Source organism: Phyllostomus hastatus, unplaced genomic scaffold (genome assembly GCF_019186645.2).
Source record: "Phyllostomus hastatus isolate PE091 unplaced genomic scaffold, TTU_PhHast_1.1 phas_contig_90, whole genome shotgun sequence".
Classification (NCBI taxonomy): Eukaryota; Metazoa; Chordata; class Mammalia; order Chiroptera; family Phyllostomidae; genus Phyllostomus; species Phyllostomus hastatus.
The window spans coordinates 3,628,892-3,700,980 of record NW_025333984.1 but is presented as its reverse complement, the minus strand read 5'-3'; the positions used below and the strand labels follow the sequence as shown (position 1 = coordinate 3,700,980).

General features: G+C 40.7%; 1 protein-coding gene across 2 annotated transcripts; it reads left to right on the top strand.

The window, feature by feature from the left end:
• Positions 1-13,193: 13,193 nt before the first annotated feature.
• On the top strand, positions 13,194-43,861 carry ARHGAP36 (Rho GTPase activating protein 36). 2 transcript variants are annotated; one of them, XM_045852264.1, is made up of 12 exons: positions 13,194-13,275; positions 35,943-36,101; positions 37,301-37,366; positions 37,882-38,126; positions 38,327-38,519; positions 38,736-38,791; positions 38,995-39,145; positions 39,606-39,754; positions 39,924-40,100; positions 40,336-40,433; positions 40,569-40,675; positions 42,674-43,861. In XM_045852264.1, the coding sequence occupies exons 1-12, from the start codon at positions 13,218-13,220 to the stop codon at positions 42,829-42,831; spliced, it is 1,617 nt and encodes a 538-aa protein (XP_045708220.1). In that variant the 5' UTR covers positions 13,194-13,217; the 3' UTR covers positions 42,832-43,861. The 2 variants fall into 2 exon arrangements, with proteins under 2 accessions (XP_045708220.1, XP_045708219.1); XM_045852263.1 differs by lacking the exon at positions 13,194-13,275 and having other exon boundaries at positions 35,849-36,101.
• The last annotated feature ends 28,228 nt before the right edge of the window (positions 43,862-72,089 follow it).

Here is a 72,089-nt window from a genome sequence, read left to right as displayed (position 1 = left end):
CAAGAATGTCAGAGCTGGAAAGATCCTTAGACATCACTGGGCCCTGTGTAACCCTGAGTTTCTCAAACTTTTCTTTTGCAAGAAACACATTTTTTTAAAATCTGGTGAAATCTTATGGTTCTCCTCTCATTCACGTGGGGGTGCAAGTATTAGATCTTGCTGCTTGGCTTCCTCCTCTCATCTGCCTCACACTGCAGAGGAGAAAAGGAAAGTTCAATGAAGTTAAAAAGGATCATGGAATACCGGGCAGTAGGGGGAGGGTAGAGTCCTTGCCTTGGAGTAAGAGTCAAGACAGACTCCAAATCTGCGTTAGCCAAAGGATCTGGTATTCCACCATTTAAACTCATGTCTGAAGGGGCCTTTTGGGTATAGTAATTTAAACTGGTTATGGACATCTATTCCTTGGGAAGGATGACACAATAACTAGCAGGCTCATTAGCAGGAGTGAGTTTATTTAAATAAAATGCATTGTGAGCTGTCAAAAGTCCATAGGGAAATCCTAAGGGCAGGGGACACAGGAAAGTAAATGCACTTCATTATTGTACTTTACAAAAGCAAAAGGGAGAGGAAAATCAGAGAAGGAGGAACCTCCTCCTCTCACCCTAGCTGGTGTCTACTTCTGTACCTGTCTGGTCATGTGTCCATCTTTTTCTGTGCCTCTGTGTTATCTTCCACGGCACTGTATTTAGTTCCTTGTCACTTTCTGCCCATGCCCATACTTATGTTCAGGTTGGCTCTGCTGATACCTATCTGCTGTGATCTGTCCCTACCTATGTGTCAAGTATTTCAGCACCTGTGTGCTTTTTTGCTTCAGTATGTGTCTCTGTTTGATTTTGTGCCTGTGTGTGTGTGTGCGCGCGCACATGCGCGCTCATGTGGTCTTCTATGTAGTCAGCACTCTGTATCTGTGGCTTTTATTTCAGTAGGTGGCTGTCTCTGCCTTTCTGTTTCTGCCTTCAGTGCTTTACCCCACAAGAATGGCTAATGGTGAGAGTGGGAGGAAGGGAGCTGAGATAGTAGAGAAACCTGGTGACTCTGACCATGGATAAGACCAGCACTGCAGCATGCAGCATCACATTGAAATCATGTGTGCCTCACAGCCAAAGAGAAAAGACAAAAATAGGAAAAACAAAAACAAATAAAAAGTCATTTCTGGTATTCCTAAAGACCTCAGTCTCTTCTATGTTTCTCTACTATCTTCATTTGTTTTTTCCCACCCATCCTCCCTCTTCTATCCCTTTTATTTTACTCTCTCTTTATCTCTGATTTTTGTTTCTTTATATCCTTTTCTTATTTTTTCTATTTTATTTCCCCTCTTGCTCTTCTTCTGTTTTTATTTTCTCTCTAGGTTTATCTTTTTCCATATATTTCCTTTAAAAAAGTTTTTTCTCTCTTTTTGTCTTTTTATCTATCTTTTCTTTCTTAATCTGTTTTTATTTCTTTTTAATCCTCACCTGAGTGCACGTTTATTGATTTGAGAGATGAGAGAGAGAGAGAGAGAGAGAGAGAGAGAGAGAGAGAGAGAGAGAGAGAGAAGAGAGAAAGAGATGGAGAGAGAGACAGAAGAGCACAATTGGTTGCTTCCTGTATGTGCCCAAACCAGAGATCAAACCTGAAATCTAGGTATGTGCACTGACCAGAAATTGAACCTACAACCTTTTGGTGCACAGGATGACACTCCAACCAACTTATCCACCTGGCCAGGGCTGTTTTGTTTCCTTTTTTCCTTTCCTATTAGCTCCTCTTTCTGGATTTCTGTTTTTCCTCTTACTCCATGTGTCTCATTTTTTGTGTGTGTGTGCTCCATCATTCATTTTCTTTCATTTTCTCATTCATCTTTCCCTGTCTCTCTTTTTATCCCTGTCTGTCTCCATATCTTTTTCTTTCTTTTTTTGTTGCCCATTCTCCTCATCTCTTTGTAAGTAGGTCCTTGTGTTCATACACATCTTTCAGCCTCTTTTGTACTTTGTTTTCCCCAAAGATACTTCAAGCATCAAGGGAAAGTTTTCCTTTTTTGTCCTGAGCTGGGCTATGGATTGCTGGAGTTCATTATCTGTATTTTCACACAATAGGGGGTGAGGTTGTTGCTGCTCCTGGGAACCTAACCAAAATATTCTTGTTCCTGCCCTCAGAACCCTGTCTGCAAATTCACATTGTGACTCTAGCTGGTGCTTGCATTCCCTGCACGTCCCATGCAGAGCAATGAGCCCTCAGCTGTGGTGGGAGAATTCATCAGCCACCGACAGGGCTAACGATTTACTCCTGAGAAATAATCTATATCTGGATAATGGATCACCCCGACTTCCTAAGACCATTTGTTTTGGCATTTAAATGGCACCACAATCCAGGGGCAGAGCCAGGACTCTATTCCAGGTCCATTGGTAGATGAATAGGCTATAATGATAATATTAAGGATTATGATAAGGAACACTTTTCATTTGATAGTGCTTTTAAACTTTACAAATTTGGAGGAGATTAGCCTTCCTTGGCTCATCCCTTTTGAATCTCACATACTGTGGACCCTGCTTGCAAATTCAGAAGAAGAAGCTCTTAAGTGACTCACCAAGTGATCTAGCCTGCTACTGACAAAAATGGGAGGAAAACTATTTTGATGGCTTCCTGAGACTCTTTCCTCTGAATGCTAGATGGCCTTCTGATCTCTGGGTTTTGTTCTGGAAAATGGGTTTGTTCTATCTGGAAAATGGAAACCAATACTGAGAGACAATAAACTCTAGAGGATCATTGTCAGACGTAGCTGGTTTTAATTGAATCCTAGCTATGCATTAGCTAGCTGTGTGGCTCTGGGCAGGTTACTCACTCAGAACCTCAATTTCCTTCTGTATAAAATGGGGATACTAAGAAAACTTCATCATAGGACTGTTATGAGGATTAAGAGAGATTATGCACGTAAAGTGTTTGATATAGTGCATTGCCCATAGTAAAAGCTCCATGAGTATTAGCTGTGATTATTACTACTTCCCGTCTCTTCGAAGGATGCTAAGCAAACTCATAAAAATGCATGAGAAAATTGGTCTGGGGGAGGTAAAGAAATAATTAATAAGCCAGCTTCCACAGAGGTGTTCCTGAAGCCATCGATGGGGGAAGGGACCTGGAAGGGTGAATTCTAATGGTGGGAGGAGTTAAGGATTCTGCTTGGGTTGGGAGAACTATCCACTTCTGGGGTTCTGGAAACAGGCATAGAGAAGGGAGGAGAGGGGGATCTGTGTTAAGGCCCTAAACATGTCTCAGCAGCATGTTGTTCAGTGGGGTCAATTGCTGGCTGTCAATTCTAGCTGCCTAACATTATTCTTCTCAGGGTCTCAGCTGTTAGCTTCCCTGTGGCAGTTCTCTTCCTCAAAAGCTGGACAGAGGACTATTTTTCCCTTTGGGGAGTCTTGAAGCCCAAAAGCTCTTGCAGAAGGCCAGCAAAAAATAAAACTAATAAAATCTTGTCCAGGAGCCTTTTGTGTAAATGAAAGTTTACTGTACAAATGTAAAAATGATTATTAATACCCCCAATAACAACAGTTAACAATCAATCTTCAGAGCTTTTAGAACTTGTTCTATGGAGTGTGACTGCTAAAGGTTGACACATCATTTCAGATGGCAAGATGCATCCCCAGGGTCCACCTGAATTCAGAATCACAGCCCACATTTTTCTCCCCCTTCACTAGGACCTCATCCTCTCAGAGTCACACACATAATTCAGCCTTCAGTGAAATGATTCTGACGCTATTGAGGCTCCCTGGAGATTGGATGCTGTGTGGAGGCGGGTAGTGTGGGCTCCTGACTTCAAGCTGTGGAAAGGGGAGAAATTGATACATCTTCTAAGTATGAAGGACTCAACTACTTTGGAAATGAGAAGGGCTTTGTCAAAGCCTGATGGTTTATTAATAATTCTCTCAACTGAAGAGAGCCCTGTGCTTATCGATTGACAAGTATTTAGTGAGAACCCTCTGTGGGGGTTCTAAAGAGGTTTGGCAGAGCTGACAATGTGGTTGAGGAGAAAGACCACAGATATAGAAATTATTGACAATATAAAGCAGTGCCTTCAACAAAAAATGCAAGCAGCTGGAGCAAAGTGGAAAATACATAAGAGAAAGAGTCAGGAGAATTGACGTCACAATCTCTATGAGCCTTCGTTTCCTTATATCTATCCTCTTGAAAAGGCAGACTAGTAGCATTAAAAGTACATTAGGTTTAGAGTCAGACCAACCTGACTTAAAAATTTAATCAACTCATAAATTAAGTGTCCTTGAACAAGTTACTTAACTACTATGAGGTGCAATTACCTTATGTATAAACTGTGGAATAATAATAGCCTCTACCTCATAGGGTGGTGGTGAGGATTAAATGAAAGAACACATGTAAAACAGTAAGCATAATGCCTGACACATGGTAAGCAATCAATAATAAATTTCTATTGTTATAATATACAAGGAGGGGGAGAGGCAGGGAATGTTTGGAAATAGAAGGGTTGTATTTTTTTCTTTAGCTCTTTATATGCCTGACACTGAATTTTACAGGAATGCAAACTCAGAAAGTACTTGTATGTAAACAATAATTATAATATCACTCTGTGATACTTTTTATATGCCTCTCCAATATTGCTTATTAAATTTGGTATGATCACATTTACAGAATAGTGAAATAGCAAGAGAGGTAAATTGTATACTCCTTCGGATCTAGGGTAGCTCTCTGAGTTTCAGTTTTTTCACCTGTAAAATGTGGCCTATAACACCTGCTTCACAGGGCTGTTGTGAAAATTAAATTAAAACATGTAGAAAACACTTGGCACAGAACAGGCAGAAAACAAATGTTAGCTTCATTCCCCTTCTCTTGTTTGTAAAAATAGGAATAATAAATAATTAACCTTCCTGGGGTATTACAAGGATGAAGTTAGGCAAATATAAAGGAAATATTTATAAACACCAATAACAACCTTTACAGAACATTTATATACCAGGCATTGTGCAATTAATAAATGTTCACCAATTAGGTAAACATTTATTCTTTCCTATATGAAGTATACTGTTTTAGGTGCTGTGAGCGATCCAGAGAGTTCAGGGACATTAGAGTAGATGACCCTCTCCACACAAAAACAGTATTAAGGACAGGATGTTGAAAGATTCTCCTATTTAGGGTGCCAGAGGAGAATGCAGAGCCAGGAGGAGAAATCATAGATGATAACAAGAGTATAACATTTCATCCTCAGAACCAAGGGGAAAGTTTCGATAAGTAGGGAGCAGTTCACATTGTAGCATTTTGCAGAAAAGGCAAAAGAAATTAAGACATAATTCCTTAGATTATGCCTCCAAAAGTGCATTGGTAACTGTAGAAAAAAGAATCTCATTGGAGTGCGTGTGTATGTGTGTGTGTGTGGAAGGAACCAGGCACCATCTTAATGTGGACTGAGGAGTGAATATATGGTAAGAAGTAGGGAGCGCAAGTCTTCACTACTCTGGTGAAGGTGTTAAAGTATAAGGCTGAGAAAAAGAAGATTGAATGATAGCTAGAAGGGAACTCAGGGTCACAGAAGGGCTGTTTTTATATAGGAGAGTTTGAATATTTTTGTTGGCTATGGGGAAGAATAAGCCCATAGGGAAATAGAAGATGAATAAGCAGGTGAGAGAAAGGTTATTGAACAGGCAGAAGAAGTGTGAGAGAGAAGACCTGGCTGGTACAACTAAGGGAAGAATGACTTTCAATCAGTAAAGAGAAACAGATCATGAGGGAAGAAATTCTGCCAAGTGGTCAAGAGGAATGAGAACTGACAAGGGGCTATCACACCTAGAATAAAGAAGCCATAAGGGCCTTCAATATTGGGTGTAGAGTGGGAAGAAGTAAAATAGTGAATGGATGGAATAGACCATACATTTGAGAAGTTTTTCAGACCCAAGTGCATGTACAGAAAGGCTGAGGAAAAGACAGCATTTTATGGGGAAGGATGAGGTGTGTAGTAGGCAGACAGAAGAAGTCAGTAGAAGGGGATAGGCTGAAGGGACAAGAGAGTGAGAGGCTGGGGTGGCAACAGCAGGAAAGGCTAAGTATCATTGAGGAGGGTTCCAGAGAGGCTCCTTTCTTCCTTTGAAGTAAGAGGGAAGGAAAAAAAGAGAAGCTAAGGTTCTGCTTTCAGCCCTTGAACCTTGAACCTGGCCTTGAGCACTAATATCAGTACTCCTGACCCCATACCTTTCAGGCCCCATCTTGCTATCACGTAGCAGGTTTGAGGGACACTCTCTGAGGACAGCAAGGTATATGATTTGGTGGGATATACCGGTGGCTCTCTCCCTAGGGAGGTAGGGGGAGTTGTAGCCCCAGTCCCAGAACACTAAGTCCCAATGTGTGGCTCAGCCCGAAAAGCCTACCATCTATAACTTATACCCATGCTGCACAGTCTCTTTTCCCCATTTTCCTTCCTGAAATTGCCAACCCAGAGCCCCTCTTGAAATCAAAGTCAGGGTCCACAGTCACTCAGTGACTTGTTTTCCTGTTATTTGCTAAGGCTCTGGGCGCCCAGAGTCCTATGATCCACCTAAATGTTACTGAAGACAAGAGAAGGAATTTTTGAATATAGCCTGGTCTGCTTTTTGACATGCACACACAACTTGTATGAGCCATATGCCTTTAGTGCCACTTTATCTAGCCTCAGCTATGACCCCTCCTCTCTAGCATGGCTGCTCTCTGGTCCTCAGAAGATACAGCTCTAATGGCCACTCCTTGCTTTGACCCTTACCTTACAGCCTGACAAGTCCAACAAAATTACATATTTTGGAAAAAATCCAGCCCTGATCAGATTATTTAGGGGAGAATCTTTCTCTAGGGCTACAATTTAATTGCCTTGCTACTTATACCCTTCACTCTAAATCCCCACTGGATACATGCAGCCATTTCTGAACACTTAGCTCCATCTGAGACATCAAAACCACTCATGGACCTAGCCTGTCCCTCCTGCTGAGCTAGTTCTGTGCTTGGGGCTGTGCTATTCTGATGGAGTCCTGAGGTGGAACCCTATGAGACAGGAGGTGCATTGACTCCCAGGTTTTAGTGTAAGCTACCTACATGGGGAGATTTCCCCCAAGTTTGTATTTTCAAACTTTTTAACATACAGTAAAAATGAAAGAATGGCACAATACTTATACATACTCTCATTAACAATTTGCTATATGTACATGCTTTCCTTCCTCTGCATGCCCCCTCTCTCACTTTGAAAGTGTATTGATGACACCATGGCACTTAATTCTGAAATATTTCAGCATATATCTATTAAGAATAGAGCTTTAGGAAATTTTGTAAGGGCTCTACATTTCTCATCTAGAGGAAAGTCTCCAGTCCAAAGGGGATCAGGGTGTATATAAGGTCTAAACACCACATTTCAGCCTGTATATGGGTAATGTGAGATGGATCCAAGCACAAAAGAAAGAGGCACAGATAGTGGTTCAAGTACAAGTTCCAAACCAAAAGGGGAAGAAGGAGGAGGAAGAAGAAGAGGAGGAAAGGAGGAAGAAGAAGAATAATGATCTTGGGCAAGTCACTTCTCTTCCTGAAGCTTTATTTTTTTTCATCTATAACATGGAGTTATGCTAATCTCTGTCCTGCCAGTATCCCAAAGCTGGATGTGGTTCAGATGTGGAAAGAGATGTGAAAGCACATTGGTAGCTGCCACACTTAAATATATGAGTAAGTGATTCACAGAAATGACTTTCAGAGTTAGTGAAGCTTAGGCCTAGAGGTCTCTGGATGTGGACAGACCCCTTGCTCATCCACCAAATTCCTGTTAGTTGAAGCCCCAGAATTTTCATCTATAATGGAAATCTGGGTGACTCATATCTTTTGCAGTTTTTCAAAAGCACAAACACACATCCTAGTTCTTTCTAGTTATTTTTTCAGTTAAATCTATTTTTATTGATTATGACACAAAATAAAAAAAAAATCCCTCCTCTACTCTTTCTTCTTTCTGACATTTTTTTGTGTTCCCTCTTAATTTTTACTATTCCCTGATATGTGGTAGAGACTTCTAAAGTTGGAAGATTCTCTTATCCTGCCTACCCCTAGCTCAAAGAGCAAAATGCTTTACAAAATTAAGTGAGCATTTGGGATTTTTAACTTGATTTTATCATTTCATTCAACCAGAGGATTATGTGTGTGGGAGATGCACTTGTCAACTAAATGCAATTTCTCTGCCTCCTTGGGGACTGAAGCATAATCGTAGTTCTGTCTTCTTGGTGTCAGAATAAAACTAGAATTTCCTGTGTGGTGCCAGGACACTGACAGACAGCTCCTGGGATCTAGTGAGGTTTCCCGGGAAAAACAGTCAGGAAAGTGGGGTGAAAGATCTGGAAGGTGGTCTCAGTTCATCTCCCCTTCACTGGGTCAATTTGGGTTAGTCATTTACTGTCTTTTGCCTCAGCTCTTCATAACTTAAAAAAATAATAATTCTCTCCCATTTCTACCTCACAAAGATGGTGCCAGGACCTTGTCAGGCTTTTGTGATATGAAAATATTTGGAGTAATAGAGCTACAGGGTTGGGGGTAAGTGTCATGGAAGCAGTATATCCTAGGAATGCTAAGTAGCTGGAAAGGAACTTCAAGTTTTCCTTATATAACCCTATGTGAGAAGTGAGAAAACTGTGGCCTTTCTGAAGGCCAGGGAGGTCATCCATAATTTTACTCTATGTTCACCATAAGCCCAGATAAATCTTTCTTTTAAAATTTTTTAAATTTTATTTAAATTGTTGTTGCAATACAATTTTCTATCTTTTACTCCAATCCCCACCCACCCACCCAGCTCTCCCCTCCTCCCTCCCATTTCCATTCACCCATAGTTTTTATCCATGTGTCCTTTATACTCGTTCCTGTAAATCTTTCTTAAACAGAAAAGCAGGGAGGCTGTCTTGAGAGCATGTATGATTTCTATACACATCATGTGTACCTTCTGATAGGACTCCTCAAAAGGGGGTGTTAGGAGGCAAGATTACTAATCTGCCAACTTTCTCTATGGGCCTGGGAGTAGAGATCTTTGTTATCTTACTCCGGAAATTGTGGAAACCTACTTAACCCATTGAAGGTGGGCAGGGAATGGGGATTCCTATTTCATAGAGAAGGAGCCTCGGACTCAAGTTGGAAAGCAGACATACTTGCATTCATCCAGCCTGTCAGTCAGCATGCCCAGACTCACTCTTGATATATTAATTTTAAATACCATACTCTTTCCACTGTGCTTTAGCTGCCTCTTGCCTGATGCAAGGAACCCAACAGGTAGGAAGTTCAAACAAGATAACCTGACTGAAAAATGCCATATAGACACAAACAAGGATTCTTCAAAAATCTAAATAAAAGACCTTTATGGAATATGCTTATTTTGAATACTACTAGTTCCTATTAGGAGTCAAGTTTTTAGGTTTGCTTAGTTTCTCATGCTACGTGTTTACCCACACACCCAAAAGAAGAAGAGTGGAGTCAAAGGGATCAAATTTCCCCAATGACTTCCCCAGTATTTCTTGTAGCTGGAGTACAATGGAAAGAGAAAGTGGTTGAAGGTTCTCAGGGAAAGAGATCTTTCCTCTATATTAGAATTTCTTAAATTTTACTTTGTATAAAAGCTCCCATAGCAAGCTTGCTAAAAATACTGTTTTCTGGTCTCTATGCCCAGAAATTCCTGTTCAGTAAGTCTGGAATGGGAGTAGGGAATCTGCACTGTTACAGCACATCCCAAGTGATTCTGATGCATCTGGTCCAATAGACCATACCTTAGGAAATCTAATCCTTGTCAATATTTATAGGTCTTTGATTCTCGGCATCCCCTTTAATTAACAACTGTTTGCCTTGGTGCCAAATAGTTGTGTGTTTTTTTTACCTGAAACCTATAATTTTATTAACCAAGTATACTTTTGTGTTTTAGGAAAAAGATAGGAAGGTTTGAAGCTTTCCTTCTTACAGTTAACAAATCCAAAGCTTGACTTCATTATTGTGCCTTCTAAGTCATAATGTGTTTTTTTCCTGCCAAAGACCTCATTGCAAACAATTACCTAAGTAAGGAGCAGGGTGCTTAGCTAGTAACTGGAATTGCAATGAGATAGCCTTAAGCTGCAGCAAGCTGTTGAGCTCTATGCCTTGGGCTGTCAGGGTGAGGGCAGATATACCTATTGTGTGCTTTGTGAGCACAGACCTCAGGGCGAGGGGCTGCAAGTCTATGCTAGCAAGCTCCTGGCTGCTCAGTGGGGGTGCTAAGGACCTCTGCATTATTGGAAAGGAGGTGCCATAACTGCTTATGTGTTCCTGAAGAAAAAGGGAGTCCTGCATTATACCCACAGACCAGCTTTCAGCTTTTTCTTGCTCACCAAAGCCAGCCACAGTACCCTATGCCAGTAGCACAGCTCCAGCTTAAATATCCTAGTAATTTTCCTACAAAGCCTAGTCCTTTACTCAGAAGAGCAAAGTTATATTTTTTCTATTAGTAGTGTTTTCTAACTCCAGAAAACAATATATTTATTAAAGAACACTTGAAAAATACTGAAATATGGAAATAATAAAACAGTTAAAAATTGCCCATAATTGCATTGCTTAAATACAATCACTATTAAGATTCTGGTGTATTTCCTGTTTTTCTAAGCTTATTATTTATTTCCACTGTTTACATAGTAGTGTACATACATTTTGCATTTTGATTATTTTTATTTAAAGTAATCATAAGTGTATTTTCAAATTATCATATAGGTTACCAGATTATAAACATTTAAGAATAATTGTGCAATAATTCATTGAGTAAGTAAACATTATATACATAGCTCAATATCTTGCACACAAGACATGTCACAAATATTTGTTGAATGAATGGATGGAAAGATAAATGACTGTATTCCCTTATTACGAGACCTTTAGTTAAGGGCAAATATTTTCAAAGGAATCTTAACACTAAGTAATTAAGTAGCAGAGGAGATGGGTCAAAGAAAAGGGAGTAGGGAGGACTGCTAAATAATTTTTTGAGAATCCTTTAGTCTGTATTTCCCCTTCTCTTTCCCCCCACCAAAAGAGTATACTTTGATTTGCCTGGAGCTTGTTCACAACTGTTAATGTCCCCATTTTACAGATGAGGAAAATCAAGCCTTAAAGAAGTTAAATAATCTTCCTAAGATTACATAGCTAGTACACAGCAGAATTAGGCTTCCAATCTAGGTCTGTGAGCATCCTTAGCTTTCTTGCTTTACTACAACACACCTCTTGCAGAAAAAGCCAATGAAGAAGGATAGCTGTCACGAGTTTGTACCCCAGATAGAAAGAACTACTCTGGACTCTGAAAAACTTCAGTTACTGAGCCCCATTGGATCGGATTGGGCAGGCAGCCTTTATGCCATGAGGAACTAAAAACAAAACAAAACATTGTGGCCATTACAAAAGCTGGGAGTGAATACAGAATAAGCTCATGGGAAGAGGTAAGGCCAAGGCTAAACTTTCAATATCCAGAGCCTGAAACTGGACACTTCTAGATGTCAGACTTGTTTGGCTTGGATGACTAGGTGTTTGTACAGCAGAAATTGGTGAAAGAGAAGGCCTGGTGAATATTTGTTGTCTTTGATTGCTTTTAGAAAACAGAGAAAATTGGAAATGATTTAGAAATTGATGCAAAGGCAGAGAGGTAGCATGTTTCCCAGATAGAAAGAAAAACAAGTGGAAACTTTTTAAACTATGACTACAGCTCTACTTTGCTAAGAATTACATGGCAAAATACAGGCGATTTTTCCATTTTATGCATCCCTTTTGCCACATTGATGCTAATATCAGCGGTTAGCAAAACAAATGTAATAACTGCTCTCCCTAAAGGACCTGTGATTGCAACTTCCACTCCTCAGGCCTAGAAGGTTTTTCATCTTTCTTCCTACCTCCTCACTATCATTTTGATGGACAGGGCCCCATTTTCCCAGTGGAGAAAAATAAGGCACAGAGTCATATTTGTACAACTGCCAATGGAGAATTGAAAGGAGAAACTAATTTGGGCCCTTGAGCTTAAACAGAAAAGGAATTTTTGTTTAGAAGCCCTTCTTGCCAAAAATGTTCTAACTCTGGTGACTGCCTCTGCCTCAGGATTTGGGGGTATGGCTGGTTTACCACCACCAAATGCCTGAAATACTGAACCCATTAAGGTATGCACCTCCATGTGTATTTAAAATTTAAAAATACAAAGCCATAAGAGCAAAGGTGATGAAATCCAACACAGTACCACTCCCCATTGAAATATCAAATATCAAATTATTTCTAAAAATAAATATTGGTGCCTCTCCTATGCCAGTGCCCTGAGCAAAAAGCATAGGAGGTGCAGTCAGCAGCAATTGGGGGGTACCCCATATTTATATATACTTTACACTAAGTTCTTTCATTTGGGGGTCAGGCCCCTCAAAACAAAGGTTCCCAGACAAGAAAAAAACACCTTCTTCCGGAGGGATCCACAGAATGAGATAGTAAAAGCTTTCAGGCACATTGGGAATAAAACTCTTTTCTCCTATTCACATTTTTGGTTTTCTTGAATGTAGCAGTGACTTAAAAGCACACCTGGAGCTACCTAGGGCTAAGGTGATGCCTCCCCTTAAGATAGGGGTTTCCTAAGGGCTAGGGGGTACCTCCCCTTCCGGTTCAGAGCTCCTGGGGCAGACATCCCTTCTAGTCTGGGTTGGGCCTCCTGAGAGCTCAGATGATGTCTCCGCTAAAACGTGGATTACTTAGGTCTGGGATACAGTTTTGGCCCCAGATATGAGGCTTCCTGGGACAGGTGCACCATTTTGCCCTCAAATTCCAGCTTCTGGGGACAGGACGGCTCTTATGCGCCTGATTAAGTGTTCTTGGGTGCAGGGACCTCCCCTCCCTCTTAGATTTGGGGCTCACCAGGACTGAGATGGCGTCTCCCCTCAGACTGTGGGATCCCTGGGGAAGGGGAAGGGTCCTGAATTCAGTCAGAGCTTCCCGAGACAGGAGCTGTGTCGTGGCCTCTCTCCGCATGGGGTAAGGGGCTGTGGGACTAGCGGCTTCCCCTCCGGCACGGGGAGGTGGGCTCCCCTGAGGCCCTGCCCCCTTTATGACATGTCCGAGGTGTCCGGTGACCAAGACACTCTTAGCTGGGTGCAGGGTGCGGCTCAGGGCGTGGTCTACGGGGGCTACTTAGGGCAGCCAGTGTGGGGAACTGCGCGGAAACTAGTTTCCAGGCTGCCGGTCATTCAGCAAGGGGCATGGCGTGGATTCTGGACTGCCTGTTTGCGTCGGCCTTTGAGCCCCGCCCCCGACGTGGTGAGTGGGGACCACCAAGTAGAGGGGCTGGAGTGCTTGGCTAGGGGCAGCAGACGTCTGCAGCCTCAGTTGGGCGCCCTGGGACTTGGCTAGCCGCCCCCTTGCCTCCCTTCCCGCTGGCTTTTAGCTAATTATTCCTGGCTCAAAGGACTGCCCCGTCGAGGCCCGGCATAAATCATCAGCTTTGCCCGGAACAGGGAGCAATCCCGCTAATGACTCGGTGGGACGAGGGGCAAGCATGGGGGCGGAGCTGCTGGCTCTGCGGTCCTCAGGCACAGCCAGATCATTGGGGCCAGACACGGAGGACCGCCTCCCGCAACCCACGGGCCCTGAAGGCCCAAAGATGAATAGCCCTGGCAGGGCATACAGGGCCCAGGGGTCCTGAAGGTGGGTGGGAGGGAGGCTTTTCCCTTGAAGCTTGCCCCTCTTGTCCCATTTTCATCTACAGAATATCAACATGAGCCACTTAGAGTCGTCGAATTCAATCCCTTCCTTTAAAATATGGTGACATTGAAGTCCAGTGATAGGAAAGGCTCGCCCAAGGTCATGCAGAGTTGTCAGCAAATCAGATTCTGCTGAAGTTCTGCCAACTTCCCACTGCCCCAAACTGCCCAAAGACGGAGGCCTTGGGTCTTTAGTCTGGGTCTTCCCTTGTGTATTTGAGATCAATGCTTGGTTCTCTTATCCCTGTAGAATTGAAGATATAGATGTACAAGGATCACAGCACCAGTATGAATATGTGAATGGCATTTCACCCTTTTCCTGTCATTGCTTCTATAAAGTACATTTTGGAAACTGATTAGATCTTTTCCTCCTTACACTTTCAGGAGACTGATATTTTCTTTTTGAAATTTCCCAGGACCCCCATACACACTGTCCTTCACTTCTTTTTGTAGGCCCCACCCCTCCAGGCTGCCACCTGCCCCCACTGCCACCTGTTTTTCCATAGTCTCCACCTCCAAAATCTATATTGGTGAGAGTGTGTCATTGGTCACCAAACCTGGGGTTGTCTCCTCTTTCCTCTGCCCCCTCATAGGCAGGAAGGGGAGGCAGAAGGAGAGGGCTTCAGAAACTTAATTCAGAAGAAACCTGCTTTTAGTAGTTTGCAGCTCTAGCACCCTACTGAGAACCATCTCAGGAGCCTGACCTACTATGTTAAGAGTCTGTAGCATACTTAACAAGTTCAAGTATAGTTGCTGACAGGCCCCAAGTACTCTAAAAGGAAAGAAATGAACATACACACTGCTTAATTTTTGTTGTGTACTTTTTCATTTATGTGATCCTGATGAATGGAAAAACATAAGGGAGTTTTATAAGATTCCTTTTAGGCCTTCCTGCTCAAACACCCAACCTTTGCAAAGGGGTTAGGAGGAAACATTATACCCCTCCCTGCCTGGCCTACCAGGGTGTCCTGTGACTCCAATGAGATAAAATATATGAAAGCTTCTTTATGAATAACCCCACTGGGAGGGGCTCAGTATCACATCAGGAAGTCCATCTCTATTTAAAGACAGCCATGTCTATTAGAAGATTTTTCACTAAAGTGAACCCAAAGCTATGTCCTGGCCCTGCAGTTGACCTTCATGCTATCTTCCCAAGGGAACAGTGCCAGTCATCTCTATTCCCCTACCCTCATTCACCCCTATTCTTATCCAGACAGAACCTCCTCAGTTCCTTCATCTGTTTAATATATGACATGGCTATGAGGCTCCTACCCGTATCTAGCTGCTCTTCTTTGGATGTGCTCCAAGTTGAGAATGCCCAGTGACCTGGTCAAAAGAGGATTTCCAGCTGTGCCCCTGTAAATATAGTCCTGGATGGCTGACTTGCCCTTTTTTTGGAAGTCCAGGTCACACCCATGTAACTCAGATACAAAGCCATAAATACACACATACATACACATTCCCACACCCACACAAGCCCACAAAGTCACAAATGCACACATATACACATTTGACATGCATCCTATACTTTTAGTACACAACACAATATACCCATATCACACACGTACACACCACACAAATCCCATGTACACACCATATGGTTCACATAACTAGTTTATTTATATTGGAAGTACTTTCAACTGAAGCTATTCTTTTTAAAAAAGTAATCCCATGTTCTTTTCAGTCTCCATTCTCTTTTAGTTGGTTTTTAGACACAAGCACAAGACCTTCTATATTTGCTATTGCATTTCCAGTCTGATAAAACATGTCTCCTCATGTATGCCAGTGGCATACCACTTCCTACCCCAGCTCTATTACACATACAATAAGCAGCAAATATATATGAAGTACTTACCAGATGCTGCGCCTTAAGCTCAGTCCTTTACATATACGATCTCACTTAAGTGACACAATATCACTTTCAAATAAGTAATTAGTCTTTCAGTACAGTTTTTTTTTTTGACTAGGTAAGAACTCATTCATTGCATTCTCCTGAGAAATGCTGTAACACGAAAAGATAACTTTGTGGGTAACTATTGATATTCTGTAGGATTATAATTGACCTTGGTGCCTCTCCTCAAATGCCTTCCAGAAATCTTCAGGCATCAGAGTGGGGGAAGTACCTGGCTTCTGACTGGGAAGAGTGGGGAAGTATTCAAAATGTTCTATCATGCACCCACTCTTCTTTCCAAAGAAATGGTTGGTATGTCAGAGCAATTTTTGAGAGTGACAATGACCAATGGAGGGCCATATGAAAACATTTGGTAGGGGTATTATTGAGCCCTGGGAAGAATGTGGGCCCCCCAAAAGGTCTTCTTTCTCAGGGAAAGGGACAGCATGATTGACCCACTTGAAAAATGCTCTCCCCAGTTCACTCTTGGCATTGGATTTAGCCTCAGACAATTGGACTTCTGTAAAGCAGCCAAAATTCTAAAGCTGAAGAGACCCTGGGGTCCACTTTACATATAAATTTGATCTTTTCTCTGAGGTGGGATCCAATTGATTTGCTGAGGCCAGGTCTGGTTGAGCTGCAACAGGATTATTTTATGGACCTGGGGTGAATTTGCCAATGAGATGCCCCACTCCATTCATTATGGTAGCATATAAGCACCCCCACTCACCAATGGCAGGACTTCCCAAAGTTATTTTGTAAATCACTTGTTTACACCTCAAAAAACACTTTGCCATAGGAAAAAAAAAGTGACACTCTAGAGCTTAGGTTTCTAAGTTAGCTAACATTTTACCCACCCACCATGAGGATGGAATGCAGAATATGGGTGATCAAAACTGGCAAAGAATAATACTCTTGCAAATGTACCTCAGGCTCCAGCCTTAGAGCTGACATTCATCAAGCTTAAATATCAAATGATGGAATGCATACTAGGCATTGATGGAGCAGGACACCAGGTCTCAGAGGGTGCTTATGGCAGTGGTGAAAGTAACATCGTTCCTTTTTTCACACTTATGTACTAAGACAACCTAAATGTCCAACAAGAGTGGAATGGTTAAACAACCTATATGACATATCCACTTGTTGAACTAGTCTACAACTATAAAAAGATGTTTATGAAAAATTGGTAGCAACATGGAAAATAGTATGATTGTAACTGTCCTATATGCATTTTTGAAAAATGAAGAAAATTCAGCAACAAGGTAAATAAGTTAAGAGATTCTGTTAAGTTGGTGGAATAATAGTTATTTTTTCTGTTTCCTTAAATCTCTATCAGTTTTGTTCTTAAATCACTCAAATAATTTAAAAAGTTTTTAGAAGTCTAATTGAAGGCCTGTGATATGCATACATTCCAATCAATGATCTAAAATCCCATTGCACGTAGTTTAATATAAGGAATTTTTCCTTCTATTTATAGAGTAAATGTATTTAGATTAGGTCAGACATATGTGATCTTCCCAATGATTATAAAGTGTTCTTTAACACTGGGTGGGAAGAAGCAGATTAGTTTGAATCTCAGTCCTGTATTTATAGTGTTTCTGTGAGCAAGTTACTGAACCTCACTTAAAATGATTTAATAATGCTGACATTTCCAGTATAATAATAATAATAATAATAATAATAATAATATCATTATATTAAGTGCATTCTATGACTCAGGTATCAAAAGTGCATTTTATTTCTTCTCCAAATATTGACTATGTACCAGTCACTTTTCATAAATACTCTCATTTAACTTTCATAAAAAAATCTCTGGTATTATCTTTATTTTAAAGATAAAGCTCAGAGAGGTTCAGTAACTTGCTCACTGCCACACAGTGACTGAGCAAAGATTACAACTTCTTTTGGTTTAATGTCAAAGCTTGAGTGATATTTAAAATGATGACAGTGTTAGCAAAGCTCCTAACACTATGCTGACATGCAGTAGACATTTACTAGGTGGTCGATAGGATGTTGATGATGTTCCCTTGCCCAGAGTCCAAGTCTGGTTTTTAGGACTATTTGATTACTTATAGATTCCTTTCTATGAAAAGGTACACATTTTGCCCTGGCTGGTGTAGCTCAGTGGATTGAGTGTGGGCTGCGAACCAAAGTGTTGCAGGTTCGATTCCCAGTCAGGGTATATGCCTGGGTTGCAGGACACAGCCCCCAGCAACCACACATTGATGTTTCTCCCTCCCTCTCCCTCTCTCTCTCTCTCTCTCTCTCTCTCTCTCTCTCTCTCTCTCTCTCTCTCTCCCTCTCTCCCTCCTTTCCCTCTCTAAAAATAAATAAATAAAATCTTTAAAAAAAAAGAAAAGGTACACATTTCAACTGGAAAATGCAATGCAAATACCACCTGTGTCCTCATCACTGGAGCTCTGAGTCACTAGGAAATGATTTCTGTTTCCTTTTGGCAGTATCATTTGTTCTCACATGTATCAGCAGAAGTAGGTAGATGGCATGTTTGATGAGCCTTGGCAGCTACTGTCACATCTCAGATACACTTCCCAAAATCCAGGCAGCTTCCTGGGGATGGGAACCCAATACCTAGCAACTGGCAGGTCCCTGTGTTCAGGGAAGCTTATTAAATAACTTATCCAGAATCCCTGCTCCAACTATTATCTGTATGGTATGGAAGACCCTTAATTTTTACCCCTCCTACTTCAAAGTGGAGGCTACAGGACCTCCTCAGAAGCAGTTATGGGTAGGAGCTGGAGAAGTTTTTCTAAATTCCTAAATCCTCAGAGGGACTCACTAATAGATTAACTTGCGTGGTGGAGTCTAGTGTCAGTGAAGGGTAGTATGCAGTATGAATAAGAGAGGTGAAGGAGGAGGAAGAGTTAAGGCATCTTCCATACACTGGAAACACCCAAAGCTTGGCCACTCAAAGTTTTTTCTGCCCTGTAACTCAATAATACTCTAGCTTATAACCTATTTATTCCTAGTTAGAATTATATTCAATCCCTACCCTCCACTTATTAAAGTTGACTCCCCACCCCCACACCCTGCCACGGTTTCTTCATAAATGCTGTTTTAGCTTGTAGTGACTTGTTTTTGTCTCTAGAGGGAGGCAACAGCATCAGAGAGGAAAGGCACAGACTGGGGTCTTCTCTCACTTTACCATTTTTTTGTAAACAGTGGGTTTTATCTTACTTTAACTGCAAACAGATGAATAACAAACCAATTAGAGCTGTATTTTAGGTGCTGCAAAGTATATCTCAGAGAAACATTTTTTCTTCTCACTGTCCCATCTACCCCCCCCCCCCCACAACTTGGTGGCTGCTAAAAAAAGGGTGGCCTTAGGGATACCTCTTAATTTCTAGGGCCAAGGTGAGAAAAAACAAACAAGAATCATGGGGCAGTTCAGCCAGGAAATATTCATGCCATCAGTCTCTTGAACACAACAGTACATATTTAGGAGATAGGGTTTGGGCTAGATCTGCAGTGAGGGTTGGGAGTTGGGGTGGGGGGTTGTCTAGTAGGTAGTTTGAAACTTTCCTATCTGGAGTATTACATTTGAAACCTATGTCTCATTAACACTGCTAGGAGAAACTGCTGAGTGAGAATTAGACTTACGGTCCAATTCTTCCGGGGCTGCATTAGGCTGATCAAAACATCATCCTAAAAGAAGAGGGGCTATTTCAAGAGTGTCAGACAAACCAGTAATGAGGAAAATTGGCAACTCAGTCAGTCAGCTTCAGTCCCTGAACACCCTGATTGAGACAATCTTGGTTATATGAGAGGGGATGGGGTGGGGGTTTGGAGAGTAAATTGAGGGAGGGAATTAACCTTTTCTTGAGCATTTGCTATATATATATTAGTTATTAGGCTGCTGCTTCCCATATTTTACCTCTTTCAGTCATCTAAGCATTTCGAAGGCAGGTGTTAGCATCTCCATTTCACAGATGAAAACTGAAATTCAGAGAGATGAAGTAACCTTCCCAAGATCACCCAGCAAGTAAGTGACAGAGCTGGAATAAAAACTCAAAGCTGCCTCACTCCAAAGATCCTCTGCCCCCATAGAAGAGAGCTTTAAAGTGTTTTACTCTCATGGAGAAACCAAGATCTCTCTGAATAAAATTCACATTTTGGTGCCCTGCTCCTTATAGGTTCTTGTTTTTAGAGTGAAAACAAGAAAATCTGTTTACATTTGGCAGTAATGTGGGTTATTAAAACATTTTTCCACCCTTACAATTCCCCATATAATCCTCATGTTATGGACTGTAAAGAGAGACAGACTTATGGTGACAATTTTAAGCTCCAAGGAAAAGTGTGTGTGTGTGTGTGTGTGTGTGTCTATCCCATGTTGTTGACAGTATTGACAGGGGTCCTGGTAGCATCTCCTATTCCACCACTTACATGGATTTTGTGGTGGGCAAGGGTGGTAAGAATAGCCATCCATCATACTAATTTAGGGTCTCTGGTCTAGGGCTTCATCTTTGGAGCCAGAGCTTTTGGCTTCTAAAAGTTGAAGTTTATCCCCAATTTCACAGGTAGGAGCATTACTGAGCCAGAGTGAACCAGAGTCTTCATGAACGCAGGTGGGACTTGCACAACGGGATTTAGATTGGTGGTCCAGTGGTGTGGGGATGAGGGGAGTGGGAGGCAGAGAGAGAACCTTCAAAGAGGGAGAGGAGGCCTCACGTGACTGTGAGAGAATGGAAATTAAGTTAGTATATACAGAGGAGAGTGAGAAGGTGTCAGACTGGCTCTGCACCAGCAGAGAAGCCAAGTGCCTGAGACCAGATGCTGGGACACACCGAAGTTTGCATGAATTCTTTGTGGGGTCTTACCAAGGGGCTTAAGTTTGTACCTTGCACAGCTTAGGCTGGCCTCTCTAGTGTTTTTTTTTGTTTGTTTGTTTTTTTTGTTTTTGTTTTTTTTGTTTTTGTTTTTGTTTTTTTCAAAAGGAGACTTACTGGCTACATAGTAGTTGAAGCAATGTTTTTCCTGCCTATCCAGGATGAGGTGCTGACCTAGGCCCAGCTAGAGAGAAAGCTTTATGGATGTTGTAGCTGCTTCTCTTCTGCATACTAGGCTCATTTGTGCCAGATGAAAGGGCGCAATAATAACAGTAGCAATTTAAATTGTGCCTCTCACCCCCGCCCCGAAAAGTGGAGATGTGACTCACCACCATTGAATTGTCCCTCTTTATCCACCCCCTGACCTCCTCACAGGAGTCTAGGCTGGTTCCCTGGAGGCTAAGCTGGAAGCCAGTGCTTCCAGAGGCCCTTTATCTGTGACTGAGCCCCAACTTTTCCCTACTAAATGTGCTCCCCAAAATGCAACATATTGTTTTAATTTGGATTTCTTAGATTAGGCTGCTTAGAAGGCATTAAAGCAGCATGAGCCCCATTAGGCAAGCACAGTGCTCCCCTCAATCATGAATAATACAAAATGGGGCCCATTCAGGAATATTTTCTAAGGGGTCTCTGCTTGTTTTTCTATGTGCAGTTCGATGTGAGGGTGACTGATCTGCTCAAAATTTACCAGTTTCTGGAAGTAATGCTATTTTAAAAATATCTGGGGGAGCCATGAAATAATTCCCTTACTCAATCCTGACCCCCTCATCCCTGTCCCCCTTCATACCCAATTCTCTTGACCCTATGGCTAGAAAATGCTCATTCTCTGCTCTTTCTTTCAGCACCAGCCTAAGAAGAGCTCCCAGAACTGGAGCTGGTGAGGTGCTTATGAGCCTAGGGTAATTACAAATTTTGAGGTGTCAACAAAGCAGGTAATTAAGTGGAAAAAGTATCAGCTGTCTGAGAGACAAAGAAAGTGATTATATTGCACACTGTTGGTGCTGTCAGTAAACTTAAAGGAAATATTTGTTGGGAAATGATATTGTTTGGTAAAGATGTCAATGCTTAGCAAGGGGACCATTGGTGAGGCTGCTTGGTGCAGAAGAAAGGCTTAGAGAGCATGGCAGACCTGGGTTCAAATACCAACTCTGCCTCCTACTAGCTCTGTGACTTTGAGGAAGTTACTTAACTACTCTGAGCTTCATGTTTGATGTGTAAAATAGGAATAATAATAGCTCTGTCTACCTCATAGGACCATTGTGAAGACTCAAGGAGATAATGCATTTAAGAGCACTTAGCACAATGTCTAGTACACAGTAAGTGCTTAATCAATGGTAACATTATTCTTATGATCACTATTATTTTTCTTAATATACACCAGGCATTCTCTACAGCTCAGAGTTTAAAAAGAGAGACAAATAATTGCAGCTATGCATGATTATATCATGAGAAGTATGAAGAGTGTAACTATGGTGGGCCTCAATTGGGAGGGAGGGGTACAGAAAAGCAGAGAAAGTTTTGTGACTCTTGATTTAGGTTAGGAGGGTGGAGGGCGGTAGAGAAGAATTCCAGGCAACAGATCTGCCCACACAAAACCAAGGAGGTGTGAAACAGCCAGGCCCTGAACAAATAGTTGGGCTCTTCCGGGCACAAACTGGGATCCCCTGGGGTGGGAGGAAGTGACAAGATTCTTTCCAGTTTACTCCCACCAGCCCCTGCACCACGCCCTAGGCGCCCTACCTGGCCAATCACGTGCAGCGCCCTCCTCTTCTTTCCTCCAAGCAGCCAGGTAAGCACCCACCTTGCCCCAGCCAGTGGGCAGCGCACAGCGATGGGGGGGGGTCGAGGGCAGACTTAGACGGGGTAGATCAGGTCAGCAGGTGCAGAGGTAACTCTGCTCTGGTCCTGGTGCAACACCCCCACCCCAGTTTAAAAACAATAATAACAAAAAAAAAACAAACAAGCACACAGTCACCTGGGTTCTTTAGATAACCCTGGTGCTCTCACACACCACACCTAGTACAATCACACTGCAACGTTCACCCTATAAGACACACGTTTTCCAGCTCTCCAACCTAGCACATACACTGGCCACATGCATCCCCACCACACACATGAACACATCATACCCAAAGACACATACATACTGCACCATATAAAAACATTTTACACACAAACACACATACTACACACAACAGCAAACACCACCCATAGACCCACATTGACAGAGCACATACATCTAAGGGTAAGTACATATACATACATACCACAGTACAACCACCAACCCTTGCAGAAACATACATTGAACACACCCACATTCAGACCGCACCCACATAGTGACACTATAATAAAACGGATAGAAACACAATCTACAAGCATGCAAACACAAGCACCACACTAGCACATGCTTCATGTCCAAGCATAAACCAAATACACTCCACATCAAGTACTCGGAGTAAAACATGCATGGAACACACCCCCCACACACCGAATACACACACAGAAGTACCACACTCGCGCGCGCGCACACAGACACGGGAACAGGCACACACACACAGCCCGCCCCCTTCTTCCCTCCGGGCGGAAGAGGGGGCCAGGAGGGGACGAGGAGGGGAGGAGGGGATGGAAGGAGGGGGGATGGGCGGGAGAGGAGGTGTGGGCAGAGACGCTCTTTTTTTTCCCTTTTGACCTGGTGTGTGTCTGTTCCCCATTCCCAAGCAAAGGGAGTGAGTGAGTTGGGTCCAGTCAGGTTCCATCCGAACCCAGGAAAACTGGAAGGTACCGGGAATCCACCGGTGGGCGACGGGCATGAAAGCTGGCCGAGGACCCTGATTCAGCATCACCTCGACCCCGCCAGAAGCTCCTCCTCTCTGCACCCTCCCCAGATCCCTTGATTTCTTTACTGCGTTGACCTCTGACCACCCGCCCCCCCCACCTCCCCACCCCCCGCCCGCGGGAGGTTGCTGTTCTTCCCCCTACCGGAGAGAGGGCAACTATTAAGGGTGGAGGACTTATTGGTTTCAGCAAATGAGGAGTTTAGATCTGCAGGCATGGTTTTTATGAAAACTGTTCAAATCTAGCTTGAAGACTTCTCTTAATGGAGAGCTCTGTATTTTGCAAAGCAGCTAATTTTCTACATAAAAGCCAATGGCTATGAGAAATCACTGACACCATGCTGGACACATAGTAGGACGTTATAAATGTTCCTCCCTTCCGCTTTTGTCACCAAATCTGTCAGGGTTATCTGCAGCCCAGAACAAGCCAGAGACAGCTTTTAAGTCGTTGGTGAACTTTTTTTATACTAAGCACACAAGCCGTCAGGAGAACATAGGTCTTGGCTAGGGAGCCACTTGCAGTAGGGGGCGGTAGAGTTGCCAAAGGTGCTTTGCACTTCTGACCAGGTAATCCCCTCAGGAAACACTGAGGTCTCCTCCCACTGCAGCCAGCTACAGGGTCACTCCAGAATTCTCCGAGGCCAGATAATCATCTGGCTCCTGTCCTCCGCTTGCCTCTGCTTGCCTCCTTTTTGTTGAGATGGATAGCAGGTGAAGGAGAGGTGGAGCAAGAGAGCCCCAGCCTGCTGCAGTGCCTTACCATGTAAAGGCCACAGGCTTTGAAGGCATTAGAGGTTCGAATCCCAGCTCTGCCACTTCATAGCTGACTAGCTTGTCAAGTCACTGGCTTACGTCGCTGGGAGCTTGTGAAGTTTAAAAGAGGAAATATGTAAAGTGCTTCTCAGTTAAGACTCAAAAGATTTATATTCCCTTTTCCTCTCCTTTGCCCTTATCAAAGATAAAGATAAAGATTTGGGTTTGGAGAAGGGGGATCAGAAGTTAAGAGGGTGATATGGGCATCAAATGATGCCCCCCCCCCCACACCACCAGAAAGGCAGCTCATGGCCAGGAGTTCACGTAGCATTCAATATCTTGTCGTGTTTAAGGGAAATGCCTACATTGGTGATTTTAGTGATGCCAGTCACTAGCCACCAGAAATTCCAGGTCACAACCTGGTCCTTGGGGCTGCAGTGAGGCCATTCTCCCTATCACCTGCACCCTTCTCAGAGACTTCCTAGTTCTCTTCCCCTGCATTTTTCTTTTCCTTTCCAAGTCGTCCACACTATTTTTGTAATATTTTTAGTGAACTCGGTTTGGCTGTCAAGTATATCTCCTCTTACTTTATGTCTCCCCAGTGCCTAATACAGTGCCCTGACACAGCACAGGCTGTGCACATACATCAAAGCAATGCCCTGGGTGAAATCCCTTGGAAACACTGAGGCCTGAGGGCACATAAGGAGTTATAATAGAGAATCTATAGAGAGGACTCCAACAGTGATCCCCTTGGCACTGTGGGAATGGAGGGCAGTAGCTTTTGGATAGAGGGCTATTCCATTGCTTCTCAAAGCCCTCAGGTTCTAAGCCTGCCTGGGAGGGCGTTGTCTCACTGCAGCTGAGGCTTCCGCAGTCAATTAAGAAGAAAGCCTCTTTCCTGGAGGGCAGAGACCCTGGCCAGCTAGAGGGTGAGTCACTGTTTCAGAGTTGAACAGCAAAGATGGTGCTAAACTGGCGATGAATCAGTCCAAGATGGTGTGGGGAGATTACCTGAGTGATAATGAGAAAAGGGATGAGGCAGAAGCCTGAACCCTTGACGTCTGGACTAAGTGATAGAGGGTCTATATACATATGCATAGAGTCAGCCTCCTGACACACCTCACCACTTCCACCCGCACCAAGTCCAGAAGGATATCCCTGGAAGCCTTCTTGGCAGAGGAAGTAGGGTGGAAAGCACCATTCCTGGCTTGGGGGATATTTGGAGGACCTAGGTTCCAATCCTGACTCTGCTACTTGATGTGGTGGCTTTGGGCAAGCCCTTTTCCTTCCTATGCCCAACACTAAAGGAAAGTTAAGGGGGCAAGGGACTCTGTGGCAGGCCTTGTGCTAAGTATTTTACCAATGCTATTTCACACACTCTTCCCAACAGTGCAATGGGGTGAGCAAGTATCCCCTTATTTTGTAGTTGGGAAAACTGAGGCTGGGTGATATTCAGTCATCAGCCTTCTCTCTAATATATTATGCAGCAGTCTTTTTGTGTTTGTGTTACTAAAGCAATCACTGTAACCCAAGCCAACAACCTGCCAGTCCTCTGCCTATTGGCTCCCTATGCAATCAGGTTCAAATCATGTCTCCCATCTGCCCCCAAAGCCAACCCATGTTGCTTTCCTGGCAAGGCAGCTGGCTACCTGGTTGGGTTTCTGTTTTTATCTTCCATAGCGTCCACCCACCCCCAACTCAGATCTTTCCCTGATATATCAGTCTAAGATCACACATTAGAAAACAAGCATCACCAGAAAGATGCACCCCAATATCAATGATTTATCACAAGAGTGGGAGAACTAGCTGTAGGATGTTGCAGTGAGGAAGGGGGGCAGGGCTGCCAGAGTCAGAAGGAGGGGTTTCAGAAAAACCCATCAAGGGGCAGAAGAATGCCAGGGACAAATTGAACTGCTCTCAAATTGCCACTCCCTTCCTTCCCCTCCTTTCATAATTTGGTGCTCTAAAATGTATAAAGGGGCAGCACCCAGCCCATTTTTAGCAGGAAGAGAGGGAGAGATCCTCTTCTTCAGTGGAAGGGAAAATCACTGTGACCATTCAAATTACATTCCTGTGTTGGGTAGGCTTTATCTAATTACTGGGGGCGTAGGAAAAGTGGGGAGGGGAAGCAGGCATCTTCCTGGTAGTGATGTTGGTGAGGTGGTATTTAAAAACGCTACTAATGCTGCTGCCAAAGCCAGAAGCTCTCTCTCCCTTTGCCAGGGGGTAAGAGAGACTTGTTATTGGGTTTTTGGATCTCACTTCAAATCCAGGTCCCTAAAAGCTCCATTTCTGATCCTTTGGGGAGTAAGTCCATGTTTTCTGGGCTACCCCAGTACCAATGTATGCCTGGAGTCAGCATCTGCCTTCTAACATTTCCCCTTCCCTTTCTTCCCTCACTTCTTTGCCTAGGTTCTGCTACCCTCTCTTTCCCTCTGCCAGGCTCATGCATAATCTTTGACATTCTTGACTCCCCTCCCCTCTCTTCTCCTCTTTTTCTCTATTCCTGTTCCTCTGTGTCAACAGAACTCCCCCCTTTCTACTTTTTTTTTTTTTTTTTTTTTTTTTTACCTAGGAGAGGAGCAAATTCAATTGGGAGTGGGTATAATTGTGTATTTGAAAAATTTCCTCACTTGGGATCTTGCATTTAAAACCCCATTTGCCCTTGTTAGGTTGGATGAGAATATTTAGTGCTTACAAATTTTTTTTTATTTGGCTGAATAGTGATCTGTACATATGATTGTTAGGCTGCAGCTTAGAGGGCATTTTTGGAAAAGGTATTGGTAAGAAGATTTGGGCAAGTGAGGATGGCCTTCTCACTTCTCCAGGTGTCAAGAAGATAGGAAAAAGCTATGAAGATTATAGTTGTGTGTGTGTATGTATGTGTGTGGTGGGGGGGGGGGGAAGTTACTGAGACCATTCTCATCCAGATGTGTAGAGGACTTTGTGAAGTTAGCTTCTCTTTGCTCTTTCTGCGCATTAAAGTTTGAACAAACTGATCCTTTTTCTCTGTCATTTTGTAAGAGCATGGATCCTGGATAAGATGGGAAACAAGGATCATGAAGTGGGGCAAGGAGGGAAGGAGTTTTTCCTTGTGCAGTCTTTGTGTGAAAAGGGCCAACAAAGGATATTGCCTTCACTCAAATGCCACACGAGTCAGGGCAGAAGGGAAGTAAAGGAGGGTGGAAAAAAGTGTCCTGAACTGGGATCCAGGAGTAATGGGCCTTCCTCTTGGCTTTGCCACTAATTAACACTGTGTCCTGTAAGTTTCTTAGCCATCTGAACCTCCATGTCTGCCTTTCCTTCACCTGTACTGTGAGATTGTGTACAATGGCCAGGGGAGAGGAAAGTCAGAGCACTAAGAGGAACAGACCCTTGGGCTGAATCTTGAAGGAGGGATCAACTTTAAATAAAGCGAAAGAATATTGTGGGGTACAATGAGAAGCAGTGGGAGTAACCAAGGGAATTTAACAAACAGGTATGCGTAAGTCACTGAGCTGGCTGCCGTGTGGAAAATTGCTATGAATCAGCTCCTGTCCTTCCGCAGAAACCTTTACAGGGAGTTGGAGAATATAAACAACAGAGCTAAGAACTAGCAGCACTTGCAGCTAGTCCTAGGACAGGCTGTGGCTACACTGCAGGACTGAATAGCAGGTCGCACCACCATTTATTCCCTGGCTGGACCAGGAGAGTCACCAAGAGGTAGTACAGGGGCAGTGTTCTACATATCTGAGTGCAGCCCATTGAGGGGCTAGAGTGGGAAGTTAGGGCACTCCACGTGGACGTGAGGCTGGTGCAGGGGTTGGGGAAAGAGGAAGCCTGAGAGTGCTGAACAAGTTGCCCAGGTTTTCACATACACAAAAGATTTGATTTTTTGAATTCTCTGTGGGGGTAGGCACAAAGAGTGGTCTTTGCGAGCCATGCAGCTTTGTTTAACTTTACAGGTTCTGCTCTTTCTCAAGGCAATTAGGGGCAGGACTCCTGTGGTTGAGCCCAACCTGCAGGCCATGCTCTGCAGCACAGGGGCAGCCAAGGGGCCCAAGACTACCCTTTTAGATCGAGGGCACAAAGTAAGCTGCCAGTGGGTTCCAGCCCCTCTCTCCCTCCCTCTCCCCTTCCTGCTGCCACCTTCACTGTCACTAAGCTCAGGGTCCAGGGCAAATTGCTAGGTTGGGCTGGGGCTCTAGTAAAGAGTGGAAGGGAGACCTGCTTATGATCCCCTACTCTGGAGCCCTTTAGGCCTTCGGTGGTGAGGGGTGTGCGAAAGGGCACCTCTTTCCAGCTGTAGAAAGAGGCAGCATGGCTCTGTGTCCTATAGTTGGCTAAGTCCTGTAGAAGAATCAAGGACCCTGCAGATGTAAACATTGTGTGTCTCTACCTTGTTCTTAGACAAGCAGGATAATAATAAATTACCCTGATTGTGTTTAGGGCTTGGAGATGGTCACTGACATGCCTAAGGCCACTCAGCTACTTAGTAACTAAACAGGCCTCCTGACTGCTGGTCAAGGGCTTTTTTTCTCTGCATCATAGCCAAGACAGTAGTCTAATTTTGAATAGGGATAGATAGATAGTTAGACAGACAAGAATTAATGTTTTTCTTAAAAGAGGTTTTAGTTTTATTTATTTTTAGAGAGAGGGAAAGGTAGACAGAGAGGGAGAGAAACATCATTGTGTGGTTGCCTCTTGAGCACCTCGTACTAGAGACCTGTCCTGCAACCCAGTCATGTGCCCTGGCTGGGAATCGAACTGGCAACTCTTTGGTTCACAGGTCAACACTCAATCCACTCAGCCACTCCAGCCAGGGCTAATGTTTTTAGAAATAGTGGTATTTTAATGTAGTTTTAAAACACCATTCTATCATGAAAACTACAGGGAAACCATCTCCCACAGCCCCAATTCCCTCTGACAGCCAGTCAGACAAGATTTTGGAAAAAAAACCTGGCCAAAAATTGGATGGTTGTTGGGGAAACACACAATTCATAGAAAAAGGGAAGTAGGTGGGGGTGGAGAACAAAGATGAAGGAGGAGTAGCTCTCAGCACAGTTTCTAAGAACAACTTTATTATGAAGGTTTTCTTGATAGGCATCTGTCCTTATGTTTGTAGGGTAGTGTCCCCACTTGTCCTTTCTCTCTCATGCCCACTCTCTAGAAACCCTAGTTGTGATCTGGAGGAGCAAATGCTTGATGACCTTCCCTTTAATCTAGGGTCTCATTTCCCTTTGTTTCCCTGTTGTTGTGAATACATTAGAGAGATTTATTCTCTCTCTCTTTCTCCCTCTATCTCTCTCAATGCATATATGAGAAAACATGAGTATGTATGTATGCACAGATGTCTGTGAGAAGGAGTATCTGAAAGGGAGTGTACCTTAAAGAGGGGAGTTTACAGAGCCAGAGGAGTTGAGAAGATGGAAAAAAATGAATCAGAGTTTACTGAGAGCATACTGAAAACCTACAACTGAGTAAGGGTCTGCTCAGAGCAGGCAGATCTGAGGAAATTGTCAATTCTTAATATTTCTAAAAAGAACAAAAGAGAGGAAATAAATTTAAATTATTTCAGGGAAGGATGATATTATACCCATGGGCCTTTCTTAAGAGTCTTTCAGACTGTTGATATTTATATGACCTCCAACTAGGTTGTACAATCCCAAGGACAGGAACTGGAGCTTTCTATTCCAGATGGCTTCCCCCTTTGCTCCAGTATTCTCGATGTGGATGGCTTGCACACTGTGCTGAGGAAGCCAAAGGTACGGACTAAATCTCTTTTGTGGACTGGTTTACTTTTTTTCTACATTTCATGGCCTAGACTAAGTCCCCCAGCCCCACACTTTCTTGCCTTGCATATCTGTTTATGGAAGACCCAGTAAAGGAAGAGTTCAGCTATCCTGCTAATAGGAGACAGATGAGTACCTTCAAAGGATGGTGCAAAGGCATTCTTCAATGGAGGTATTATCTGACTCTTTCTAGATATTAGCACTTTTGCTCATTTTTCCTTTGAAATTTGACTCTTAGGTATTTTGGAGGGCAATGTCTCACCTTGGTACAGCACTGTACCATTTGGAGGATTCTTTCATTCCACCCTGTCTTTTATTTAGCCTTTACTACAGCCATACCTAATAGGTATCATGATTCTTATTTTGTAAGGTGATGGAACTGAGACTCAGAAAAGTGAGATAGTTTTCACCAAGTCACTTGGTTGGTGAATGTGTGAACTTACATGAGCTGCAACTGGGATTTGAACCCAAGGTTTAATCCATACCTTAGGACCTTCACATACCTTAGGACCTTTAGGATGTCATGCTGTCAACTTGGGGGAAGGCTGGAGTGAGAGATGTTATGGGAAGAATATATAGGACTTTTGGTGTCTTTCTCCTCTATTCAGTCTTCTCCTGTATCTTTCATAAAAGTCTTTTTCAAAGCCATATATCTCTGTATCTTTATATATGTCTGTAGGTCTATCTCCCTATCTATCTAACATCATCATCATCACGTACCTTGTTTATCTACTTTATCATTCTGTTTAATCTATCAATCATCTAACTTCATTTCCATTTTCCAAGAATAGTGTGTATAAACAAGACCTCAAAAATCCAGCCACCTCCTTAGGAAAGAAAGTAGTCTTGACTTGGACTGTCCCAGTTCTAGAAAGCAGATGTCCATGATGCATACCAAGAAATACCATGGTTTGGTGGGAAGGGCAAGGTCAGAACAAGTATAGGTAAGGACATCTGGTTCCCAAATCATATTTCTCCATGGCATTTTTGTGCAACTTAGGGTAAGTCACAGCTTCTCCAGAACCCTAGTTTGTTGTTATCTGTAAAGTTGGGAAACATATCACCCAACCTACCTCCTTCTCAGCAGTTGTTGTGAGAATAAAGTGGCATGATTCATTAATTCATGAATTATGAATAGCTATTTTAGTTGACTTTTATAATCTGTTAAAACCCTCAGAGTTTAAAATCCTATGATTCTCCCAACAAACAATTATTGAACACCTACTGTGTGCTAAGGTCTGAAAATAATGGCCATGTGGAAAGTTTTTAAGAAAAGGAAAAGCACAAGGCAAATGGGGCATTTAAAAATAGTTTACCTCTTATTAATGGAACATCTTACTTTTTACTTTTTCTGCCACAACATAATAGAAGCAGCAGCCAAAGGGGAAAAAAAATTAAGCAGTGACACAGCCTGTGATGCCAGTACTATTATGCACTCTGACACATACGGCAGAAAATAGTGTGAGAATATCTATATCTTGTGGTAGTTGATGTTATGTTACTTTGTTTCCAGGGTTGTCCAACCTGTGGTCCATGTGGCACATGCAGCCCAGGATGGCTATGAATGCAGCCTAACACAAAATTGTAAATTTACTTTAAATATCATGAGATTTTTTTTGTGTGATTATGTGTTGCAATGTATTTATTTAATGTGTGGCCAAAGACAACTCTTCTCCTTCCAGTGTGGCCCAGAGATGCCAAAAAGTTGGCACCCCTGGTATACAATCCCTTGGGATGTTTATAGCACAAAGATTGACTTTCATTATCCTGAGCTTGATTTGTTTCTTTAGTCAATAAAATTTAAAAAGGGCATCCCATGTTCTATAGAATGATGACTGTAATTATTTTATAAAGAGATTGTAATTTGTGGTGGCTGTCTGCCTTTGGATATGACATCCCTGGATTATGGAATCAGACTTTGATTATGTGTCCATTCTTTTGACTTAAATAATTTATCTATGCAATATTTTTCAGTTTGTAAGATAAAAGGTGGATGGGACAGAGGAAAGAGCCCTAGGATTGAGGAGAACTAGATTCTTGTCTAGACTCTGCTTTTAAACTGCTGCGTGGCCTTGGGCAAACCCCTATTCCTGTCTGAGCTTCAGTTTTCTGAACTGTAGAATGGAAGCTTTGGTCTAGGTGATGGCCCTGATGCCATTAGAGATTGAAGAAGGAAGATTTTCTATTCCCAACAAACTCTCAAGATCTCTTTACCTGTTTTAATTTAATTCAAATTTAGCAGACATAGAACAGAGTAAGTCCTTAGATGCATTTATAGAAACTCTAATTTTATGTGATTACTTTTGAAACCTGATATTTTCCTGTAAAGTCAGGCCCTCTGCAAAATACTTTCAATATCAATGTGTTTATTAAAAACTGATGCTAAATAGCATACATTTAGCATCATTCATTATTATTCATTTGATTCTCACACAACTGATGCAATGGGTACTGCATCATTTCCCTATATTATAGAGGAAGCTACTGAGGCTCAGAGATCTCAACTATCTTAAAATCACACAGCTAGGAAATCAATAAAGCTTGGCTTTGAACTCAGTTCTATTTAGCTCCAACTCAGTGGCCACTACAGATATTTGACTAAGGATATTGTTTATGCAAAAGAGGGCTTGCTGTCACCTTTCATCTTGAGTATATTTTTGATGTCATGGTCACTTCAGGCCAATGCCATGTTACAGGGGGAAGGAGAAGACACTTTGGAGGAAGAAAGGTCCCTTCACACCCTGTTTCCTACAAGGAACCTTCTTTTGTGTTCAGCTTGGAAAGTCAGACTTGAGGGCAAATGTTCGGATCTCAAGAATCTGTTATATGCCTTTTTCATAGTGTTGAAGTCTGGTTACTGGTTCCCCCTCCCAACTCTACCCATCTGCTTTTTTTTCTGGGCATATTGGCCTTCCTAACTTTGTTTCTGTAGTGTATTCTTTTGGTGCCTTGAGAGGGTTGAAGGTAAGCAAGACAGTGTCAATTTTGCTGGCAGAACAGCAGCATATGATTGCTGTTAAGTTTAGCCCTGTATCTTTGAGCAGGAGGCAATGACAAACGATTTATTCTAAGGCCTTTGATTTCTTTGGGAATTGTAAGCATTTAGGCTGACTCATCTCTCAAAGGCTTTTTTTTTCCCTCTCTCTTTTTCCTGGTGTTGTTTTGAGGTTGTTCTTACCTTATTTGGGTTGGGGGAGAGGGATTGATTTTCATCTTGATTTCTGGGAGAAAGAACCAGCTATACTCTTTGGATAATCAGATGTGGTAAGCCTCAGCAAGAAGAAATAGCTACAGCTCCAAAACAGGTACAACAATGTCTGAATTGGGACAAGGGGAGGGGGAGCTACGTTAGAAAAATGAAGCCAGAGCTAGGTTGTGTGTGTCAGGATGATACCTCCCAGCTAACAGGTATTGGACCTGCAATTGTGAATGGGGGATTGCTAGAGGCTTACTCTGGGACTAAGGTTAGGTTATGTGCATGTACCTTTGGTTGAAATGGTCATTTTGTGGATGCAGTTTGTTGGTTGGGCTTCGGCATTCATCTCGGGCTGATTGAAGAACCTTTAAAAAAACATGGTAACAGTTTTCCTCTTAACTCAGTTCAAAATGTATAGAAAGACTTCTCATCCTTTCTCATACTTCACTTTACTTATCTGGTCAGCATTTACTTCTGACATCTGTGACTTTAATCATTAAGGAAAGTGGGCAAAAGAGAATTTTGGAAACAAAAATAGGGTCAGATTTTTTTTTGGATAAAAGTCATTTATATAAATTATTGATTGATAAACTCCTACCTACCTTTTCCCTGGCAAAACAAGATTATCTGATCTTTGAAATTCAAGCCCTACCCCAATAATATATAGAATATTATCTTTAAAAAGAAGCTCAGAAAAGTGGCTTGTGACAACTTCCCTTCTTGTCAAAGGTTTAGTTTCCCATGTTCCAAATTATTTTCTCTGTCAGGAGCTAGCATACACACATGCACCCAAATCATAAACCTCAGAGCTATCTTAAATCCTTTCTTTTCCATTACAATAAAAAATTCCCATAAGTCCTGTCAATTCTACACATAAAATCCATCCCCTGCTCCAGCTCTAGTGACACTAATTTGTGTTAGTATCTCTTGCCCCTTGGCTGATCTACCTATTTCAGGCTCTGTACCCAAACCAGGCTTTTCACTACTCTATGTGATTTTTCCAAGCTGAAGCTCTGACTCTGTCACTCCCTATTTACAACCCTGCAGTAGTCCCCTATTACCTTCAGGAGAAAGTCTAGCTCTTTAACATAGCTAACAGGGACATTCATGATCTCACCTCTGCCTATCCAGAATTATCTCTTTCCATCTCCTTTATACAGCTTTAAGAATATAACAACCTCTCACCATTCTTGTCTCCTTCCCTTTGCACAAGCTGTTCTCTCTTTCTGGACACTCCCCCCTCCCTATCTCCAGGCAGACTTAGATGTTTCCTCCTTTCTGCTCTCACAGTACTTTGTTTATATCTTGGCTGACTGACTTATCACAAGGTTTTATAAATTGTTGCTAACCTGTGTATCTTTTTCAATGCACAGTTAAATCCTTTGTGAAAGGACTAGTATTATCTTGCTCATATTTGAATCTTTAGTGCCTGGTACAAAGTGGGCATTTAATGCCGGTTTCTTTTTTATGGGTAAATGAAATAACAAAGGAACAATATAAGTGAGGGTGTGCACAAAAGGATGCTGTTTGGGGTCCAGGGAGATCCCCACTGGGGGATCCTGAGCATCCTGGGAGTGGGCACCATGGAGAAGGGACAGGCTAGCCAGTACACCAAGACAAACTTCACTCTGATCACCATTCTTGTGTAAGGAATCTCATTAGAAATGTTCTGGAAATGATGCTTGTTTGTTTCGGTAAAAATAGATTTTTTCATAAAAATAATCAAGTCGCATAATTTGTGGTAAATAGAAGGCAAAAGGCAAACAAAATCTTATCATTTAATACAGATACTATTAGTATTTGAGTGCATTTCTGTCAGTCTTATTTTCATGCATATTTTTCTTCATATAGTTGTAATCATAATTAATACAATTCTATATTTAGTATTTGTGGTTTGAGAGCTGTTTGTAAACATCATTTTTGGTGATTACGGGGGGGGTGGGGGGAAGGAAATGGGAACAGGTAGAAGAAGGTAAAGGGGGGATAAATGGAGATGAAAGGAGACTTAATTTGGGGTGTTGAACACACAATACAGTATATAGATGATGTATTATAAAACTGTATACCTGAAACCTACATGATTTTATTAACCAATATCACCCCAATATTCAATAAAAAGGAAAAATAAACAAAAGCGTCCTTTTAATGATTGTATTAATTTCCATACTGTGATCATTCCATAATTTAGAGAATTAGTCTCATTGCTATGTAAACTTTTTTACCCTCAATTTTTGACTGTTATGGCTCATGTAAATATGTTTTTTTCCTGTCTATAGGAAGATTCTATTAAGATAGATTCCTAGAAGGGGAATTTTTGGGTCAAAGGCCAGGGGATGATTTTTGGCTTAAGACTCAGGTGTCCAGTTTGCTTTCTGGAATAATTGTACAAATTTACAGGGTTCCTAACATAGATGGATATGCCATTTTCACCCAACCAGGACAGCATCGAGTATTATCATTAAAAAATAAAAATAAACCTCATCAATGTTCTAATTAATGGAAAATATTACCTTATTCTTATTCTTTCAATGTGCATTTTAAAATTATAAGGTTGGCTTTATTTTCTTTTTTTTCGTCTTTTTCTTTTCTTTCTTTTTTTAAATCTTCTTTTCTTTTTGCCTAATTAGGTTTTCTTTTTCTGGACTCTTGGTTCAGGGATGATTTTTTTAAAGTTGGATCTTTTTTATTTTTAATAAGCAACCAGAGGCAGCTCTGCTTGAGGGTGAAGCCGCCTCCCAGTTTTCCCTCCTCCTCTACCAACCTCCCCCCCACCCCATAGTTCCCTACACCAGGTCCAGTGACAATTGGATGATGCAGCTTTGATAATCATCCGATTCCAGAATGGGTGGCTGCATTCCTTTTCTGAAGGCAGCAAGGACACGGTGCCCCAGAATCATGCCCCCTTTGCTGTTGTTGTCCGCCTTCATTTTTTTAGTGAACGTCCTGGGAGGAGCCCCAGGACACAACCCGGACCGCAGGATGAAAATGGTATCAATACACAGCCTCTCAGAGCTGGAGCGTCTGAAGCTGCAAGAGACTGCTTACCACGAACTCGTGGCCAGACATTTCCTCCCTGAATTTAAACCTGACCGAGGTGAGCAGTATTCCGGAGCGTGGGGTACCCGCTCTCTGGCGAGTGGACTCTCCGGGGTGGGATGGGGGTCAGTTGGAGGTCCGGAAGGGTAGCAGGGGCGCGAACCTGGTCTCAGACCTGGTCTGTTCTCCTGGCGCTCTGAAAACTGAAGAAGTGGGAGTTGAAGGGTGTTTGTTGAATTGCAGAAGAGGTAAAGATTAGTCGAGTTGGGTCAGAGACTTGCAGCTCGAGGCAGCAAGCCCAACAAGCAGATGTCAGGGACAGACAAGTTGACAGAGGACAGGTGAAGAGACATGTACCAGGTGCGGTTCGAAAAGGAGGCAGAGCTTAAAGGAGGCGCAGAAAGACACTCTGAGAGAGGACTGGGATAGACAGAGACAGTGTGGTTGAGAGACAGAGAGTAAGAGAGGCAGCGAGACAGTGAGAGAGACACGCCAATCCTAGCGTAGAGCAACGGTAGGAGGTCCACTGAGGTAGCAGCCCTGCTCTGCTGGCTGCAGGAGAGCCAGCGAGACCTAGCACTGGAGGGAGTTTGAGTTGCCAGGATTGTCACGGGTATGGGTTGAGATTCGCAGTTGAAGGGAGGCGAGAGGGGGTCACATGAGCTGAGAGGCGCTCCTGCAGTAATTTAAAAGTGCAAGGGCAGTAAGTTCGTCAGGCGGGCACAGTGGACACAGCCAGAAAGTAGCTGAGCAAAGGGAGAGGAGACCCCTCAGGCAGAGGCTGATGTGGGGGTCGGAGCTTGGGGACAGAGTGGGTTGCTGCTTCTCCCGCTGCAGCTAGTGGAGCAAACAGCATCCTGGGTGTGAGTGTGCCGGCAGTTACTTGGCGACTCCTAGTCGCGGAGGTGTCGCAAACAGAGCCCTTCCCTTTGCCTGTTGCATTGTCCCAATGCTCAAAGTCCTGGAATTTATGTTTTAAGCGTTTTGTTGAGCTACTACTGGTGTGTGGGCACACAAAGCCTAAGATTGTATAGTTTGGTTAAATTCTTGTAGTCTCATACGTGTTAAATAGGATTAGTCCCGTTGTTAAACAGGGAAACTGAGGTTGAGAGAAAGCAAAACACTTGGAGGCCTAATCAGAGCTGTTTACTGCTCCCCCACCCCCAATTCCTGCAGATCAATGCATTGAGATGTTTTAGTCACTTATCAAATCCTGCTTGTGTAAGTGTGCGTGTCTTTTCTTTTTACTTCCCATAGCTCTGCCTATTGACAGTCCAAACACCTTGGAGAAGTGGTTTCTTATCCTTAGAGGACATCAGAGGGGTGAGGAGCCCTTGTACTTTCCTTAGGAAATAAATGGGATGCTGCACCCCTCCTGTATTGTGTCCCTAGCCCCTTGAAAACAGAGCGGTGCCCACTTCCCCTGGGGGCACTCACTCCCCCTCCCAGAAGCCCTGTAGGGGATGATTGCAGGAAATGCTAACTGCAGGCGCTCTAGCACTCGGGGCGGTCCCATCAAATCTGCCTAAGCCTTCCTGCTTAGGATCCACCCCAGACTGATCTCTCAGAAGAAATTGCCCTAGGTGCTTCAAGGTAGTCACCCCGTGGCAAGACTTAAGGCAGGGAACTTGAACTCCCTTGGGATAGCTGAGTGAAGCGGGAGTCCTTCAGACAAACCACTGCAGGGTCTTTTTGACTCACTCCCCAGGGAGGGGCTGCGGATCTGGAGGGGTGGGGGTTGGCTGCGGGAGGTTGCTTAGAAGAGTGCTACAGCCCCTGCAGTTCCTCCTTATCTAAGCGCGGCAGAGCATTGACTTTTTTTATTCTTTTTCTCCCAGACTCCTCGGTCCAATCACTCAAGACGTTTGGCATTCGTCTGGAAGAGGTGCTGATGAATGAGCTTACCCGCGGCAAGCATCTTGAACTAAGAGCCACGATGCAGATTGAAGAATCTATGGGTCAGGCTGCCGGCCGTCGTCGGGGAAACGTAGTGCAAAGGATGTTTGGCCGCATCAGGCGCTTTTTCAATCGCAGACGGGATGAGCCCTCCTTGCCCCGAGAGTTCACTCGCCGTGGACGCAGAGTGAGTTAAACCCACCAGGGTTCAGGCAGGGGGCCTTCCTGAGGTATTCGGAGATGTGGGTCAGAACAGTAAAGGTCTGTGTCCTCAGAGGGATGGGGAGGTGAGCGGAACATGTTGGAGAAGAGTACTTTGCTTGCCACAAAAAGAATGTCTCTTGTTATGAATGTGATGCAATCCTCAGGAAGGTTTCTTCTCCACAGGGTGCAGTATCTGTGGATAGCCTGGCTGAACTGGAGGATGGGGCCCTGCTGCTTCAGACCCTGCAACTTTCCAGGATTTCCTTTCCAATTGGCCAAAGACTTCTGGGATCCAAAAGGAAAATGAGCCTCAATCCGATTGCTAAACAAATTCCCCAGGTTGTAGAGGCTTGCTGCAACTTCATTGAGAAACATGGTAAGGGGGCTGAAAATGATGGTGAAATCGAGGTAGAAGGCAATTACAGAGAAAGAATGATATTCTAGTAATGGGGAGAGAAAAGAGATTGCAGGATGAAAGGCTGAGAATGTTTCCCTGCTATCAGTTGGGGTCTGAATGCAGATGAGAGGGGAAAGGAAATGCCCTTGTAGAAAAGGACCAGAGATTCTGAGCATACCTGATCTTTTCTTTCAGGATTAAGCACAGTGGGGATTTTCACCCTGGAATACTCTGAGGAAAGGGTGCGTGAGGTAAGCTGGCTTTGTTTACACTTTTCTTTGAGAAAAAGCAAGTGGGTGGACTCTCCCCCATATTCCTGAGGGGAGTTTCCTGTAGCAGGCTCATGGTATTACCAGCTACCTCCACTGAAGCCTGAGATTTATTAAAGTAATGACTAGGAGGGAGCCTGTGGTGGGCAAGGCAGACATTCCATGTATTCTCTCCCTTTTTATAGCTCCGTGAAGAATTTGATCGAGGTCTGGATGTAGTGTTGGATGACACTCAGAATGTGCATGATGTTGCTGCACTCCTCAAGGAGTTTTTCCGTGACATGAAGGACTCTTTGCTGCCAGATGATCTGTACATGTCCTTCCTCCTGACAGCAAGTGAGTCTTCTGCTCTCCCTTCTTCCTTGCTGGGCAAAGAAAGGAAATAGTACAGGGAGTATCGGGGTTTAGGGACAGAACTCAGGCTGCAAGACCCCAAGGAATTAAGACAGAATAAACATCTAAAGATGAAAACATCTCTTCAGACTACTTTCCTTGTATCTCATAATATTTTATTATAAGTCTGCCATTTGGAAATTTCTCCAGAGCTTCTTGAGCTCTGTGTGTCCTTTCAGGATAAAAAAAGAACTTACTTTCTGCAGAAGGGGTTTGATTTTGATAAAGGCCTTTCTTGCTTTTAGGGCTTCTGGGCTCAAATGTTATGGACATGAGCAAAGAAAGGATGACTGGGGACTTTCTTCATAGCCTTCAGTAATTTTCAACAAGAATCACATTTCTTCTGGTATGGCGTTGTTGCCAAGGCTATCCTCCGAGCCGACCCTTGTTTTCCTTCCTCTAGCTCTGAAGCCACAGGATCAACTTTCTGCCCTGCAATTGCTGGTTTACCTGATGCCACCCTGCCACAGTGACACCCTGGAGCGTCTGCTGAAGGCCCTGCATAAAGTTACTGAGAACTGCGAAGACTCCATTGGCATTGATGGACAGCTGGTAAAAAGCTCTGGGAAAGGGTAGTGAAGGCTATGGCCAGGAACGTGTGTGAGAGTACATGAAAGAGACAGAGACAGAGGAAGAAGGAAATAAGAATAAAATACACTTTCATTTGTATTACTTTTATTACTACCTTAGAGTCAACCACTTTCTGCTCTCTTTCACCTAGGTTTCTGGCAACCGAATGACTTCCACCAATTTGGCTTTGGTGTTTGGATCTGCTCTCCTGAAGAAGGGGAAATTTGCCAAGAAAGAATCCAGGAAAACAAGACTGGGGATTGACCACTATGTTGCTTCTGTCAATGTGGTCCGTGCCATGATTGATAACTGGGATATCCTCTTCCAGGTAGGTGGAAGTTTTGGACACACTTATTTCACAGTTCACTCTCTTATTCATAAGGCAGGGAGAAGTTGTACATATATCCTTGAGGGTAGCCAAAGGTACTGCAAAGTCTCCTAATCTAGAAATTCTTCCCACATTAGCTGGTTGTAGTGCCTTCAGTCCTAGGTAACTGATAGAAATGAATAAAAAATTTAAAAAGTTATTTAATAAAGGCTAACATTGCTAATTTTACCTTCAGGTGCCTCCTCATATTCAGAGGCAGGTTGCTAAGCGTGTGTGGAAATCCAGCCCCGAAGCCCTTGATTTTATCCGACGCAGGAATTTGAGGAAGATCCAGTGAGTGTTTCCTTGGTTTGTTTATGCTTAGCCTGAAGCAAGATCTTTTATGGGGGATTTCAATCCTACACTATCTTTTGTTAATAAGTTTAAGTATACAAACTGATTTGCTTTTTCAAATTCATTGTCATTCAGGAGTGCACGTATAAAGATGGAAGAGGATGCTTTACTTTCTGATCCAGTGGAAAACTCTGCTGAAGCCCGGGCTGCTGTCCTTGGTCAAAGCAAGCCCTTTGATGAAGGTCAGTTCCCTGCTGGAGATCAGACCCTTGCTGAAGGTCAGGCCCTTGCTGAAGGTCAGTCCCTTGTTGAAGGTAAGGCCATTCCCGAAGGCCAGGTCCTTGCTGAAGATGAGCCCCTTGAGGAAGATGAGTCCTCTGAGGAAGATGTGACAGCTAATGATGAGCTAGTATTTGAATATCTCAATGAAGGCATAGTCTTTGGAGAGGTGCAAGGTCTTGAGATCCCAAATGACCTTGAGATTCAAGGCCCAATTCTTGAAGGCATACCAGAGCTTGATGAAGATGATAATGACAATGAGGATGATGATGATGATACAGTGAATTTTGATGATCTTCCTCCCCTTGAGGATATTTTAGATCCTGATGATGAAATTCCAGAACTGATTGAAATCCCAGACTTTGAAGAAATACCATATTTTGATATGGTACCAGGCCCTGAAGGAGCCCCAGATGTGCAAGTCCCCAACCCTGGAGAATTCCCAAACCACAACTTTGAAGAAGGACCAAATTTTGAAAACTACCAAAGTCTTGACCTTGCAGAAGTCCCCTATCTTGATGCAATCCTGGACCATATAGATGATTCAGATAATGATGAAAACCCAGATTCTGAAGAAGATCCCAATTTTGAAGAAGTTCCAGCTCTTGATGAAATCCCAAATAATGAAGCCTTAAATGCTGAAGACATTTTAGACCATGAAGAAGTACCAGAAATCAATGGTATTTCAGATTCTGATGAAGATCTTGATTTTGAAGAAGTCCCAGCTCTTAATGTGATACCAAGCCCTGAAGAAGTCCCTGGTGGTCATGAAATTCCAAATCATGAAGGATCCCCAGAGGTTAATGGACTCTCAGATTCTGAAGAAGATCTCAATCTTGAAGAGGTCCCAGCTCTTGATGGAGTTCCAAATGATGAAGAAACCTCAGGTACTGAAGAAATTCCAGATTATGCAGAAACTCCAGAGTTTAATGGAATTGCAGGTTCTGGAGAAGCATCCAACCTTGAAGAGGTCCCAGCTCTCCATGTGGTAATGAGCCCTGAAGAGGTCTCTGATTTAGATGAGATTCAAGATGAGGAAGGATCCTCAGATATGAGTGGAGCCCTAAACAATGAAGAAGCTTCAGATGCTGAAGAAATCCCAGGACATAAGGAAGCTTCTGATATCAGTGGAATCCAAGACTCTGAAGAAAAGCCCAATCTTGAAGATGGCTCAGTTCTCAGTGTGGTTCTAGGGTTCAAGGATACTCAAATTCACAATGAAATTTCAGATTCTCAGAAAGGCCAAGCCAACACCTTTGAAGAAGATGAAGTTGCCAGTGTGATTCCAGAACCTGAAGATGTCTCCATTTTAAGTACAATCCCAGACCTTCAGCCAGATCCTGCTGTCAATCTTGAAGAAATCATGAATGTGGAAGCAGTACCAATGCCTAATTTTCTTGACTCTAATGAAATTCAGAATTCAAAGGCAATCCAGTTCCATAAAGAAGATACAGATGTTACATTTCCTGTAGATACCACCCTGCTTAAAAACAAATCTCAGCCTGGTCAAGTAATGAACCACAAGCCCTTCCCAGAGTCACTGAAGATCGACACGTGCTTTCTCCCCTCCATGAAGTGCTGTAAGCTCCTGGCTCCAGCTTTATTACTCATTTGCTTAGTAAAATTAGTTAGTCTGCTTGTAGGGTGGTGGTGGTTAGTAGGAGGCCGCATTCTTCCCTGCCTCCCCAGAGGTATTGTCTATTTGCTCTAAGCATGGGGAATCTAACACTTTCTGTTCTCTAACCAAGCCCTACTCCTTTAGATCCTTGCTTCAACAGTGGGCTTAGATTTAGAGATATGTATTCTACTCTTGGGCTGCAGTTTTCTTAGAAGTCTAATGGGGATAACCATTCCTGCCCTAACTTCTTGCCTCATACTCACTGTATTTGAAGCTTAAACTTAGGTCTTAGTTCCTTGGGTGTTGTGCAAAGTAAGAAGTTAACATTATTCTTATTTTCCAGGTTCCTCTGAGGAGCCAGCTGTGCCTCCCGGCACTGCCTGTTCCCATGATGACGAGGAAGGAGCGGGTAACCCCCCCATTCTGGAGCAAGACCGCCCATTGTTCCGTGTGCCCCGGGAGAAGGAGGCCAAAACTGGCATCAGCTACTTCTTTCCTTAGCTGTTTTTCCTTCTATAAGGCGCCAGACAGGGGAAAAGGGTGGGGGTAGACCTGGGATGTCACAGGAAACATTAAAGAGTGTGTCTTGAAGGTAAAGATCTGAGGGTGAGAAGGAGTTCCACCTGATGCTCGGGTCAGGCTGAGAAGTCCAAACACACTGCCAGCCCCTTCACTGGGGATGCTTGGTCCCTTCAGCTGGTAAAAACAGGTGTTTCTGTGTCAGGCCCAGGCTCCCTGGTGCTACCTTGCCTTTCTCTTTTACCCCTGGTCCTGGCTTTGCAACATTACAGCCCTTACTTTAATTGATGTGACATTTGTGATAAATACCTGTCCCAGAGAAGCTCACAAATCTCGAGGTGCTTTCCCTCCCCCAAAGGGGATTGCATGTTTTTCCTGACTTTCCTACCCTTCTCCCAAGAGCTCCATTGGAAAGGCCCTCAAGAGGCATGCTAGGATGTTAGGTCAGCTTACTGACAACTAACAAACAATGCTAAACCATGTCACAGCAACTCATAGCCGTGTCCCTGCAGCAACTCCACAACCTCAGAATAGTTTATTTCCCCAAATTTTTTAGACCAGTGGCTCGTGAAACAGCCACTCCTAAAATATGTGCAGTTTTGCTCAAGTAAAGCCAACAGGGTGATCTTAAATGTAAGTGTAATTAGCTTTTCTTTGGTCAAAAGTTAGAGGAAAAAATCAATTTTATTACCTAGATTTGCTTTACAGATAGCTGGTGTTCTCACCAAGTTGTCAGCAAAAACAGCTAGTTAGGGATGGATATATTTCCAAGTAGTAAAAGTCACCTGATTACAAATGTTCTTATCTATTGTCTCTATAGTTGCCTTATGCAGGATTGTACAAATTTGTGGGACATGCTCTGGTAACACACAGATATGGGTTATGTATGACATCCAAAACTATAGCTGATACTGAGGGATAACAACTGCTAAGGTCCATAGAATGATGAATGTATTGTATTGAGGGACAGAAATTGATCACACATTGGGTAACAACCACAGAGCTCGAAGATTTGTGATTGTTAAAACTTCTCTGGCATTTAATCATTAATAAACATCTGTATTGTGACAGCAGCATATTCATGGCTACTGTGTTTTTCAATTTAAAATTTTGTTGGTGAGTTGAGAAGCTTTGGCTGGAACTGAAGAGGAAGGAGAGGTAGGGAAGAGGAATAAAGGAGAAGAGGTTGATATGGAATAAAGGGGGAAGGATAACATGGTAGTAAGGGATAGAGAAACTGGAAGAAAGGAGAGGGTGTTGTGGAAGAAAAGGATGGAAAGATGTGGAATAAGGGGTGATGTGGATAAAGAGGAAGGAATGACATGGAATAAAGAGGAGGGCATGCTGTGGACTAAAGGGCTGAAGGGGTGATTTAGAACAAAGGGGAGGGGTGATGTAGAATAAAAAGGATGGCATGTAGAATAAAGGCTGTAAAATGGAAAAAAAACTAGTTGAATAAAGAGAATGGAAGTGTTAAAGAAGAATAAATAGTTAAGGAGGGGTGAAAGAAGTAGGGGAAGGGAATGAAACTTATGAAGAAGGACTCTAAAGGGAAAAGAAGGAATAAAAAGAAAAATCACTAGGTAGCCTCAATTGAGAAATTCCCTCAGGTTTGGTGAAAAATAAAAACCTAGAAACATCTGGAGACACAAGGAAAAGGATAAGGTGAGCTCACAAATCTTATAAGGATAAGAGAAGAATATGATGCTGTTTGATTGATGGGACCTCCAACCTTTCCTGAAAGATCGAGACTTCATGACATGCTTGGAAATTTCCCATGTTAGGGAAAGGGCTCCATAAAATGGAATAGTGTGTATTATTTATTTTTACACACCTTTCTTTCAGATATTTCCTTGTTTATAGAGCTTTAGACAGCAGAAATGTAACATTTGGTTCCTTCTATAATTATTATAATAATTATAATGATAGTTAACGTATATGGAGTTTTTAAAAAAATATCTGACACTGCTAAAAGTGTCACATGCACAATTTTATTTAATATTTACAATAACTCTACAAAATACTATCATCCTAATTTTCTTATTGAGGAAAATGAGACGCAAAAAAGTCAAATATAACCAACCTACATTTCAAATCTGATTAATGGAAAACAGTTAATCCCCAAAACTGAAGTGCTTCACCACTAAATTATACTGGTCCATCAATTTTAGGATTCTTCCACGACACAAAGATGCACTGTGGTGTCTGCAGTCAGTATTTTTTTATAGGATTTGCAGTTTTAGCAAGCAAGCTTTATGTTTCCTCATAATAGGTCCTTTCTCTCCAGATAGAATACACTTTTAGAGAATAGCTGTCGTATCTCTAGCATACCTTGGCAGTTTTATTTAGAACTCCTAGATATTAAAAACAATGAAAAATGTAGAGCTCATCCATTCCAATTCTCTTATTATACACATGGTCACACTAGGGTTCATAATGACTTACCTGAGTTCAGAGATCTGGATTAAGATTGAGACTGGCCTTTTTATTGACATTCCAGGACTATATGGGACCAAAATAGTAAAATGTGTTCTTGTGCTTTTCCCACACAGTTTAAAAATCAATAAATAAACCACATGACAAATGAGAATGTAAATTGTTTCAAAACATTCCCTTGACTTCCTGGCCTTCCCTGAAATCAGCTTTTCTTCTGATCCTATTGATTCCTGTGTATTCCTCCCCAGTGCTGACTACTAAATAAGAGGTTGGGGCTGAGAGTGGTGAATAGATGTGGGCATAATCCTCACTGTTCTCCATACTGTAAGGACCACCTCAAAAGGCTTGAGATTCTAAGTCCTATCCTTATCTTAGGCAACTTCAACAATATACACATGAAAGACCCATTCAATACATATTGGTCTTACCTCCCTGTCCTTTAACTTCTTAACACTTCAACTATCCTCAGTCAGTTGGCATCACTGACCATAATTTCACTACTAAAAAAACTTAACTCCAATATCCCATTGTCACTCAAATCTTAAAAAAATGGCTGGATCCCATATCATATGCTATTTGACTTTATTGAGGTGTTCAGTGCCTCCAATCCCTCCATTTTCTCTTCACTTCTTTTTTTATCCAGCCAGGATCTCAGGGCAATTCTATTTAGCACTTACTGCATCCCAATCCCCATGATCTCCAAATACATCATCTGTGCTATTTCATCTCAGTTTTGAGTCCCTCCAAACACCCAATTTCTCTAATTTCATACTGACCACTGTGAGAGAAAGTAGTAGCACTCAAAATATTGTGCATCTAATATAGTTTTCAACCTCAGCTGGGTCCTCAGGCCAGTCAGCAATCATTTTACTTGCTCTAAGTCATCCCCTTCTCTAACTCTCCTCCCATTCAGATTTCATTTATACATCACTCCCCCACAAATAACAGTCCCTTTCACATGAATGGGCAGATGTCTTCTTCCATTCAGTAGGTATGGAAGCAACCTAGCTGTCCATCAGTAAAGGAATGGATAAACCAGGTGTGGTAAATGTATATACAATGGAATATTATTCAGCAATTAAAAAGAATGAAATCTTGCCATTTGTGACATCATGAATGAACTTTGAGGACATTATGCTAAGTAAAATAAGTCAGAAGGAAAAGGTCAATACCATATTATTTCACTTGTACGTGGAGTCTAAAAAACACAACCTTGCCTGGTTGTTTGGTGTGGCTCAGTGGATTGAGTGTTGCTCAGTGGATTGAGTGTTGCTCAGTGGTTGTTTGGTGTGGCTCAGTGGATTGAGTGTTGGACTGCAAACTAAAGGGTCACTAGTTGATTCCCAGTCAGGGCATATGCCTGGGTTGCAGGTCCCCAGTGGTGGGTACGAGAGAGGCAATCACATAGATGCTTCTCTCCCTCTCTTTCTCCTTCCCTTCCCCTCTCTTTAAAAATAAGTAAATAAAGTCTTTTAAAAATAAATAAAAAACACAAACAAAAACAAAAAGAAACTCATAGATACAAAGAACAAGCTGATGATTGCCAGACGTGAAGAGGGTGGGAGAATAGGTAAAAATGTGAAGGGGAATAAGAGGTTAAAACTTTCAGTTATGAAGTAAATAAGATACAGTGATGTAGTGTACAGCACAGGGAATACAGTCAATACTATCATATTAACTTTGCATAGTGACAGATGGTTGCAAGACTTATTATGTGATCACATCATAAGGTATATAAATGTCAAATTATTGTGTTGTACACCTGAAAGTAATATAATATTGTATGTCAACTACAGTTGAATAAAAATAATAAAAAATATATGATCATCCCAATAGATGCAGAAAAACATTTGACAAAATTCAACACACCTTCAATATAAAAACCCTCAATAAAATGGGTATAGAAAGAATATACTGCAACATAATACAGGCCATATATGAAAAACTTACAGCTAATTTTACACTAAATAGTAAAAGATTGAGAACTTTTCCTCTGGGAGACCCCAGATGGTAACTATACCAACCTCCTTCTGGAGACCGATCTGGAATAACAACAACAACAAAAAAAATCATAGAGAAATCATCCTGAATAACCAACTGAACAGTAGCTGGAGAGAAGCCTTATTATAACCACGGACAGACGGAAGAAGCCACATCATCACAACGTGACTGGTAGAGAGTGCTAAGGAAGCACGAGAGGACTGTCTGGACTCCCACAGGTGACAGCTGAAGTGCTGGAGGGATATTTCAGCAGCTGGGGTGGTTCCACTGTGAAGTGTTGAGTCTAAACCCAGGCTGGGCTACCCAGCCTCCAGCACCAGAGCCAGGAAAGGAACCCAGAAAACACCCAGCTGTGAAAAGCAACAGTGTTTCTGTCTGCCAGGGAGAAATGGCTAGAGAAGACGAGAGCCTCTTAAAGGGCCAATGCACAAAATTACACTTGCAGCTACTTAGTCTTGGCTGTGGCAGAGGGAAGACAGAGTGAACTAGAGACACTTGAGGCGAGTCTGTGGCTGGTGGCTCTGGAGAGAGAACTGAAGGAACAGCTACCAGGATCCCTGTGCTGAGGCATCCCCCAGGCTGCAAAAGCCATCCTTCTCAGGCAGAGCATTCCTCTCAAAGTGGCATTATCCTGAGGGGAAGCAATTGCCCCACCCACAAGAATCACTCTTCCCTAAACTGTGGAGCTTAAGTCTGGCTCCACTTAGCACATCTTGAGGCTATATCACTGATTAGCAACTAAGGCAGATATTTGGGAGCTCTGTGGTAGTAGATGACCCTCCCCTAGTCCTGATGCTAGTAAAAGCTGGCCTTGGTGTGTAGCCTGGTTCTTTTTGCACACACCCAGGCCCAGCAGAGGGATCCACACACAGTGGTTAACTGATAGCTCCAAACAGGTTGACCAGGTCCAGGCACAAGTAGCATGTGACAAAGGCCTACTCCAGAGTCTTTGCAGATCTACCTAACATTTAGAAACAAACACAAAGAGGCAGACAAAATGGGAAGACAAAGAAACAGGCTTCAAATGAGAATTCACCTGAAAAAGAACTAGATAAAATGGTGGCAAACAATTTATCAGATAGAGAGTGTAGAGTAATGCTTGTAATGATACTCAACAGAATGAAAAAAGATATAGAAACTATAAAAAGGAGCAGTCACAAATAAAGAATGCAAAATCTGAAATAAATAATACACTGGGAGGAATAAACAGTAGATTAGATGAAGTAAAGCATTGAATCCATGATTTGGAAGGCAAGGTAGGAAAAAAAAACAACAAAACACCGAAGCAGAACAGCAAAGAGAAAAAAGAATTTTAAAAAATGAGGAAAGCTTAAGAAACATTTTGGACAACATGAAGCATAACAATATCCACATCATGGGAATCCCAGAAGGAGAAGAGAGTGAGCAAGGGATTGAAAATCTATTTGAAGAAATAATGACCAAATCTGGTCATTATTTTTGTCTCACCCTAATCTGGTGAGACAAAAAGACACACAAGTGAAGCTTAGAGAATCCCAAACAAGATGTACCCATAAAGGTCTACTGCCAGACACATCATTTTTAAAATGGCAAAGCTTAAAGATAAGGCAAGAATCCTAAAAGCTGCAAGAGAAGAACAGGTAGTTACATATGAGGGAGCACAAATTAGACTGTTGTCTGATTGCTAAATAACTGTTATTAAACAATAAATGGATCAACAATGAGGTCAAGGACAAAATCAAAAGATACTGTGAAATAAATGAAAAGGAGGACACAATAGTCTGAAATCTGTGGGACACTGGGAAAGCAATCCTGAGAGGGAAATGCACAGCATTACAGGCCTAACTCAAAAAAACAAAACAAAGCTCAAGCAAACAATCTAACTTCATACTCAAAGGAACTTGAAAAAGAACAAAAAACAGAGCCCAATGTGAGTAGAATGAAGGGAATAGTTAAGATCAGAGTAGAAGTAAATGAAATAGAGCATAAAAAAGATACAAAAGATCAAAGAATCCGGGAGCTGATTCTTTGAAAAGATAAACAAGATTGACAAACCTTTAATCACACTCATCAAGAAAAAAAGAGGTAGGACTCAAATAAATAAAATCAGAAATGAAAAAGGTGAAATAACAACAGACACCAAAGAAATACAAAAGATTGTAAAAAAATATTATGAACAACTATATGCCAACAAACTTGACAACCTGGATGAAATGGATAAATTCCTAGAAATGCAATTTTCCAAAACTTAGTCAGGAAGAATCAGAGAATTGGAATAGATAAATTATACCTAATGAAATTGAATAGTAAAAAAAAAAAAAAAAACAACAATAACGAAAAAAACTCCCAACAGTGTTCTGGCCAAGATGGAGGCATAGGTAGAAAGGCTTTGCTACCTCACACATCCAAAAGAAGGATAACAATCAACTAAAAACAATAAAGAAACATAAGGGCCATAAAATCAAACTGCATGGAACTCTGACAACCAAAGAGTTAAAGAAATATTTACCCAGACCAGTAGGAGTAGCAGAGATGGGAGATGGGCAGTTGAGCAGAGAGGATGCACTACAAGGCTGGACTGCGCGGGTGAGGTGGGGCTGGCTGAACAGGAAACTAAAGACTCAAAACTAGCTGTAAAATACTGTGGGGGATGTGATGGTGGTAGAAACTCTTAGTCTCACAGGAGAGTTTGTTGAAAAGTGAGGCTAGACTGGAGCAAACTAGCAGCAATGTTCCCTCTCTGACCCCTCCCCCACAGACAGTGCCACAATGGAGCAAAGAGGGTTGCCCCGCCCTGGTGAATACCAAAGGCTCCACCCCCTTACAACATAACAGGTGTGCTGAGACAAAGAAAGAAAAGATCAAAACTCCAGAAAAAGAGTTAAGTGATGAGGAGATAGACAACCTCTCTGGTGCAGTGTTCAAAACACTGGTAATCAGGATGCTCACAGGACTGATTGAGGTCAGTCACAAAATGAAGGAAGAAATGAAGGCTACCCAAAGTGAAATAAAGCAAAATATACAGGGAACCAACAGTGAAGGGAAGGAAACTGGGATTCAAATCAACAGTTTGGAACAGAAAGAAGAAATAAACATCCAATCAGAACAGATGAAGAAACAAGAATTCAAAAAATGAGGATAGGCTTGGGAACCTTTGGACAACTTTAAACACTCTAATATCTGAATTACAGGGGTACCAGAAGGAGAAGAACAACAGCAAGAAATTGAAAACTAATTTGAACAAATAATAAAAGAAAACTTCTCCAATCTGGTGAAGTAAATAGACTTCCAGGAAGTCTAGGAAGCCCAGACAATCCCAAACAAGTTGGACCCAAAAAGGAATGCACAAAGGCACATCATCATTAAATTACCCAAGATTAAAGATAAGAAGAGAATCTTAAAAGCAGCAAGAGAAAAGGAGAGAGTTACCTACAAAGGAGTTCCAATAAGGCTAACAGCTGGTTCTGAAAAGAAACCTTGCAGGCAAGAAGGGGCTGGAAAGAAGTATTTGAAGTAATGAAAGCCAAGGACCTACATTCAAGATTGCTCTATCCAGAAAAGCTTTCATTTAGAATGGAAGGGTAGATGAAGTACTTCTCAAATAAGGTAAAGCTATAGGAGTTCATCATTACCAAGCCCTTATATGAAATGTTAAAGGTACTTATCTAAGAAATAGAAGAAGATAAAAAACTATGAACAGTAAAATCACAACAAACTCATAACTCAAACAACTCAAACAACAAACTCAACAACAACCAAACTGAACAACTGAACCTATAAAACCAAAACTAGGCAAACAACTAGAACAATAACAGAACCAGAGAAATGGAGATCACATGGAAATTTTTCAGTGGGTATAGGGAAAGGCTGGAGGGGAAAGGTACAGGGATTAAGAAGCATAATTGGTAGGCATAAAATAGATGTGGGGGAGGTTAAGAATAGTATAGGAAATTGAGGAGCCAAAGAACTTATATGTACAACCCATGGACATGATCTAAGGGGTGGAATGCTGGATGGTGGGTGGGTGCAGGGCAGAGGGGGTATAAAAGGGAGAAAAATTTGGGAAAACTGTAATAGCATAATAAGTAAAATATGCTTAAAAAACTCCCAACAAACAAAAGCTCTAGAGTAGATGGCTTCACAGGAGAATTTTACCAAACATTCTGAGGAGAAATAATACCTCTCCTTCTCAAAATATTTCAAAAAATTCAAGAGGAGGGAAGGCTCCCAAGCTCATTTCAGAAGGCCAGCATTATCCTAATTCCAAAACCAGTTAAAGATATTACAAAAAAAAAAGAGAGAGAGAATTATTAGCCAATATCCCTGAGGAGCATAGATGCTAAAATCCTTAACAAAATATTAGCAAACCAAATACAGGAATTCACCAAAAAGATCACACATGGTGATCAAGTGGAATTTATTCTGGGAATCCAAGATTGACTCAACATTCATAAATCAATAAATGTGATTCATGACATGAACATAATGAAGTACAAAAAACACATGATCAGGTGTTTTTTCTTTGCAGAAAAATCACTTGATAAAATATAGCACTACTTATGATCAAAACTCTCAGCAAAGTGGGAATAGAGGGAACACACATTAACATAATAAAGGCCGTATATGACAAACACACTGCCAGCATTATACTCAATGGGCAAAACTATAAGTGTTCCCCTTAAAATTGGGAACAAGACACGAATGTCCACTTTTACCTCTCTTATTCCACATAGTATCACTGGAAATCCTAGCCACAGCAATCAGACAAAAAGAAGAAATATAAGGCATACAAATTGAAAAGGAAGAAGGAGAACTGTCTTTATGTGCAGATGACATAATATTATACATAGAGAACACCAAAGATTCCACCAAGAAACTTCTAGAACTGATAAATGAGTTCAGTAAAGTATCAGGATACAAATTTAATATCCAAAAATCAGTTGTATCTTTATATCCCAATAAGGAACTAACAGAAAGGGTAATTAAGAAAACAATGCCATTCACAATTGCTTCAAAAGAATAAGATACCTAGGTATAAATGTAACCAAGGATGTAAAAACTTGTGCTTGGAAAATTATAAGACACTGAAGAAAGAAATTGAAGAATATACAAATAAGTAAAAGCACATACCGTGTTTATGGATAGGAAGAATTAACATCATTAAAATGTCCATACTACCCAAAGCAATGTATAGATTCAACACAATTCCTGTCAAGATTCCAATGACATATTTCACAGAACTAGATCAAATATTTCTTTTTTTTAAGTTTTAAAGATTTTATTTATTTATTTTTAGAGAGGGAAAGGAGGGAGAAAGAGAGGGAGAAAGAAACATCAATGTGTGGTTGCTGGGGGTCATGGCCTGCAACCCAGGCATGTACCCTGACTGGGAATTGAACCTGTGACACTTTGGATCACAGCCTACACTCAATCCACTTAGCTATACCAGCCAGGTAGATCAAATATTTCAAAAATTTATATGGAATCACAAAAGGCTACGCATAGCAATAACAATCTTGAGAAAGAACAAAGTTGGAGGAATCATGCCACCTAATATCAAACTATATTACATGGCCATAGTAATCAAAACAGCCTGGTATTGACATAAAAACAGACACATAGATCAATGGAACAGAATAGAGAGCCCAGAAATAAACTCACACCATTATTGTCAATTAATTTCGATAGAAGAAGCAAGCACATGCAATGAGCTAAAGACAGTATACTCAATAAAAGATGTTGGGAAAATTGGACAGACACATGCAGAGTAATGAAACTAGACCACCTTCTTACACCACACACAAGAATAAACTCAAAATGGATTAAAGACTTATATGTTAGACCTGAAAATATAAAAATCCTAGATGAAAACACAGGCAGCAATATTTCAGACTTTGTTTGTAGCAATATTTTATCATATATATCTCCCCAAGCAACAGGAACAAAAGAAAAGATAAACAAATGGGACTACATCAAACTAATAAGTTTTGTACAACAAGGGAAAACATCAACAAAATAAAAAGACAACCTACAGTTTCAAGAACAAATTTGCCAATACATCTGATAAGGGACTATTATCCAAAATTTATAAAGAATTTACAAAACTCAACATCAAAAAACATACAGTCCAATTAAAAACTGTGCAAAAGACCTGAATAGACACTTCTCCAAAGAGTACATGCAGATGGGCAATACACATATGAAAGGATGCTCAAGGTCCCTAATCATCAGAGAAATACAAATTAAAACCACAATGAGATGCCACCTCACACCTGTCAGAATGGCTATCATCAATAAATCAACAAGCAACAGGGGCTGGTGATGATGTGGAGAAAGGGGAACCAACCCTTTTGCACTGCTGGTGGACATTCAGACTGGCACAGCCACAGCAGAAAGCAGTATGGAGATATCTCAAAAAATTAAAAATTATTCTGTCTTTTTATCCAGCTATCCCACTTCTGGGAATATATCCAAAGGGGTCCAAAATACTTATTCAGAAGTACATAAGCACCCCTATGTTCATCAAAGCATTATTTACAATGGCCAAGATATGGAAACAGCCCATATATCCATCAGTAGATGAGTGGATAAAACAACTTTGTGACATTTACACAAGGGAATACTACTTGGTCATAAAAAGAAGAAAATTTTATCCTTTGCAACAGAATGGATGGACCTGGAGAGCATTATGCTAAGTGAAATAAGTCAGTCAGAGAAAGACAAATACCATATGATTTCATTCATATGCGGTATCTAATGAACAAACTGAACTAAAAAAACAGAGACAGACTCACAGATGGAAAGCAGGATGATAGCCAGTGTGGGGGAGGTTAGGGGATGGAGGGATTTAGTAAAAAGGAAAAAGGACTCATAGACATGGACAACTTTGTGGTGACTGCCAGGGGAGGGAGGTATAAAGGGACTCAATGGTAATAAAAAAAGAAAAAATGATAAATAAAAGATTGAAAATTTAAAAAAAAGGGAAAATGATTTAAAAAGATAACTTTTCTTCTAACATCAGGTATAATACCAGGATGCTCACTCTCACCACGTTTATTCAACATAGTACTTGAAGCCCCAGGTAGAGTAATCAGGCAATATCAAGAAGTAAAAGCATAAAGGTAGAAAAAGAAGAAATAAGATTGTGTTTATTTGCCCATGATATGTTTTTTTTTTGAAACTGTACTTTTCTATGTAATAAAATAACAACATGTCTTCCCAGTAAGGAGACTTACTGAAAAGTTCCAACTATTAGGCATAGTAAGAGATAACTCTCTTCTATTAAGGGAATTAACTGTCACAAAGTCTATGCATTTTTATAGTATTATTAACTATACTTACTATGCTGTAATTTACACCCCCATGACTATGCTACAGTAGTAATTTATACTTATTAATCCCTTTATCTTTCTGACCCATTCCCCAACCCCCTTCTATCTGTCAACCTTCAAAATGTTCTGTGTATCTATGAGTCTGTTACTGCTATGCTTGTTTGTTTATCTTTCCAGGGATTCCACATATAAGTGAAATCCTCTGGCATTTGTCTTTCTCTGTCTGGCTTATTTCACTCAGCGGAATACCATCTAAGTCCATTCACGTGGTTACGGAAAGCAAGACTTCATCCTTGAAGTGATATATATGACTGATTATATATAGATGTATATACTATAAACATAAATATTATATATTTCATATAATATAAATATAAATTTAATAAGTATATGACTATGATATGAATATAAATGAATAGTTTTGAATATATATAAATATAACATATCATATATATTAATATATACATATAATATAATGCATATTACATTTATAATATAAATAAAATACAAATAAAGTTTATATATATAAAATCAGCCATATATATCACTTCAAGTGATATTTTTAGGCTGATATATATAACATATATATCATTATATAAAATATATCATATATATGCCTAAAAAATCACTTCAATATCCATTCATCTATTTTGTGAAGGATACTTAGGTTGCGTCCATATCTTGGCTACTGTAAATAATGATACAATAAGCATATGAATATATAAGTCTTTTTGATTTAGTGTTTTGGGATTCTTTGGATAAATACTCAGAAATGGAAGTGCCAGGTCCTTCTTTATCTCTTGTTATAGCCTTTGTTTTAAAATCTATTTTGTCTGGTATAAATATTGCTACCCCAGCTGTTTTTTAATTGTAATTTTTATGAAATATCTTTTTCCATTACTTCACTTTCAGGTTGTGTGTGTCTTTCCATTTGAAGTGAATGTCTCATAGGCAGCATATGTAAGGGTCTTGGTTTTTTAAAAAAAAATATATATATATATTTAATTTTAGAGAGGGAGAAGGAATGAAGAAGGGGAGGGAGAGAAACAGTGAGAGAGAAACATTGATTGGCCACCCTTTGCATGTGCTCCAACTGGGGACTGAACTTGCAACCCAGGCATGTGCCCTGACCTGGAATCTAACCAGTGACCTATTTGTCTGTGGAATGATGACCAACCAACTGAGCCACACCAGCTGGGATGGGTCTTCTTTCGTTATCTATTCTGTGACTGTATGTCTTTTGATCAGAACATTTAATCTATTTACTTTTAAAATAATTGTTGATAGATATGTATTTATTGTCATTTTATTATTCATGTTTTGATCTTTCTCCTTCTTAAGGAAGACCATTTAACATTCTTTTTTTGTAATACTGGTTTGGTGGTAATGAACTCCTTTAACTTTTTCTCATCTGGGAAGCTCTTTTCCTGTCCTTCAATTCTAAATGATAACTTTCCTGGGTAGATTAATCTTGGCTATAGTTCTTTGCTTTTCATAACTTTGAACATTTTGTGCCAATCTTTTCCTGCCTGCAAACTTTCTATTGAGCAATCAGCTGACAGTCTTATAGGTAACTATTTTTCTCTTGTTTCTTTTAAGATTGCCTCCTTGTCTTTAACTGTTGGCATTTTAATTATGATGTGCCTTGGTGTGGGCTTCTTCGGGTCCATCTTGTTGGTGACTCTCTGAACTTTCTGAACTTGTAGATCTATTTCCTTCAGCAGGTTATGGATGTTTTCCTTCTTTATTTTTTCAAATAGTTTTTCAATTGCTTGCTCTCTGTGTTGTTTATCTGACATGCCTATGAGGCAAATGTTTGTATGCTTGAAGTTGTCCCAAGGCTCCTTAAAGTATCCTCATATTTTTTGCATTCTTTTTTTCTTATTGCTGTTCTAATTGTTTTTTTTTTTTCTGCTTCCTTAACTTCCAGGTCCCTAATTTGATCCTCGGCTTCACCTACTCTATTGTTGATTACCCATAATGATTTTTTAAATTTCACTTAGTGTATCCCTCATTTCTGACTGCTTCTTTTTCATATTTTTATCTGTGTTTTTATGTTTTCTATCTCTTTGTTGGAGTTCTCACTAAGTTCATCTACTCTTCCCCTAAATTCATTGAGCATCCTTATAACCACTGTTTTGAACACTGCATCTGGTAGATTGGTTGTCTCCACTTTGTTTAGTTCTTTTTTTTAGAGTTTTGTTCTGTTCTTTCATTTGGGAAATGTTTCTTTGTCTCCTTATTTTTCCTCCCTGTGTTTGTTTCTATGTATCAGGTAGAGTTGCTGTCTCTCCCAGTCTTGACAGAGTGGCCTTATGTAGTAGATGTCTTGTAGGGCATAGTGATGTATCCTCCTTGGTGACCTGAACTGGGCACTCCTGGTGCACCCTTGCCCCACTCTGGGCTTGGCCCACTCTATTGTTGTAGTTGAGCCTTGATTGCTGTTGTCACATCAATGGGAGGTATTTACTCTCAGGCCAATCAGCTGAAAACAATGGCTATAACCACCATGGAGGATATGCTGTGCAGAGGCAGACCCTATGGAGCAAGATTCACCTCAGCAGGGACTGATACCTGATCAGTCCACCCCTTGAGTGTATTGTCTGTGGAGGTACTTGGGTTGTGCTTCAGCCTAGGGCCGCAAAATGATTTTCAGATGGCTGCTACTTGTGCTGGGCTTACAGTGCTTAAAGAGTCCAAGTTTAAGTCCAAGAGTCTAAGGCAGCTGCTGCTAGCCCTGGGTTTGGGGCCATTTAGCAAGAGGTATGGGGTATGCTAAGGCCAGATGCTGCTTGTTTGAGAGGTTTTAGGAAAGTATGATGCATGACTTAGACAGGCAATTTGTATGGAAAAGTCACTGGAAATGGCTTGGGTGGGCCTGAAAGTTATGTGGGGCGGGGTCTCAGGGAATCACCAGATCAGGGAGAACTGTGTTAGCCAGGTTGATGGAGACTCAGATATGGCACCCATCTGTCAGCTTTGTGGGGGAAGGGATCAGCAAAAGAATGATGAACCTCTGCCAACACCTCTGTCTAGGAGAAAGTTGCCTGTCTAGCCCTTGCCATGCTGACTGACAATTCAGTACCTCCCTATATGTTCCTGGTGTCTTTGAAATTGCTGCCCCAGTGCTAGAGCTCAGAGTAAGTGAGTCTGAGTAAGTGCATTTAGGCCCTTTAAGAGGAAAGCTTCAGACTCTAGAAGCCCTCCATCTCACTCAGCCTCAATTCCTACTGGTGTCCACAGCCAGATGTTATGGGGACTTCTCTTCCCTCGCTGGATCCCTGGGTTGGGGGGCTTGTTGTCGGGCTGGGATCACTTGCTCCTTACAGGGACCTTCATAGCAGAGATATCCTTCCCACTCCTGATTTTTAAGTGCCACATATGGGTGTCAGACCATCTCTACCTCCACTACCAGTCTGATGTGGCTTCTTTTTTATAGCCCTAATTGTAGGAGTTCTGTTCAACTAGATTTTAAGCAGTTCTGAATGATGGTTATTCTGTAGTTCAGTTGTAATTTTGATGTGATTGTGAGAGGATGTGAGTATCACATTTAACTATGCCACCATCTTGACTGGAAGCCAGTATATAAATTTTAAAAGACTCCACCAAAAACTGTTGGAACTAATCAACAAATTTAGTAAAGTTGGAGGATACAAAAATCAACATACAGAAGTTAGTTGTGTTTCTACACACTAACAATGAAATAACTGAAAAAGAACAATTGCATTTACAATAGCATCAAAAACAATAAAATAGTTAGGAATAAATTTAAGAAAGGAAGTGAAAGATCTGTTCCCTGAAAACTAAATGTTATTTAAGAAAGACTTTGAGGAAGTCACAGACAAATATATTTCAAGCTCATGGATCAGAAAAATTAATACAGTTAAAATGTTCATTCTATCTAAAGCCATCTATATAGATTCAGAGCAGTCATCACTGATATTCCAATGACATTTTCAAAGATAAAAGATAAAACAATCTTAAAATGTGTACAGAACCACAAATGACCCCAATTCACCAAATCAATCCTCAGAAAGAGGAAAAACACTGGAGTCATTACATTTCCTGACTTCAAACTATATTACAAAGCTACAGCTACCAAAACAGTATGGCAGTGGCATAAAAGTAGACCCATAGACTAATGGAACCAAATATAGGACCCATAATAAACCTTACTATATTTAGTCAACAGATAGGTGACAAGAGGGTAAAGAATAATCAATGAAGAAAGAGTAGTTTTCTCAGGAAATGGCATTTGGAAAACTGGATAAACAGTCAAAAGAATAAAATTTGGCTCTGACAAGTGTGGATCAATTGGTTGAGAATCATCATACAAAGCAAAAGGTTGCTCGTTTGATTCTTGGTCAGGGTGCATGCCTGGGTGGCAGGCCAGTCCCTGGTTGGAGCTGTGAAAGACTCAAGTGATCAACGTTTCCCTCTCTCTCTTTCTCACTCACTTCTCCTCTCCCTAAAAATAAATTGTAAAAAAGAATAAAACTGGTCTCCTATCTTATGCTACTCACACAAATTTACTGAAATAGAGTAGAGACTTAAATCTATTTGAGACTATGAAAGTGCTAGAAGAAAACATAGGGAAAAAACTCCTCAACATTGGTCTTGAAAAAAAAAAAGATTTGGATATAACAGCAAAAATAAACATATCAAGCCAAGAAGCTTCTGTATAACAATAGAAACAATCAGGAAAATGATAAGGCAACCTACCAAATAAGTAAAAATATTTCCAAACCATGTATCTAGTATTTTGGCCTTAAGTTCCCTGGGTTCCTTAGATATCCAATATTGTGTGCAAGTAATGAAAATTTTCTTCCAACCTTTCTAGGCCTTATGCCTTTAATTTATTTTTCTCATTTTATTCTCCTGGGCTGGAACTGTAGTTCAAATTTGATTAAAAGTGATAATAGAGGTCATCTTTTTGTCTGATCATGGTAAAATATTTCATTTAACCATTGAATGTGATGTTTGCTAGTTTTCATGGAATGTATTTTCTTAGAGTAAGTTTTCTTTCATTCTTATTTTACCACAAGTGTTTATTATAACCAGGTTTTGAATTTTATCAAATACCATTTCTGCTTCTATTCAGATGATACTGAGTTTTCTTTTTTTAACTTTGGTAACATGATGAATTACATTGAATGTTTCAAATTTTTTAATTTATTGATTTTAGGGAGAAAGAGGAAGGTAGAGAGAAAGAGAAAGAAAGAAACATTGATTTGTTGTTCCACTTACTTATTCATTCTTTGGTTGACTCTTGTATGCGCCCTGACCAGGGATCAAACTCACAAACTTGGCATATTATATTATAGTCTAGTGGAGGATGGGCAAATAACTTGATACTCAAGCTTATTCTTACAGAATGGAAAAGATGATTTCCAATTGGACAAAGGGGTGAGGTGGAATACAAGAAGGATGTTTCAGGAAAAAATAATATTATTGCAAGCACTTAGATATTTGAAATGTATCTTGCAGGTAATAAGATGAAATATAAGGATTTTTAAACAGAGAAATAATGTCACATTTATGATTTATAAGGGTAACCCTCTAACCAACTGAGCTACCTGGCCAAGGACCATTGAATTATTTTTGAATAATAAACTACCCTTGCATATCTAGAATGAATATCACCTGATTATGATATATTCTATTTATTGCTAGATTTGAAATGTTAAATTTTTAGTAAGTTTTTTGTGTTTATGTTAATAATTAATTAATTATTAATCAGAGAGATTTGTCAATAATTCTTTTCTTTTCATGTCCCTGTCATACTTTTGAAGGAAAGTTCCGCTGGCTTCTTTAAAAGAGTTGGAGTATCTTTTTCCATGTTTAATTATGTGTATGAATTTTGTTGTATTAATGTTACTTTATTAAAAACTGGTTCTGAGCTGGCCAGGATGGAGGCATAGGTAGAAACTCTTTCCTTTCTCACACAACCAAAAGAAGGATAATGACTAATTTAAATAAATAAAAATGACACTTACAAAAATAAACAAATAAACAGAAAATAATGTCTAAAGGAAAAAAAAACAACCAGAACTGCCAGAAAATCAAACTGCATGGAACTCTGACAACCAAGGAGATAAAGAAACATTCACCCAGACTGGTAGTGGGGGCAGAGATGGGCAGCTTGGGGGAGAGCATGTGTGGCAAGGTGGCGGACCACATGGGTGAGGTGGGTGTTGGTGGATTAGGTGCTCCCACATTTGTGCATGCATAAGCTAGGAGGAGCAAGGAGGGAGCAAGACAGAGTGCAAAATCCAGGGTTTCCATGAGTGAAACACTCAAAACCTCTGGCTGTAAAATCCTGTGGGTGTTGTGAAGGTGGGAGAAAGTCCCCATCACACAGTTCCCTTGGAAAGGCCCATGGGGTCCCAGAACATAAACAAACTGATCCACCTGGGAATTAGCACCTGAAAGGGCACAATCTGCTTATGGGAAGTGACGGAAGTGATGGAAAGTGGAACAAGAGCTGAACAAGTGCCATTGTTCCTTCTCTGACCTCTCCCCCACATACAGTACCAGAACACAGCAAAGAGTGCCCCCCCCAGTGATTACCTAAGGCTCCAACACTTACAACATAACAGGGGCACCAAGACAAAGAAATGTGGCCTAAATGAAAGAACAGGTCAAAACTCTAGAAAAGAACTAAGCGATGAGGAGATAGACAATCTATTAGGTGCAGAGTTCAAAACAATGGTAATCAGGGTGCCCATAAAAATGATTGAGTATGGATGCAAAATAGAGGAAGAAGTGAAGGCCATATAAAGTGAAATAAAGGAAAATATACAGGGAGCCAACAGGGAAGGGAAGGAAACTGGGACTCAAATCAACAATTTGGAACAAAAGAAGAAATAAACATTCAACTGAAACAGAATGAAGAAATAAGAATAAAAAAAAAGGTGGAGAGACTGAAGAACCTACGGGACTTTAAATGTTCCAACATCTGAATCATAGGGGTGCCAGAAGGAGAAGAGGAAGAGCAAGAAATTGAAAACTTATTTGAACAAATAATGAAGGAGAACTTCCCCAACCTGGCAAAGGAAATAAACTTTCAGTAAGTTTAGGAAGCTCAGAGAGTCTCAAAGAAGTTGGACCAAAGGAAGCACACACCAAGGCACATCATTATTACATTATCCCAGATTAAAGATAAGGAGAAAACCTTAAAAGCGATAAGAGGAAAGGAGAGATTTACCTAAAAAGCAGTGCCCATAAGACTTTCCAGCAAGCAAAAGCTGGAAAGAAGTATTTGAAGTCATGAAAGGTAAGGACCTACATCCAAGATAACTCTATCCAGCAAAGCTATCATTTAGAATGCAGGGGCAGATAATGTGCTTCCCAGGTAAGATTGAATTAAAGGAGTTCATCATCACCAAGTCCTTATTATATGAAATGTTAAAGGGTCTTAATCTAAGAAAAAGAAGAAAATCAAAACTATGAAGAGTAAAATGACAAAAAACTCACAACTATCAACAACTGAAGCTAAAAAACAAAAACAAACTAAGCAAACAACTAGAAAAGGAACAGAATCACAGAAATGGAGAGAGCATGGAGAGTTATCAGTAGTGAAGGGAAGGAGGAGAATAGGGGGAAGTGGTACAGGGAATAAGTAGCATATATGGTAGGTACAAAATAGACAGAGGGAGGTTAAGAATAGTATGGGAAATGAAGAAGCCAAATAACTTATATGTGCAGCCCATGGATGTGAACTAAGCATAGGTGTGCTGGAGGGTGGAAGTAGATAAAGGGGAGACAAAAATTGGGACAAATCTAATAGCATAATCAATAAAATACACTTAAAAACTGGTTCTGGGGTTTTCTTCATGGGAAGGTTTTAAATAACGGAGTAAATTTCTTTATGGATATTGGACTATTCAGATTGCCTATACAGTATTCTTTCAGTTTTGGTAAATTATATTTTTCAAGAAAATTTGCCCTTTTTTGTTTGAATTTTAAATTTAACTGCATTAATTTGTTCGTAATAACTTCATTACTTTTAGAAAACTTTAAGATCTCTTGTGATGTCCCTTTTTATTTCTGATAATAATTTCTGCTTTCTTTTTTTCTGGATCAATCTTACAATTTATCAATATTATTCATCTTTCCTTTTTTTAAGATTTTATTTATTTTATTTTTAGACAGAGGGTAAGGATGGAGAAAGAGAGGGAAAGAAACATCAATGTGTGGTTGCCTCTCAAGGGCTTCCTAATGGAGACCTGGCCTGCAACCCAGCGGTTGCCCTGACTGGGAATCAAACCAGAGATTCTTTGGTTTGTATGCTGGCACTTAATCCACTGAGCCACATGAGCTAGGGCTGTTATTCAGCTTTTCAAAGAGAAATTTTTGCCCCTTTTTTCTATTTCATAATTATTTTTATTAAATTGATTTATAACTTTGTCATTTCCTTTCTTATAAAATTCTAAGGTTAAACCTTACTATTTTTTCTATTATTTCTTGAAATTTAAGCTTAAAAATTATTTTTTCTATTATTTCTTGAAATGTAAGCTTAAAAATTCTTTTCAGTGCTTCCTCAATTTAATTTGATTATATGTATGTATATATTGAAAAATATGTATCATGAGTATCTGCACAAGCAGTTTACACAAATTTTTATATATTCATTGTATTTATTATATTTTATTTTGAAATACTTTTTATTTCATCTGACACATTGTGTAATAGTACATTGTATAATATAATCTGTTTATTGTTTTATTATTGGTTTCCATGTTACTTCCACTGATGTCAAGAAAATATTCTGAATAATTTTAATTTTCATAAGCATATTGGGGTTTTGTGTGTTCCCAAGCTTATGATCAAATTTTTTAAACAATCCTTTATACACATTTAAAAAATGAATGCTGCCAGTTTTGGTTGGAATTTTCTATGTATGACAATAAAGTCATGTTTTATTATGTTGATCATATTTTCTTTGTCCTTACTCATGTGTGCATGTATGTGCATGTGTGTTTTAGAATTTTTTCATTTTTTCTGCAGTTGTTTCAGCAGTAATGCTTGTCTATCCCCCTTGGAAGCAGAAGTCCCTTCACCGCTTGTAAAGAAATACCATGTATACATTGTCAACTACCAAATATATTTCCAGCCCAGACCTTTTGCCTAAATCTAGGCTCATATATCTAAATGTCTACTGAGTATCTTCACATCTTTCAGATACTTCACGTACACATTTAAATTAAAATTATCATCTTTCATCCCAGCTTTCCATTTTAATTAAATAAGTACCATCAAATAAGTTGTTCACGTAGAAAAACTAAGAGCCTAACTCTATTCTTGATGTCAATAGCACATGCGGAAAGTCAGTAAGTTCTTAGACTACCTTTTTTGACATCTCTCTGATCTATCTCCCTCCCATCCCCATGGATACTGCTCCATTATCGTCTGTTTGAACTCTTTCAGAAGCTTTTAATTGCCTTTATTGCCCTCAGAAAGAGTCTTGCTCTCACTAATTTGTCCTCCATGTTATGGCCAGGGTTATCCTTATAGATCATAAATGTGACATTATTTCTCTGTTTAAAAATCCTTATACTTTATCTTATTACCTGCAAGATATATTTCAAATATCTAAATATTTGCAATAATGTTCCTTTCTCCTGAAACATCATTCTTGTATTACACATCCAGACATTTGTCCAGTTGGAAAACATGTTTTCCATTTTGTAAGACTAAGCTCAAGCATCAAGTTCTTTGCCCATCCTCCACTAGAATATAATATTTATATTATTTTTCCCTCACTAAGTCCAATATGGCCTTCTATCACAAAACTTCTGAAACTTTATTTCACTTAACTTTACATTCCTGTGATACCCACCTACCCCAAGACTCTGAAAAACTCAATATAAAGAACTTTGACAGGCTCATCTTTGTATAATTCAATATTGAACTTGGCCATTACTAGGCACACAAAAAATAATTGGTTGATTAAATTTAAAAAAAATTAGACTATACACAAATCACTATATTTTTACTTCTTTAATATTAAATATTTTATGAATGTTAATAATCTTGATCTATTAATGTGGTTATCTCCTATATTTGATCAGAAAGAACTTTATTCTGTGAATAGCACTTTCTCTCTGTGAAGTTCTAACTGCTGTAGGCTATGTCTGGTATTTCAGTTAATCAGTTAAGTTACCATAGAAATAAGTGAGAGCATAAATGATTTAGACAGAATCTTTAACATCACATCTCTCATGAGAATTGGTTCTTCATTTTACCATGTAGCAGAGCAGAGAGACTAATCTTAGCCATGTAGAGTGATTCTGAGAATAACTGTCTTTAGAAAGCCCACAGGTTAAACTCAGCATCTTCCCACAACAGACCCTTTTTCCATTGTTAGTGAGTGACATTATCACCCATGTAGTTGCAAAATCAGACACCTTAGGGTATTTTTAAAATACATTTTATTGATTATGTTATTACAGTTGTCCCATTCCCCCCCTTCATTCCCCTCCACCCGGCACACCCTCTCCCACCCACATTCCCCCCCTTTAGTTCATGTCCATGTGTCATAAGTTCTTTAGCTTCTATATTTTCCCATACTATTCTTGCCTTCCCCCAGTCTATTTTCTACCTACCATATATGCTACTTATTCTCTGTACCTTTTTCCCCTCTCTCCTCCTCCCACTCCCCTGGTGCTAACCCTCCACGTGATCTCCATTTCTGTGGTTCTGTTCCTGTTCTAGTTGTTTGCTTAGTTAGTTTTTGTTTTTGTTTTAGGTGTGGTTGTTAATAATTGTGAGTTTTACTATACATGTTTTTTATCTTCTTTTTCTTAGATAAGTCCCTTTAACATTTCATAAAACAAAGGCTTGGTGATGATAAACTCCTTTAACTTGACCTTATCTGAGAAGCACTTTATCTGCCCTTTCATTCTAAATGAAAGATTAGCTGCATAGAGCAATCTTAGATGTAGGTCCTTCCCTTTCATGACTTGGGATACTTCTTTCCAGCCCCTTCTTGCCTGCAAGGTCTCTCTTGAGAAATCAGCTGACAGTCTGATGGGAACTCCTTTGTAGGTTACAGTCTCCTTATCTCTTGCTGCTTCTAGGAATCTCTCCTTCATTTTAATCTTGGGTAATGTAATTATGATGTGCCTTGGTGTGTTCCTTCTTGGGTCCAACTTCTTTGGGACTCTCTGAGCTTCCTGGATTTCCTGGAAGTCTATTTCCTTTGCCAGACTGGGAAAGTTCTCCTTTATTATTTGTTCAAATATCTTTTCCACTTGTTGCTCTTCCTCTTCCCCTTCCAGTACCCCTATAATTTGGATGTTGGAACGTTTAAAGATGTCCTGGGGGTTCCAAAGCCTCTCCTAATTTTTTTTTTAATTCCTGTTTCTTCCTTCTATTCTGTTTGGTTGTTTGTTTCTTCCTTTTGGTCCACTCCATTGATTTGAGTCCCAGTTTTCTTCCCATCACTATTGGTTCCCTGTGCATTTTCCTTCATTTCACTTAGGGTAGCCTTCATCTTTTCATCCAATTTGTGACCAAATTCAACCAATTCTGTGAGCATCCTGATCACCAGTGCTTTGAACTTTGCATCTGGTAGGCTGGCTACCTCTTGGTCGCTTAGTTGCATTTGCTCTGGTGCTTTGATCTGTTCTTCCATTTGGGCCTTTTTTTTTTGTCTCGTTGTGCCTGTTAAGTATGAGGGGCAGAGCATTAGGTGTTCACCAGGGCTAGGCAACCCAGTTGCTTCATTGTGACACAGTATGTGGGGGCGTGGTCCAAGAGGGAACAATGGCGCTTGCTCCACTCTGCCCAATTTCAGTCCCTTCTGCCGCTTTCCCCAAGAAAATTGGGCCTTTCTGGTGCTAATTCCCATGTGGGTGGGCTTGTGCACATTCTAGGACCCTGTGGGTCTCTCCAGTGAACTCTCCTGTGAGGTTGGGAGTCTCTCCCTGCACCTCAACCCCCACCGGTGTTTTCAATCAGTGCCCCAAAGCTCTATTTCCCAGTGCTGGGGCCCTGGGACTGCAGGGTCAGCCAGCCGCCTTGCACACAGTGCCTTGCTTCACATTCACTACCTTGCTGGGCCTGCACATTGCCACCCTGGGCCCAGGGTCTGCCAGCTGCCTCCTGTGAGCCCAGGCTCAGCCCACTGTGGTCTTGTGCGCCTGGGATGCCTTACATGCCCAGCGTCACCGCTTTTTGTGCCGCAACCCCTCTCCACCCGGCTGCCCGACTCCACCCTTCCTACCTATCTGGATGAATGTGTCTATTTTAACTACTTGGTCTTCAAACTTCCATACAGTTCAATTTTCTGTCAGATTTGGTTGTTATCTTGTTTCTAAATTGTTGCTGACCTTATTTTGGTTGTGCGAGGAGGCACAGTGTGTCTACCTATGCCTCCATCTTGGCTGGAAGTCTAAGTTAATTATTGATAGACATGTATATAGTGCCATTTTATTGATTGACTGTTTTCCTCTGTTCTTTTTCATTCTATTTTTCTTCTTCTTAAAGGAAGCCCTTTAACATCTGTTGCAGTACTGGTTTGTTGTTAATAAACTCTTTTAGCATTTTCTTGTCTCAGAAGTTCCTTATTTCTCCTTCAATTTTAAATGATAACCTTGATGGGTAAATTAGCCTTGGTTTTAAGTCTTTGCTTTTTATCACCTTGAATATTTCATGCCACTCCCTTCTGTCCTGAAATGTTTCTGTTGAGAAATACAATAAAAGTCTAATTGGTGCTCCCTTCTATTTAATTACCTGCTTTTCTCTTGTAACTTTTAGGATTCTCTTCATCTTTTAATTTTGTCATCTTAATCATGAGGTGTTTTGGTGTAGGATTTTTTGGATCCAAATTTTTTGTAACTGTCTGAGCTTCCTATGCTTGTGTGTCTTTTCCTTTTATGTGATTAGGGAAGTTCTCGGTCATTATATCTTCAAATAGGCCCTTGATTCCTTGCTCACATTATTCTCCTTCTGGCATTCTCATGATGCAGATGTTATGGTGCATATTGTCCAAAATGTTTCTTAAGCTCTCCTCATTTTTAAAAATTCTTTTTCTTTTTGCTGCCCTGCCTGGGTGATTCTTTCTATCTTATCTTCAAAACACAGATTCATCTAACTATTTATTTCTTCTAGTGCACTATTTATTTCACATGTTGCATTCTTTATTTCTCACTGGTCATTTTTTATGGTTTCTATGTCTTTTTTCATGCTTTTGAGTATCCTTAGAAGCATTACTTTAAACTCTCTATCTGATAAATTGCTTGCATCCATTTCATCTAGTTCTTCTGGATAATTCTCTTATTCTTTACATTGGGGTCTGTTTCTTTGTCTTCCCATTTGGGCTGCTTCTTTGTATTTTCCACCTTAGTTTTTAGAATGATCAATTGTTAATCTAATAAAGCTATTATCAGCCCCAGCTTAAGCACCACAGAGTGGGGCAGGGTAATTCTTGCAGGCAGGGCTATTGCTTCCTCTCAGACTGATGCCACTTGGAGAAGAGTGCTCTGCTTGAGTGATGGTTTATGCAGTATGGGGAATAACTCAGCACATGGATCCTGGTAGCTGTTCCTTCAGTTCTCTCCCTGAAGCCACCAACCTTAGACTCTCCTCAAGCCACACTAGTCCACTCTGCCCTCCCCCTGCAAGAGCCCAGGGTAAGTTGCTGCAAATGAAATTTTGTGTGTTGGTCCGTTAAGAGTCTCACTGCATCTCTCACTGGCAGACAGAAAGTCTGTTGGTTTTTTACAGCTGGATGTTATCTGGGTTCCTTTGTGGCTCTGGTGCCGTATGCTGGGTTGCTCAGCTTGGGGTTTAGATCCTACACTTCTCATGGGGATAATCCTGACCACTGATATATCTCTCCAGAACTTCAGCTGCATCCTGTAGGAGTCTAGTCAGTCCTCTCTCACATAGTCTGCACTGTCTACGAGTCTTGTTTTGGTAAAGGGGTTTCTTCTGTCATCCTTGGTTATAAGGCTTTTCTCCAGCTAGTATTTAGTTGGTTATTCTGAATGATTTCTCTACAATTTAGTATTAATTCCAGGTTGGTCCTGGGAGGAGGTTAGTGTAGCTTCCACTTTCTCCTCCAGCATGTTGGATCCTCTACCAATGAAGTTCTTTTTGAATTGTCAGCACCCACTCACTGTAGCTTATTAACTGTTTTACTTTTTTTTCCCCCTGAATAAAATGAGAAACTTTAGAGTTCCACTAAGCCACTACATTTCTTTCAACTTGGCATTAGTAATCTTCAGGGAAAAGCATTTCTGGCCATCATAAGAGGGTTCTGTTCTCTCTCCCTCTCTCTCTCTTTGTCTCTCTCACTCTCCTTCTCCCCCTTCCTCTCTCTCTTTCTCCCTCTACATCCTCCTCTCCTTCTCTATTACACTGAGATGAAAGAAAACAGAGGAAAAGGATTGAACATACTGATTTATAAATAGAGCTTCTTTAGCTTCTGTGAAAAACATAATAGTCCAATAGCTTGGGAGTTTCCCCAGCCCATTGAAAACCTATAGATGCCACATCAGTCTCTTTGTAGTCATTCCTTAAAAGTTACTCTACCACTAACCAAAGACCATACATATTTTGCCTCACTGTCTTCCAAGAGTCAATCTTATTATTGTCCTCTACATTCCCTAAGAAGACCACTGGTATACATTTGTCTTCATACTGGAACTCTCCCGGTAGATTTTTCACCTTTGTGTTAGCCTCTTTTCCTAAGAAAGGGGTGTACCTCTATTTCATAAGTCAAATTCATATCCTGAAAATCTCTTATCTTTCAAATCTTGAGGAACCTTACTTGCATATTTTTCACCTATTTATATATTCAACTCACAAATACTTATTAAGTAACGTTTAATGTTCCAAGCACTGTCCAAAGTACTGGGGCTTAAAATTGATAATGAAACAGTAACTGTCCCTGCCCTCAGGGAGCTCACCCAATTCAGTTCTTGAATGTCTTTTTCTACACTATCTTCTTCCCCACAACCCTCAAAAATATACATGACTGCCTCCTCAAAAAAACCAGTTATCCTCTTAATGCCCATCTAGTTTCCTGTACTACACTGACCTACTCTTTTTCTCACAGTTTGTAAAATGATGTAAGCATAAATGACTAGTTCTCACCCTAGCTTAAAAACCTCCTATAATTTCATCACCACCTAAAACTCAAACCTTAACTTCTTAGTAAGTCATACATGATCTTTCACAATATGGTCTCAGTTTGGTCTCTTGATCTAATTTCCAACTCTTCATTTCAAATCCTATGCTGAAAGCTAGGACTAGAATGAGGTGCCTAAATCATGAACCTAAGAGCGAGTGCCTCCTTAAAATTTTGTGCCCTGGGTGCTTCACTTAGCTCATCCTTGTCTCAACCCTGCTTGTATTGGAGTCACACATGATGGGTTCTGTGTTCCCAAACACATGGTGTGCCATTATATCTCTGGGCCTTTGCAATGTTTCCTTTGTTTTCATTATTCCCTATTTTCTCATAGTCAAAGAAATTTTTATTTTTCCATTTAAGTTTAATTGAGTCACACCTAACTAGAATATAAGCCCCAAGGGAGCAAGGGGGACATCTGTGTTGCTCACTGTTGTATCTCCATGAACTAGGAAAGTGAAAGATGAAATGAATCCAGCTCAAAAGTCACTTCTTCCATGTAACCCTCATACCTGACACTTCTGTCCCCCTACAAATTCATTTTGTCCTGGTTTTTTAAATTTGGAACCTCAGGCTTTTTATGAAAAGATGTGAAATCATTATAATTTCTTATGAAAAACATGAAGAACTTGCCCTTCTTCCACATTCATATATTCATACAAACTCACATAATTGTGCCTACCATGTAATTTCACTTATCCAGACAACATATTTACTGCAGAAAATGTAACTATACAACATCATTAGAATGAAAGTATTTCTTTGATTCTAATTATATTTATTCGTCTTTTCATAGAACCAGAAGATTTGAATTCAAATTTGGATTATGGTGAAAATTGGCCTATAAAATCATTAACTTTACTTATCTTTTAGACACTAGCTTTGATCACATTTTTATGTTACAGCATGGAATAGTAGGAATAAAGATTACTTTAAGATTAAGATTATATAATCAATATTATTAACCCTTAAATATATATATTCCCTAAAATTCTTTAGGTCCAATAATTGTCATTACATATACTCTCACTTAGATAATGTGTATTATCCCTTTCAGCCTATGGACACAGAAACTGAGGTTCAAAAAATGTGTGATTTTTCTGAGCCCAAGTCATAGGTTTTGAAGAGGTAGGACTGAAAAATAATCCCTATCTCATTTGTCAATCTTTTTTATTGTTATGCTATTACAGTTGTCCCAATTTTCTCCCCTTGCCTTCTTCCACACAGACCACAGTGGTGTGGGAATTGACTGGAACAGGGAGCAGGCTGGTCCTGATTTTGTGCTTATACAAGGATCTAAAGATATAACTCAGTATAGCATTATCAGATTGTGAGATATTTACACTATCTCTCTTCAGCTGTATATTTGTTTTTTTAAATATTTTTAAAAATTATTTTATTGTTGTTCATTTACAGTTGTCTGCATTTACCCCCACCACTTCCCCCCACCCAAGCCAAACCCACCTCCCTCCCTTGCTTCCAACCTCCCCCTTGCTTTTGACCATGTGTCCTTTACAGTAGCTCTTGAAAATCTTTCCCCCCATTGTCCCCTCCCCCCTCCCTTCTTGCTATTATTAGATTGTTCTTAATTTCAAAGTCTTTGGGTACCGTATTTTTCGAACTATAAGATGCATCCCACGCCCATTTGGGAGGAATAATGGTTGTTAATGCTGCTGTTGAGTTCTGTTTACATTTACATTGGTGAAATATTATGTTATTTATAAGTATTTTACCACATTTTTTTACTTCAAAATTTTTTTCCTATTTGCCTCCTCTAAAACCTAGGTGAGCTTTATGGTCTGAAAAAGATGGCATATTTTGTTTGCCTTTTTCTTTTGTTGATTATGTTCTAGTTAAAGGTGGGATCATACAGTATTTGTCCCTCACTGCCTGGCTTATTTCACTTAGCATAATGCTATCCAGTGCCATTCAAACTACTACAAAGGGTAGGAGCTCCTTTTTTCTCTCTGCTGCATAGAATTCTTTTGTGCAAGTGTACCATAGTCTTTTGTGTGTAAATTAGCTTTTATTTTTAAAAATTTTAAAAATAACCTTATTGTTGTTCAATTACAGTTGTCTGCCTTTTCTCCCCACCCCTCCCCTCTGACCCAGTCAAACCCACCTCCCTCCCTTGCTTCCACCCCCTTCCTGGTTTTGTCCATGTGTCCTTTATAGTAGTTCCTGAAAACCCTGCTCCCCACTGTCCCCTCTCCTCCCCGCTCTGGCTATTGTTAGATTGTTCTTAATCTAAATGTCTCTGGTCATATTCTGTTTGCTTCTTTCTTTTGTTGATAATGTTCCACTTAAAAGTGAGATCATATGGTATTTGTCACTCATCTCCTGGCTTATTTCAC

Excerpts from the sequence above, each read along its gene's own strand:
- ARHGAP36 (XM_045852263.1), top strand. The coding sequence starts at position 35,849 with ATGGGTGGCTGCATTCCTTTTCTGAAGGCAGCAAGGACACGGTGCCCC. Across the intron at positions 38,520-38,735 it reads CAACTTCATTGAGAAACATG|GATTAAGCACAGTGGGGATT; the intron begins GTAAGGGGGCTG and ends CTTTTCTTTCAG. Across the intron at positions 40,101-40,335 it reads ACTGGGATATCCTCTTCCAG|GTGCCTCCTCATATTCAGAG; the intron begins GTAGGTGGAAGT and ends TTTTACCTTCAG.